At 33.1% G+C, this 72,089-nt stretch overlaps 7 protein-coding genes and 1 long non-coding RNA gene across 11 annotated transcripts in view; 6 read left to right on the top strand and 2 right to left on the bottom strand.

The window, feature by feature from the left end:
* The window catches only part of LOC123889933 (WEB family protein At2g38370-like), a 3,652-nt gene extending 713 nt beyond the window's left edge, over positions 1-2,939 (top strand). Inside the window, exon 2 of the mRNA XM_045939455.1 lies at positions 1,089-2,939. Coding sequence (XP_045795411.1) covers positions 1,089-2,594 — 1,506 coding nt within the window. The 3' untranslated portion in view covers positions 2,595-2,939. The remainder of the gene's footprint in view (positions 1-1,088) is intronic.
* A 3,477-nt stretch (positions 2,940-6,416) lies between these two features.
* On the top strand, positions 6,417-10,957 carry LOC123889690 (prosaposin-like). 3 transcript variants are annotated; one of them, XM_045939140.1, is made up of 6 exons: positions 6,417-6,558; positions 7,018-7,146; positions 8,939-9,084; positions 9,380-9,577; positions 10,339-10,398; positions 10,525-10,957. In XM_045939140.1, the coding sequence occupies exons 2-6, from the start codon at positions 7,023-7,025 to the stop codon at positions 10,729-10,731; spliced, it is 735 nt and encodes a 244-aa protein (XP_045795096.1). In that variant the 5' UTR covers positions 6,417-6,558; positions 7,018-7,022; the 3' UTR covers positions 10,732-10,957. The 3 variants fall into 3 exon arrangements, with proteins under 3 accessions (XP_045795096.1, XP_045795095.1, XP_045795097.1); XM_045939139.1 differs by having other exon boundaries at positions 6,450-6,557; positions 7,014-7,146; XM_045939141.1 differs by having other exon boundaries at positions 6,457-6,607.
* A 9,412-nt stretch (positions 10,958-20,369) lies between these two features.
* On the top strand, positions 20,370-23,789 carry LOC123889342 (CBL-interacting protein kinase 2-like). The gene is made up of 2 exons (XM_045938632.1): positions 20,370-20,527; positions 21,780-23,789. Exon 2 carries the CDS (start codon positions 22,187-22,189, stop codon positions 23,567-23,569), a length of 1,383 nt encoding a protein of 460 aa, XP_045794588.1. The 5' UTR covers positions 20,370-20,527; positions 21,780-22,186; the 3' UTR covers positions 23,570-23,789.
* A 6,625-nt stretch (positions 23,790-30,414) lies between these two features.
* LOC123890685 (TATA-box-binding protein) lies at positions 30,415-35,698 on the top strand. The gene is made up of 10 exons (XM_045940343.1): positions 30,415-30,705; positions 31,118-31,241; positions 32,440-32,527; positions 32,863-32,934; positions 33,593-33,643; positions 33,921-33,965; positions 34,073-34,165; positions 34,578-34,679; positions 34,770-34,843; positions 35,349-35,698. Coding segments are annotated over exons 2-10 (603 nt in total). The 5' UTR covers positions 30,415-30,705; positions 31,118-31,164; the 3' UTR covers positions 35,350-35,698.
* A 1,962-nt stretch (positions 35,699-37,660) lies between these two features.
* LOC123889847 lies at positions 37,661-44,223 on the bottom strand. Of its 2 annotated transcripts, XR_006802653.1 has the most exons (5): positions 43,998-44,186; positions 42,165-43,757; positions 40,952-41,949; positions 39,585-39,750; positions 38,249-38,373 (listed from the first exon to the last, which is right to left on the bottom strand). XR_006802653.1 is itself a non-coding variant. In XM_045939351.1 (4 exons), exons 2-4 carry the CDS (start codon positions 43,611-43,613, stop codon positions 38,256-38,258), a joined length of 2,565 nt encoding a protein of 854 aa, XP_045795307.1. In that variant the 5' UTR covers positions 43,614-43,757; positions 43,998-44,223; the 3' UTR covers positions 37,661-38,255. The 2 variants fall into 2 exon arrangements, 1 of the variants encoding a protein (XP_045795307.1); XM_045939351.1 differs by lacking the exon at positions 39,585-39,750 and having other exon boundaries at positions 37,661-38,373; positions 43,998-44,223.
* A 4,293-nt stretch (positions 44,224-48,516) lies between these two features.
* Positions 48,517-48,960, top strand: LOC123891876. Its single transcript, XM_045941750.1, has one exon. The coding sequence runs from the start codon at positions 48,517-48,519 to the stop codon at positions 48,958-48,960; it is 444 nt and encodes a 147-aa protein (XP_045797706.1).
* A 16,395-nt stretch (positions 48,961-65,355) lies between these two features.
* Positions 65,356-68,982, bottom strand: LOC123893083. The gene is made up of 3 exons (XR_006803341.1): positions 68,638-68,982; positions 68,139-68,342; positions 65,356-65,519 (listed from the first exon to the last, which is right to left on the bottom strand). It is a non-coding gene; the product is annotated as an uncharacterized LOC123893083 (long non-coding RNA).
* On the top strand, positions 65,517-66,411 carry LOC123893082. The gene is made up of 2 exons (XM_045942999.1): positions 65,517-65,803; positions 65,904-66,411. Exons 1-2 carry the CDS (start codon positions 65,654-65,656, stop codon positions 66,105-66,107), a joined length of 354 nt encoding a protein of 117 aa, XP_045798955.1. The 5' UTR covers positions 65,517-65,653; the 3' UTR covers positions 66,108-66,411.
* Positions 68,983-72,089: the final 3,107 nt, after the last annotated feature.

Here is a 72,089-nt window from a genome sequence, read left to right as displayed (position 1 = left end):
TTTTTGGGTCAATAGCCTGGGGCTAGAATTTCACCTTTTAAAAGTGAATAAGTGGAAGTACCAGGGTTCGAACCCTGATCCTTGCATATTACATACAATGTCCCTGCCAATTGAGTTGTGCTCACGTCACCCCCACTTATTCACTTTAAAAGGTGAAATTCTAGTCACTAGGCTACTTGACCCGAAAAAAATATAAGGACTTAATTGATAGTAAGTGTTTCAATATAAGGTCCAACTTGACTGAGACTTTTTTTGTTTGTTGAAATATTCATAATAATCTCGACCTATTTGAGAGTGTTCTACAAAATTAGAGACTAATTTGATGGTTTACTGCTTGTTTCTCCATGTCTAGCTCATGCATTATGATATATAAATTTTGTTTATGTTCTTTTGAGTGTTAGGGTTCTTTGGATCTGATGAAATGCAATTAGGTCATAATTATATAGATATTATTTAATGGAGAATGTTAGAAAACATCGGAAGTAGATAAATAATATTTTCCTTATTTATATTTTGAATTTAGTTACTTGATAGAGCTACATTGTCTATGAAACCCAAATACTAGATACGATATACGTTAAGTTAACATAACTTTACAACCTAAATCATATAGAGTTGTCGTTTTCTTATCCGGATCAAAATTATATTATTTGCATTGTAAATATGTCACAAATGTATTTGTTTTTCCCAAAACAAATGACTCAATGTCAAAATGTATTCCAATTCTGCTCACAAAAAGCTTGAAGACAAGTTTTTGAGGTTCTATACCAAACTTATCAGTCAATATTTTTTTCGTCAAAGTTTTGGGGGATTCTTCTTTGATGTGTATATGAAAATATTGTATGCGTATCAGTATTGGATGTGGATACGAGTACGACATCAATACTTTATCAATTTTGACGTATTTAAGCCTCATAGTACATTCTTCTTATAGAGGATTCACATGAAGGAATAAAATTAGTCTATAATTTTCCATTACCGAGCTACATTGTCATTCTACACCCCCATATTCTGTGTGCGGGTCAACGTTTACGTAAATATTCTCATCGAACTATATAGTAAGTTCTCATCCTCTCTTTTGTTGGCAGCACCATGTAGAAGAGCTTGATAAAGAGAAACTGGAGGAGCAGGCAAGATTGCTCGAGAAAGAACTGATGCTGAAAGAAAGAGAAACTCTTGATGTGTTGAAAGAATTGGAAAAGACCAAAAGGCTTGTTGAACATTTGAAATCAAAGCTGCAAAAGGAAGAATCTGAAACAAATCTGAATTTTGGGATGAATGTGTGTGATCAAAGATCAATGGTAAATGAGAAAGAAATGAAGGAAAAACAATCGAGTCCGTCTGAGTTTCTTCAATCTGCGATGGAATCTTCTATACCTTCCCATGTATCTTCGCCAAACTTAATATTAATGGAATTGAAGCAGGCCAAGTTGAACCTTACCAAAACTACTCATGATATTGCCGATGTACGAGCTACTGTTGAATCTCTTAATAAGAAATTAGAGAATGAATGGATCTCACTTGAGAAAACCCGTGAAAGGTTAACTCAAAATTGTTCAAAAGTGTCTTCTCTTGAGGATGAGCTAAACAAAACCAGATTAAGACTGCAAGTTGTAAAAGTTGCTGCTTCTGGTGATCCTTCAGATGTTACAATAGTGCTCCATCGATTGAATTCGGAGGCCGAACATTTCAGAAAAATGAGAGAATCCGCAAAATCAGAAGTTTTGGAAACAATGTCTGAGATTGAGATGACAAAAGCTATGATAAAAACTGCAGAAATCAGGTTGGTTGCGGCAACGAAAATGAAGGAAGCTTCTAGAGCTGCAGAAGCTGCTACCCTTGCAGATATTAACGCGTTGTCTAACCATGATGGTTCACCAGGAGAATGTACGCAAAAATGCGAGGAAATTACTCTTTCGTTTGAAGAATATACTACTCTAATCCGTAAAGCTCAAGAAGCACAAGAACAATCAAAGAATAGAGTAGCAGAAGCTATGCTTGAAGTCGATGAAGCAAATTCATCGCAAATGGATATTTTAAAAAGGGTAGAGGAAGCAGCAGAAGAAGTTAAAACCCGCAAGAAGGTACTTGAAGAAGCTTTACAAAGGGTAGAAGATGCAGATAGAGGGAAGCTAGAAGTTGAAGAGGCTTTGAGGAAGTGGCGATCTGACGGTCACAAAAGGCGTTCTTTGACGAATAGCTGTATGAAGTTTAAAAACTCTGGTCCATCTGATCATAAGAGAGATCCTAGGTTACTTGATGTAAATGGATTGAATTTGGTAAACGATGAAGCCAAGCCTGTTTTAAAGTCAACTTTATCAATAGGACAAATACTGAGCCAAAAGCTGCTTATGCCGGAAGAGATTGAAGAGGAGATAGTTCAAGGTGAAAGAATCTTGATGAAACGGAGTGAGTCATTAGGCCAGATGCTTGGCAAAGACAATGATGGTCCGTTGTCTGATGAGCAAGTTGAGAAAGAAAATGGTCAGAAGCAGTCTTCTACTAAGAGAAAGAAATTTGGGTTTGCAAGATTCTCTCTTCTTTTGTCAAAACAGCATAAAAAAAAGAAGAACCCAACGCTGAATTTGAGTTGAATAGATAGATTGTTTGATCAATTTTATGTTCTATCCAGCATCTCCGATGAGTCCTTATCACATTCCTTAGGTAAGTCTTTTATTTAACTATAGCGGAACCAAAATGTGTCGCTCTTTAGTTTTAATGTTCTAAATATTGAATATAATTTATATGTTCAGTTATGTCATTCTCCGCATTTTGCAGTACATTTTTATGGTATTTAGGTTGTTGTCCCTGCTTGTATATTAACTAAGTAATTATGCTTGTGCAATTTCTTGATCTTATTTTAAGTAGCAGTAGTAGTAGTAGTAGTAGTGTTATAATGTTCATTTTCTTAATGTTTTTAAAATGTGGTTTGAAGAGCTTATTTACTATTGGTTCTTTTGCACAATGTGATTCTCATAATAACATTAAGTAAGTCATTGAAAAGGAAAGGAAATGAAAGGAGAAAAGTAATGGCTGTTCTAGTTTAGAAAACAGAGCTTCTATGTGGATTTTATATTCCTCAAATCTTATGACTTTGTTCGTAAGACCTAACTCAACTGATAATGTCGATATTGATAGGTTAACATCTTTATCCGGGTTCAAACCTGGAACCTCACAGTTGTGGGTGTGTGAACTTCAGGTGGTGTTTGTCACTTCATCTACAGAGAAAAAATAATCTCATGACTTTAAGATTTGATCCAAACTTTAAGAATGGATTCTTCATTAAAAAATTGAAGTTTCTTTGTTAGGTTTTATTATTGTATCACTATCAAATATGTGCAGGTTGTCCCAAGAGCAAGACCGGCAGTTAGACAAGGGCTTTTAGCTTCAAAAGGCCTAAAAAAAGGCTCTTCAAAGTTTTGAACTAACAAAGGTTCACCAATCTCATCTTTTGCGTCTTTCTCTTTTATAAATGTAGTATTCTATTATTTATTTTTCGATCATTTCTCTCCCGACCCCCCTCATTTCTTTTCTACCCCCTGAATTTCCGTTTTTGCCCTTGGGAGGTACTGTGGTTTATACGAACCGAAGGAATTTGACATGTTGATAAACTTCGGTAACCACTTACCGAAATCTGGAACATTTCGGTTCGCAGGTACCGAAACAATTATTTTGGTAAACTTCTGCCGAAAATGGCCTAATTCCAGCGACCCAATGAAATTTTCGATAACAACGTACCGAAATCTAGGACATTTCGGTTCGCAGGTACCGAACAAGCTGACGTTCGGTTTCTGTGTACTGAAAATGCTAATGTTCGGTTCGCAGTTACCGAAATGGTCTAATATTTGGCTTCGGTGAATATAAACTGAAGTTTTTTGGCAAAATTTTTTCAAACCGCAAGGGGCAAAATGAGATTTTTGGGGGTATAAAAGAAATGTGGGGGGTTGGGAGAGAAATGATCTTATTTTTCCTATTGAAAAATAGAGGTATCAAATCCTGGTTTAGCAGACACTTCGACCATGACACCTAGTACCAAAAATAAAATAAACAAATATGTGTATGCTGCTGCTATCTCATATTCTCATGTCATCAAGGTTTTTAATAAGGAAAATGGTTCATTAAACTTTGATAGACGGTAAAAAATAATTTTTTTCCAACTATTGCTGGTGTTCTGGACTAGGCTGAGACCCATGTTCGTCCGCCCTAGAAGCAGAAAAACCCAACAGACTCACTCCGAAAGGCCTCCACAATCAGAGCCAAAACGGCTAAATCCTTTCAAATTCATAACGCCTCCGTGAGCAATAAAAGCCGCCATAAATGTCCACAAATCCTAACTTTGATGGTGGTTAAGATATGCAATTCCTATCCTGAAAACCTTCACTTCACGTTCTTGTATTGTTGCGTTTGATCTTGATCCGTTAAAAAATAGAGGACTGGACATGACAACTTTTATTGTACCTTGTTTGATTTGAAATTGGTCATGAGACTGGACAAATTAGATAGCAAGGGACAAGACAAAAACAAGATTTTTTGTCGCTCAAACCACGAGACAACTTTTTGTCACGGTACAACTATAAAAAATACTGTCACGGTACAACTATAAAAAATACGAAAATACCCATTTTATTTTCGATTATAAAAATATTATCGTCCTATATCTCTTCGGTACAGTTTTATCCTGTCCTGTATTATCTTGTTTTGTACTGTTCTGTTCAGTTCTTGCTGTTTTACGAATCAAACGCGTGTTTGCAGATATCCTCACCATCTTCAATCTTGGTGGTACTTTACTCAATTTTTTTTTTGTCAATTAGCCTTGTGATTAAAATTTCACCTTAAAGAGAAATAGAGTGTCCGAGGTTCGATTACTTTTTTTTTTGTTCAAGAGTCTAGTGGTTAGAAATTTCACCCTTAAAATGGATAAGTGAGGTGCCCAAAATTCGAACTTCGACCCCTTTTATATAAAATGTGATATTCCTATCAACAGAGCTAAACTCACGACGAGGACGGTTCGGTTACTATTATTTTTTAATTGGACGGACTATATTATACAAATAAAAATAAAGAAATAAATTGGAAGGACTACTGGGAGACAATCAGTGTCCAAAGTCCACACTCCAAACAAGCTGGTGATCTACATTTTGTCTGAACGGACGAACGAAGTTTCTTCCTACCGTACAAACGGTACAATAATATCGCTGTGAAAAAAGAAAAAGTGCAACTCATTCAAATTTTACTATATTTTAGTGTTAGTTTTCTAAGAATATCATTCAATTAAATTCCATATAAATTAAATGAAAAAAAGTGGAGTAACATCTGCTAAAAAATAGTACACATTTAGAATTAGCGAAAATATATAAAAGAAGAAATTCTAGTAATGATGCTTGAGCAAATTTTTCTTTTTCCCGGTAGTGCTACATACAAAAAGAAACTTTTCCTCAAGTTAAACTTGTGATTATGAAAAATGTGCCTTCCTTAACCCCTTGACCCACCTTTTGGGTTGCTTAAAAGTTAAGACTAATGACTTGTTTCTTCACTTTCCTCTTTTAAATTTTCTCATATAGGTAGATGCTTTTCTCATATCAATATCTATGATAGATTCTTATTAAATCACATGGTCTTCATTCTAGTCATCAAAATTAGCATCCCTTAAATCAAGACATTGAGTTCGTAATGAATTGTTTCGAAAAACCCGAATTCAATTTCTGATAAGAATAATTTTTTGTTAGATTTTACTTGTTTTGCGATCGAACTCTGAATTTCATGAGCCCCTTCTCTTGATAACAAGAGTTAAAAACAAATATAGCCTCCCTCCTAGATTAAGACACACCGGCAAATAAAAATGAGACAAAAAAAAAGTGTTTGTGATCATAAATTTCACATGAATCATTTAGGAAAATTTAAATTTAAATTTTGGATGAAATAATTTTTGTTCGAACTTTGTTTATATTCTATTCAAACTCAAGATTATCATGACTTCTTTTTCTAAGGTTCTGTTTGGTAAGGTCAGATATTGAACTTATAACTTATATTTATAAGCTCATATGACTAAAAAAGATCTGTTTGATAAATGTTGTTCAAAAAAAACTTATAGTTTTTCAAACAACTATTTCAAGTAGCTTATGACTTATAGCTTATCATTTCTTCCAATTTTACCCCTATCATTTACTTGAAAAAAATTAAATATTAATTAAACATATCTTTTTTATAAGCCAGTTCAACCGTTAATTTTACCAAACACTACAAATTTAATCAGCTAGCTTATCATTTATCCACTATTTTTTACCGAACCGTGCTTAAGAATCGAATGGTTAACAAAAAAAAAAGAGTGAGACACACAATATCTTTGATGGTCCACCCAACACTGAATAATATCCCAATCTCCATGAAAATTGAAAAAAAAACATTGAATGTTAATTAAGTGAAGTTAAAGTACCAACCATTCTTTGTATCTCCAACCTACACGCCACTCTAAGTCCTATACAAAGGAAGGAATAACACTACCCTTTTCTCTTCCTTCACTTCCATTTCCTTCCTCATTCTTTTTAATCACAAAAAAAGGTAATCTTTTTCTTCTTCTTCTTGCCATGCAACTTTGAAATTGCTTAAGGTATGATTGTAGTATGAAAAACAAGAATTAAAAAATAGTCTTAATATCTCTAGTAGCTGCATTTCTATGATTATTTGTGATCTACCCTTGTTTATGGTTGAACTTGAACCTTTTATATTGTGATAAATTCATACTTTACTTTTCTTAGTTTCTCCTTTAAATTGTTACATTAGTATATAGATTAGACAGTGTTTTTCCACAGAAATATTGTACATATTTTTTTATAATTTTATAAATAAATAAAGAGTATTTGATTGATAATGTTGTTGTATCAAAGGGGCACGTCATAATTTTGAAATGGTATTTTTTTTTTCCAATTTTTTTTTGTTTGGAAAATCAGGCCTCTGTCTGAATATTTTTTTTAATAGCCCTGAATTTTTTATTAATGTCTATTTTTTTTAATGTTATAGGAACCATGGAAGGAAGAATTGGACTGTTGTTTGTTGTTGTATTAGGTGTTGCCTTGGCTTGTGATGCAAGAGGGCTGGCAAACCCTTATCAATATTGGAGCATTATCGCTGCGAACTCTGCCTCTTCTGGTAACATTGTTGATTTATATATCATTTTTTCTTTTCTTCTAATTATCCTACTTAGGCAGGAAGATATAATGGAGACATGTCTTGTACATTGAATTCTCAATCTCCCATTGTTTGGAAGTTTAAGTATTGTTAGATTAACCAATGAGAATAAGTCAGATAAGTAGATTTGTATGTCGTACCCACAACTAACTTTTAATCAACTTTTACTTCACATGCATATGACTTATTGACTTGGTCGCATTGGTTGTTGGGTAAATACCTTGAAATTATCAAGTGGCGGTGTAGAAAAAACCAAGTTTAAACCTTGGTCTCATAAGATTCCTATTATGGTTGGGTCTATGGAACATTCAGGTCCAACTTGAATCTATTATTGGTAGTCTTTCCCTGCATTTGCAAAAGGCGTATTTCATGACTCAGACCTATGACCTTCGAGTCACACGGAAGCTACTCCAACTATTGTGTCAAGACCCTTCCCAGACAATAATGAAGAAAATAATTAGGTGTAAATGTATAATTGCTTAATTTACCTATTAATAATATGTCTAAGAGTGATTTCATTGGTGTTTGTTAAAAAAATAACAGAGAAAACAAACATACGTTGAGTTTTCGGCACTACTAGTACTACTTGTTTTTTTTTCTTTTTTGCTGAACCAGCACTGGTTGAGTCAGCATCTCATTCGTGAGGATGAGTAATACTATAAGCTTCTATGTACGAGGAGCAACATCAATTGTTATTATTAGTGTTTCCAACCATATGACACACTTCCCGACCCTAGACATCATCCCCTTAAATTAAAGATCAGAGACAGTTTATGGTTTGTTGTTTAGAGTCATAAATATTTGACATTTTTTGTAGGATATATTAGAGTGGTATAATCTCTGATTTCATACACACGATGATATAGGAAATTCATCTGATAATTTTAACTGATCTACACCAATGAGAAAAACATGGAAGGTATATTGTGTCACATGAAGATTTAGATTATGCTCATGCTTTGGAAAAGAAGCAGATTGCTAAGTTTATTCAGAGATCTATTATGGCAAATGAAAATGTTTATGCATATTAAGACTTGTCGCATAAACTTTTTAAATGACATGACGTCCTTTAAATGAGTTGTTTAAAGTTAATTTGACGGAGTTTATTTGTACTTTTTTTATTCTCTTCGGTCTATAAAAAACAAGGAATAGTAGTAGAGACCAATTTTAGTAACAAAAAATATGCGGGGGACCATATTTAGGAGAAATTTTAGTAGGGACTAAAACATAAATGATAAGTATTTCGTAGGAACCAAAAACATATTTTAACCCTATAACCTATATAAGCACCCATTTTCGTCAAACACTTTTTTATTGAATTGCTTGGACAAATTTGTGCAGTCTCTTTTCATGCGGATGCTACACTTTGTGTGACATTTTTCTGATATTTTTCCTCTAAGATTGACTAATGAATTACAATTTTATCAATGGCCTTTTTACTATAGTTTTTTTGGTTGAAATTCTATACTATAGGTGAAGCATACATAACAAGTACTATATTCTTAACTTTAGGTGTGTTTTGGTAATTACCGTAATTAAGTACTCATCCATAACCGATTTCTGAGACCTTGTTATAACAAGTTGAAAACAACCTATTGACATAACACCAGATCATTGAAGCAAATGTGTATTTAATGACTGTCATGTGCAAATCTTTAATTTGTGCAAGAATTTTTCGTTGTTGTTAAATACAGTTTGATATGCAAATGTGGCATGAGTAAGTCGTTTTTTTTAACCTATCTTCATACTGCAGAATTAGGAAGAATACCAGATGTGTGTGCACTTTGCGAGGAATACACTTCCAAGGCACTTGATTATATAAATGAAAACAAGACTCAGAGTGAAGTCATTGATATTCTTCATAATACTTGTCACCAGTTTCACACTTTTGAGAAAAAGGTTGGTCACATTTTGAATCTTGTGTTTTGGTTTTGGCAGTATTTGTTATATAGCGGCACAATAGCGCTTTAGTGTAGCGGAATTTGAACAATCACAATTCTTCCGCGCTACACTATTTAGTGCACAGTTTTTGCATAGTGGAATTTGAAAAAACTACAATTTTCTGTGATCTGCGACAGACAACATTGTTCTTTAAAGTGTTCATATTTTAGGATTTTAAAGAGTGCATAAGTGAATCAATCACAACTTATTAGAACCTATATGAATTCATGTGTGTTTCTTCTCAATTTCACAGTGCATCAATTTGGTGGACTACTATTTGCCACTTTTCTTCTTAGAAATGACCTCGGTTAAGCCTGGAGATTTCTGCAATAAGGTTAACCTCTGCCAGAACATTGCTAATTTTTCCTTACAAGTTCAAGAAAATAGCTGCGAGTTTTGCAAAGATACTATTTCATCACTATTGGATAAGATACAAGATCCTGACACAGAGGTAAGTTATTTCATCTTTATGTAGAAAAGTCTATGATTTGTATCCAAATGAAAAAAATTTGATGGTAGTAACTGATATAACATATCAAAGTTGTTGGTTTTCAAGTGTGAGCGGTTAAGTCCCACATCACCTACAAATGGGTAAAATGTTGGATGTATAAGAGAGATGACCCATATACCTGTTGTCTTAAGGTTTTTGGTGGTGGAAATGTGGTGTTTCCCTCACTTGTGGTCCTTTAGTGTTGGCCCGTTGCTTCACCTGGCGCTCCCCCGACTTACCCAACCATTGGTATCTTAGCCCTGGTTTGGCTTGGTAGGGGAGTGAGAGTGAATCCTGGTATTGGATCAAGTATAAGAGGTGGTGTCAGAGCCCTAGTTTGGCTTGGTGGGGGAGCGAGAGTGGATCCTGGTGCTGGATCTTGTTGGATATATAAGAGACTGACCCATATACCTAATGCCTTAAAATTTTGGGTGGAAATGTGGTGTTCGTAAGATGTTTCCCCTCTCATGTGGTCCTGGAGCATTGACCCGTTGTTTCTCGCGACGCTCCCCCGAACTCCCGAACAAACATATATAAGCACAATGTTTTGGTCGGTATGAACATATGTATCAAGTGGAAAAAGGAAAAATATTGATACATGGATTTTGGCCATCTTTGTTTAGACCCTTCCACTATCTTAATCCTACTTCTAATTCTAACCCTGCTTGATTGAAATTATATTTTGTAGTATAAAATGCTAACCTTTTGTTTTCAAATGTCAGTTGGAGATAATTGAGACACTACTTAAGGTGTGCAATTCAGTGGACAAGTTTGCGAGCAAGGTAAGAAAAATCTAAAAACATTCCTCATTTTTCCCGATAATTTTATGCTAATTGCACCTCCAAGAGAAACAAACTCTGCTGCTGTTTTTCATCTACTGATTTAGTTTTTGTGGAAAATGTTTGCAGTGCAAGAGGATTGTTCTAGAGTACGGTCCCTTAGTTTTTGAAAATGCAGAGAAATTCTTGGAGAAGAACGATATATGCACTGCATTGCATGCTTGCAAGGAATCAACAGTACTTAGCAAATCCTTTCTTTCTGGCCTCTTAAGTATTTTTTATGGAAACAATGTTTTTATCAGAATAGTGCATTTCCTGAAGATTGCTCTATTTTGAGAGAAAGAGAGAGTAATTATAATTTGACACATTACTAATGTAAAGTATTGGCAGTGGCACATCATATAAAATGTTAGTTCCTAAGAAGAAGTGCTTGTGAGATAATATACCTTGTGTAATACATCATTAAAGTTAACCTAAGTTAAAATTTTCAATGATTTTATCTATATGGTGCTTATGCTGTATAATATCTTCTCTCATTAATGATCAATGTTGATGTTTGTTATTTTTGACAGCATGCTATCTTCTCTCATGAAAGCATGCTATTTTAAAAACATTTAACCAAGCCATTTAGCTCAAGTGGTTAATGAATTCCCCCTCTGATGAATCGTTTAGGACAAAATGAGTTTGATTTCTTGTGGGAACAATTATTAGTCTGACTTTATTTACTTTGCAGCCGAACTCTAGATTACTGAAACCCTTCCCTAGGAACTAATGGTGTGTTTGGTTTGAGAGAAGGAAAGGAGGGAAGAGAGAAAAACACGGAAACCACGTTAGTCCAAGTCCATTCATTAGTTTCCGTGTTTTTCTCTCTTCCCTCAAAGTTTCCGTGTTTTTCTCTCTTCCCTCAAACCAAACACACCATAAAGGATTAATACCAAAAAAATAAATAATTTTCTCTTTATTTTCTCAGTCTTTTGTAAGTATTTTGTAATTCCAATGCTTTACTCATGTTGTGTCCTGCAGTTTGTTTAATTCATGTGATGTTCTGTAATTCTTTTTGTCATCATAAGTTTAAAGAAGTAAATTCTTCTAAAAAGTTATTCAAACCAAATTACTGTTGCACCAATAGCCAATAACTAGTTTTTTTTGAAAAAAATTATGAGAATGTGGGAAAATGTTCTGAATTTTAAGTGAAAAGGTAAATCAAAATTGCTCATTGAAATCTATCTTGCATATTCACACTAAGTTTCTGAAAATGTCAAATCAGTCACTAATTCAGTTGTTAACATAAATGACTAATGGTTTACGTTGACATGTAGCCACTAATTTAGAGACTGATTACAAAATTTGGTTGTTAAATCGGTAGCTAAATTTAGTAGTGATAAATAGCTATTACAAATACTTTTTCTCTAAGAAATGTTCAGCAAAAAGAATTTAATCTTACCATTTTAAATATTTACTCAAACTTTAAAGTAACTTATACTACAACCTAAGCTCTAAGATTATAGCTTATTAATCACGTCACCCACCAGTTTTATTCATGCAATGCAAAAGTTCAACGTGTTTGACATTAGGGATGTGTTGAGAAAAATTGAACTCCTAAGGAGTTTATAAAGAGAATTGCTTGTTTACCTTACATTTCAATTTTATAATATTAAATTATAAATAATTTAAACTTTTAATACTACGAGAGTCTATCTGATATCTATTGAACTATCTCTTATCAAGATTTTACTATAAGGTCACTCGAATCACACTCGATATTACAATATATTTATAATTAGGGAGAATTCTCAACTTATGACTCACATAATCACATTTAAGGTTGATCAGTTAGAGGCAACCCAAATATATTCCTATTTTTAAGGCATTCCCCGGTCATGCTTTCATATGTCTTGGCTATTCTATCAACATTATTAACAGATACATAACTTTTGTTAAGACACATTCATGATTATTATTTGGAAGTGTTTCTTATTTCCTTAAATAAAATAAAATGTGTGGTACCACAAACTTCAAAATCAACCATTATGATACATTTCCAAGTGTCAAAAAATTAACTGGAAACAAAGGATCTAGATAGTGATAGCATACTACATTGTTTTCCTTCCTACTATACCACTAGTTTTTTCTTGACATATATGGATTGGAAAAACAACAATACATAATTACATATACGTCCCCTTCCTTAATTTCTAGGGACCACCTACATAAAGGTGCTGCAATATTTGAAAATTTCATGCATGATATTAAGTTGTGCAATTGTGTCCCACATTAATTTTAAGTTAAGAACAATGAAAAATATATGGCCAAGTATAACTTATGTGTGGGGTATTAGTGCCATGTGTAGCCTTGTGGGAGAGGGACAAGTCTTGTTAGTAATTTTAACCTTGTGGGTTATACATTGGTGTCACTTTATCTACTCTTTCAAGCTACATTCTAAAACTATTTATTGCAAGATAGTTATTCTGTTCTAAAATAACTAATTTAGTTGTTCAACTTAGATAGATTAAGAAAAGGCAAAATGTATTAGAAGTTTTTTTACCTATTGCATATGTAATGGTTAGATTCTTTTAAGTTTTTAAGGTAACAATTAAATTTTTAAAAGTTTTTTAGGTCAGAAATAGATTATTTATGTTTATAACTTATTACATCTGTTAATATTGATTTGCTAAATTGAATTATTTTTTCAAAATTAATTAGAACTTAAACATTTTCAACAAACCCTTAAAAAAATACATTTTCAACAAATATTTTAGAAAAATTCGCCAAATCAAAATAGAGACCCCATTTTTTGAAGCACAAGAAGCACAAGACAACGGGTCGTGTTGCCCTTGATCAGAGCTAACCTAATTATAAAAAAGTCCTAATAATTAATTCATTATTAATTTTTAATTGTTTAAAGAAAAGTAAAATTTCATCGAGCAAAAATTATTCCCTCCGGTCATAAATATAGGAGAATATCTACTTTTTAGATTCATTGAGAATCTAATATATTTGGTCTATATTATATGCTAGATACATTAAATTTTTAATGTATCTAAAACGTAGTTTTTCTATTATATTTAGGATTGTTTCAATTGACCGTATCCCATTATATGGGATTGTGGATAAAGACTAGCTAGCCAAAGCCAACTATTGGTCTTTCTTTTTTCTTTTTGAAGCAACTATTGGTCTTTCTAAAGAGTTATTTATTCAAGTTAATCTCTTCTATTATTTTCTTAATAGATAACATAATAACTATTAAAAATTCATACATATAAGTTTATGAGTTAGAGTTTAAATTCCAATCACAATGTCTGATTTGATAATTTCTACATTTTTATTAATTAAATTATAATTTATGTACTTTAATTTATTATTTTTTTCTATATCAAATAGTCCGAAATGACTACAAATTTATCTTTTAAATAAATAGAAATTTTGATATTCAAATTTAGGTTCATGAGTATATAATGTGATTTTTCAATAAACTATATGATTTAACCCCTTTCTTGATTTATCTATGTATTCATTATTTTAGATAGCATGTGATTAAATTTTATAGATTAATCGTCCCAATGATATCATGATGTGAAAGATACGATTATTTTTTTGCAGAACATTCCAAATTGGTAATGTTGAGATAAGAACGATGATTTTCTCTTTTAAGAAACAAATATTCTTGATTTGAAGCGATAAGCTCTGCCCGTGCTAATTTACTTTGCATTGTTGTCATTATTATTAAGAAATCCATTCAATTAGTGAGAAGATTAAGATCTTATCTTTGAGCTTGCCTGCATGATATTTTGAATTAAAAGGGTTGAATACATTTGTATTGTTTATAATTTAAGTTTGCTTATTAAAATAAAAAAATCTTTCCGTTGAACTAAATCAATATGTAGTTGGTGATACTCCTCTGTAGTACATGGTGATGGTGAAGAGAGATTTTATACGCGAACATTCCGACATTCAAGTCAGTATTTATGTGAAGTGAAGGTTTTAGAGAGCGGGTAAAAAGTACTCGAGCCTTCTGCATGAAAAGGGTTTATATAGTCTCTAGCGCGGAGTCAAGACAATAAGGATGGATACGATGTCCTCGTCATTAATGACTATCAAAATAACGTCTAAAATATTATGATTGACAGTAATTCTCAATCATTCAGATGTCGGCCGTTACGTTACAAAAGACCGACTTCCTTAACTATTGGGCAAGAGGGCGAGACTTTGGATTTACGCACCATTGGGCCGAGCTTGACGCAAGATCGAACGAACTCATCATATGTTAGACTTAGATCCAGTCCAGAACAGGCGAGTAAAGTAATTTTATATAAGTGCATGAGTATTGTAAAATTAAATGGTTAATCACAAAAAAAAAAAAAATATTTTATATATTTTCAATCTTTTCTATTATTTATAGGTTATATTTGTGGCGCTTGAAATTTCTACCAATGTTTAGTTGAAACTAATTTTCATAGGACAACCTATGGTGGGCAACAGTTAATATGCATAAGCCTTTTCTTATGTATGGTGCATAAGTCATTCACAACCATTAGATGATTTTACACATGTAATAATCATAACTAAAGAACTTTATATTTTTGCTTGCTCAATTTCGGCCACATTTTACATGCGATTCGATCAACGATTTCGAAAATTAATACCGGAAACATTCATAAAATCGAACGACGATCAAAACGGTATAAAGAACGTCGAGTTTCGTTGATTATTGAGGGAGAACGAACCGGGTTGACGAACCGGGTCGTCGTGACCCGTTTCTGCCGAAAATGGGTGAGGAAGATGATGAACAGTGACGCGCGTCCACGCCCACTCTCACTGGAGGCGCGTGGGGGCGCGTGCGGTGCCTAGGAGACTCCAATTTTTTTTATTATTTTTACATAAAAATAGTAAATAATTTTCTGAGAATTTTGGGATCAGTTTGGTATTTTTCTGAGACCTGGAACTATTTTTAGTTAATTAAATGAGGTAAATATGCTTTTATAAATATAAGATATTAATAAAATTTTCCCAAAATTTTATTTAGTGTATTTTGAATTATTTGGAACGGTTGGGGATACCTCACTCTCTTCGGTTTTATATCTTCTTAAAAATTTAAATTTATTTCACAATTTTTATTAAGGGTTAAATATGTTTTTGGAGAACAACTCTTTGAAACCATTCCACAGCAAAAATGGTTTCATACCGTTATACACTGAAACCATTAGTCTAGTTAAATGATTTCATGGCGTTATACACCGAAACCATTATTATAGTTAAATGGTTTTATATGAGCATTAGTGTCAAGATGTTATACACTGAAACCATTAATCTTGTTAATTGGTTTCAAGATGTTAAATGGTTTGATACTGTTATACACTGAAACTATTATTATAGTTAAATGGTTTTATATGAGCATTAGTGCCAAGATGTTATACATTGAAACCATTAGTCCTTTTAATTGGTTTCAAGATGTCATACACTGAAACCATTTGTCTAGTTAAATGGTTTCATACTGTTTTACACTGAAACCATTATTCTAGTTAAATGGTTTCATAGCGTTATACACTGAAACCATTAGTCTTGTTATTTGGTTTTAAGATGTTATACACTGAAACCATTAGTCTAGTTAAATGGTTTCATAGCGTTATACACTAAAACCATTATTTTAGTTAAATGGTTTCATATGGGCATTAGTGCCAAGATGTTATACATTGAAACCATTGTTATTAAGTAAAACATCACATAAGTATTTTACAAAACCATGCTACATAAAGCAAAAAATCATATAAAGCAATTAGGGTTAGTTTAGTTGAAAATAATTTGGATAGTATGCATGAGATATTGAATTCGATCATTTCTTTATTGTAAAGAAAAATCGATATATATATATATATATATATATATATATATATATATATATATATATATATATATATATATATATATATATATATATATATATATATATATATATATATATATATATGTAATTAATTAATGTATGAAATTTTATTTATATTGTGATTATGATTGATAAAACTTAAAATTAAATTGTATGTTTGACAAGTATGTTTTATATATACATGAACCATTCGTTATTATGTTGGGCTTCGAGGGGGTGTATGACGAAAATTAATTAAAAATAGATTTTTATAATATATACTTCAAAGGAACAAAAGTTATTATTTAATTGGAAACGGGGGGCGCGCTAGAAATTTGGGAGGGTGCGCTAGAAGTTTGGAGGAGGAAAAAAAATTGGGGGCGCGGTAGAAATCTAGGGGAGGAAAAAAATTGGGGGGCTCACAAGAAATCTAGGAGAAAAAGAAAAAAATTGGGGGGTGCGCTAAGCAAAAGGGGGGCGCAAGTAATGGGGTAGTATATGGGGGGCGCGCGAGTAATGGATTGTCTAATTTTGGGCTTGGGCTGACCTTTGTTTGATTTTTGGTGTAGGAAGCAAATATGGTGGGTGTAGGAAACAAGTTTATGCATGGTGCATAAGTTTGGGCTTATGCACCATAACCACCCCTATGGTGAATTCTTTCATTTTAATAAAAAAAATTCATATACATAAAGCTAGAAATCGAGTTCAAATTCATAAATTTTATTGTAATAAAAAAAGAATAGCTACACAATGGTTCAATGAACGTTACCCGGCTCCATATAAGTTGGCAAATTAGATACAACTTTGCTTCTAAGAATATACTATTGCTATCTATAAAGAAAAGAAAGAATACTATAAAATTTTTATTTGATGGAATCATTCGAAGGTTGTTGATATGCTTCCACTTTCAGCAATTTTATATAGTTTTGATGCTAAATATCCTTGAGCACTTGAATATTTTAAAGTCAACCAGTTTATTTCTACTATATCTTAATTTTAAAAAGAACTCATCCTCATCTTTTCAACCTCATCTTATTTTAACTTTTACAAAATGTGCTATTTGAGTTTTAATTTAGTTGCAATTTTAAAGTGCTACTTGTGCTAACTTTACTATGAAAGTTATCTCTAAGGCTCCAACTTGATTTCACGTTCGGTTTATATATATAAATAATGTTGTGTGTCCAGCTATTGTATGAAAGCTGTTGTGAGTTGTGACATTTAATTTATATTTTCATAGTAATACTAAATATCCGACTTAATGACCGATTAATTCGAAAAACAATCGGTAGAAGTTTAATTAAAGTCAAATTTTTGTTCTGTATAGACCGACCGGAAATAATATTAACTTAAACATAAATTTATAAGAATAATTTATTTTTAGAGTGAGAAGCTCCATCTTCTCTCTAGGTTTTTTGGCCTAAAATCACTTATATGTATATTTTTTCTTCTGTTTTAATTTAAATAAGTGATTTCTTTTTATTATATTTTTAACTTATTTTATTTATTTTTAATGATTTTCAATATTATCATAACTTTTATAAAACATTTAATCAAACAAATTTTAAATTGGAGTTTATTTTTTAAGTTTTTTAAAAATGAAATAGACAAACAACTTTAACTTTATTTCTAAAGCACTTATTTTGAACTTTATTTTAAAGTAGCTTTTAGACCGTAAAAAAGTCGGGCCAAACAGTACCTAAGTTTTTTTTGTTGATTTTGTTGTGTCGTCGTCTAAGTGTAGCGTTGTGTTATTGTCGTTTTGGTGCGGCGCTTGTTTGATTTTTCTTCTTGTTGCGGTGTTCGTTTAGATCATATTGAAAGATAATATTCAATCAACTGCAGATTCAATCAATGATTTGGGCATAAACTTTGCAGATCCGGAGGCATAAACCTTCCGGTGACTAATTTTATCAAATTATTTGTAGTATTTTGCTGTTGTATGCTATTAACTTGGATGCTGTAAGTTTGTTCGCAAATTCATCCTTTTCGTTTTTACCAATGTTGAATTTGTATTTGCATCTGATGTACTCTATCAATTATTGGAATTAATATCATCTATTTTTTAGTAAAAAAAAAATTGTTAAAAAAAATCTCTTAGAAACGGATTTTTAGATGACCAATCGTTAGTTGGTTCAGTAGTAATTGACGCTGAACTTGGTAGGGAGCATGGGCGTCTCCGGGTTTTAGGAGGCTCTGTGCAAAATATAAAAGTGACTCCTTAATATAAAAAATTTAATTTTTTTTTAAAAAAAACTGTCGATTTAAATTGCGTATAATTTAAAAAAATCATTTTTATTCTTGGAAACATATATATTATCAATATTAAACCAATTACATTAAATCAAATGGGATAAGAAATACAAAATAATTATCTTTGTATATAACGTCAAAAATGAACCTCCTAATCTAAGTTTAAATTTTATGCAAAGATTAAAATGGACTAAAACTATATTTACGAGTATAAATAACTAATCTATTGATACTCATATGATATTATATGAACATTAACAATATATAACTATTAATTTAGAGCCTACAAATTAATCTATTAATACACATCTAATATTTTATAGGTATAAATATTATATAAATAATATTATAGGACCTCAAAATTTTGAGCTGAGGCCCTCAAAATTTTGAGGTTCGATGCCGTCGCACACCTCGCACATGTGTGCAAGCCGCCACTGGTAGGGAGTACCACGATTCGATCCCCCATAACTATAATCAAGAGGGGGCTGGAACCACTTGATACTAAAATTGATCCCCAAATCAGATTAAACCGGTGGTGAAAGAAAAAAAATGAAAGAAAATGATTTTTAGACTAAGAAGCCTTCTTTTCATTTGGTACGACATTATTCTTTTTTTTTTTTTTTAAATAGTCTAACGGTAAGAGTAAGACACATAAGTATACATACATCAAATGTCAATGCAATTTTGAGATGTTGTGCATAATGTGACAATATCAGTACTTGTATCCTACTTTTTTTTTTATTGAATCGGTTGAATCCGACTTCATTTGACAATAGCTATTTACAATAAATTTATTTTTATTTTTAGTTTATAAAACATGAAAATCCAATCTCTATTATTTCAAAAATGAACTCTTTTCTAGAAATTTGTTCTATTTTTTTTTTTATAATAAAATTTGTTCTAATAAAACTGCAAGATTGTATTAAAAAAAATAAAATTACCTTCAGCATCCTGTCAATTTTTTTTTTTACCTTCAACAACTTTCCCTACCATTGTCAAGTTTATTACAGTAATTTCGGGTAGGATATCAAAATCTTTGGCACTAAATTAAGTATGTTATTCATGAGAAATTCCTAATTAAAGAAAACATAACAATTTCTATATTCATTGATTAAAAAATCTCAAATATTAATACGCAATCAATTTCGTAGATCTGTTAACGTGTTGTTAGTCGTATCCATTCGCCAAACTTCTTGATCTCGATTAATATATTCATACTCAATTAAACTCGTCTCTAAGCCACTAAGTTTTGTCTAGTGATGAGGGGGAGTTTGAGTAATACGCTATAGATCCTGAGTTCGATTCTCAATTATTATAAAAAAAAAAATTAAACTCGTCTCTAAATTTGTCCACCCAATCGCACACATACCAAACATCATTTACAATTTAGTTTCGCGCGCGTACGCGGATTCAATAGATTGTGCTTGTGGTTAGTTATAACCAATGGTTGGTTCTAGACCACTTATGTTCAGTTTGACGGTTTACATTTTTACCTAAAATTTTACTTTGTGTGGTTTGATTATATCAGGTATATAGTCTCCGGTATTTTGTAACCTCTTATTTGCCTAAAAAAATAATCTCAATAAACTAATTTATAAATTTTACGTTGACCAAAAAGTACAAATAAGTAATTTTTTAAATTAAAAAAAAAACGGTAGGACCGCGGTTCGATCCCCACAATTACGATTGGAGGGGTTGGAACCACTTGATCCCAGAACTGAACCTCAACCATGGTGAAAACAAAAAAAATAAAAAAAAAATGAGACATAAATGGCCCTGACAGAATTAAACGTCAGCATCATTAGCAAGATGCGACAGCCCAAGGTTATAAGAAGCAACCCAAACGCGTCCCCTGTTTTCTCATAACAACTTTAAAACGACAAAACACATTCTCTCATTTCTTGCGTTTTGTTTTCTCTTCTTCTTCTTCTTTTTCTTGCAGCCACAATTCAATCAAACCCTTCATCAGTTACATTGAGACAATTCACACCCTAATCACTTCTCAGATCTTTACTCTCTATGGTATGTACAAGCTAATTTTCACTATTTTTTTTTTCTTACTTTTGTTATTGCTGTTTCTTATTTTTTTATTTGTGTAATTTTTAATTTTATGTTATTATTCTAGTGTACATTTATATTTTTTGTTGGTGAAGTTTGTTTATTTGATTGATTGATTGTTTTTTACTGATGTTGATATTGTTATCAGGTCACTCTGGTCACGCTCTGAGTAGTAGGTTTTAATATAAACTTTTCTAAGAAATTACTATTTTACTTATTTTTATATATTAAATTATGCATGTTTGAATCCACGCCGAGTTTCTCAGAATAATATGATGTGACACCGTGATTTTGTTTAAAGCTGTATTTTTTAGCTTCAACAAAATCGCAGTGTCACGTGATTTTGACAAATTCATTGTGATTTTGGTTAAAGTTGCTCTAATTTCGATTTGGCACGATTGTGGTCTTGAATACAGATTTGTTGATAGTTATACCAATTAAAAAAGATTTGTTCATTAGCATCGTTTAAAACATGTTAGGTTTAGGACTTTGAAAGTTAGGTTATGATATGATGGAAAGTGGAAACACGTGAATATAGAAGCTGGCAGTGTGTGTATATATCTTCAACCCTGTTAGGTTTTCCTTTCTTGCTATTTTGTATAAAAAAAATTCTTAAAAAAATACTCGATTTTTTTATACATGTAGTCACCGGTTTGATACACACCGGTATTGATCCGCAGTTCAGTAAAAAAAAATTATTGTTGTTTAGTAAAAGGTAGGAAAAAAAGTTTTCGTATGTCTTTTTGTTGTTTATGTTGATATTTGATACCCCTTTCATAATTTTTTTTGTATATATTTTTTTATTTGATCTTGATTTGTATTGTAGTTAATTATAAAAGGGTCAAGGAAGTAATCAGCTAATCAATCCTTATAATTGTTTTATTTATTTTGCACGTAGTGTAATCAATCAAGCAATTATGATAACGTATCCGTATCTTAGATTTTTTAAATGTCTAGTATCCGTTTCCGTGCAACTTTTTATTCAGGCAGGATGCTCACGTAATCAGCTGACTTTTTATTTGATTTAATCCGATTTCTTCGCCTTAGCATAGTATTGGTAGCACCTAATCTTAAATTTTGACAACTTATACTCTTCAGCCAGCCTTCAGTGTCTTATGTATCTTATATGTATATGTATAGAATATTTTTGATATAATTCATTTGGCTCGATTGGATTGTTGAAGGTTTCCAACTAATTTTTCTATCTTTCTTTCAGGTGTGTATTTCATCACATGCTTTGTTTTTGAGAAATTGAAAGTTAACCAGGGCTGCTTTATTCATTCCTCGACTATTCTCCAAGTTTCGTAAGAAGTTCATCTACTTCAGTATTTTTCTCTAGTGTCATTACCAAAACCAGGGGATGCTGAAAGATGTGGCTCAAAGCAAAGAGTTCCTTGTATGAAATTAATGAGGTTGTACCTCCATCCAAGCATCCCTTTTTAATACTTGATGAGATCGGATATTTAGTTTCCCGTCAATATCTATTTTGTACTCATGTGGCTGAGTTAGCTGGAAATCTCGGTAGTTGTATAACGTCGAAACCTGATGTTTGTGAAGATGGTTGAGCTTTGAGGACTATATAATCGATAGTAGTATTGGTTGTACGCAAAAAGTGTTACCGAAATGGAAAAGAAGGGAAGTGTGTTAATGCAAAGATATGAGCTGGGGAGATTATTAGGCCAAGGAACGTTTGCGAAGGTCTACCATGCTAGGAACCTTGTAACTGGCATGAATGTGGCCATTAAGGTAGTTGATAAAGAAAAGGTTTTGAAAGTCGGGATGGTTGAACAGATTAAGCGTGAAATTTCAGTGATGAGATTAGTAAGACACCCGAATGTGGTCGAGCTTTATGAGGTAATGGCGACTAAGACCAAAATTTTCATTGTCATGGAGTATGCAAAAGGTGGTGAGCTCTTCAACAAGATAGCGAAAGGAAAGCTCAAGGTCGATGTTGCTAGGAGATATTTTCAGCAGCTGATTAGTGCAGTTGACTTCTGCCACAGCAGGGGTGTGTTTCATCGAGATTTGAAACCCGAAAATCTACTATTGGATGAAAATGATAATTTGAAGGTTTCGGATTTTGGTTTGAGTACCTTTTCTGAATCTAAGTGCCAGGATGGATTACTTCACACTACATGTGGTACACCTGCGTATGTTGCTCCTGAAGTGATAAACCGAAAGGGCTATGAGGGATGCAAAGCTGATATTTGGTCGTGCGGCGTAATCTTGTTTGTTCTATTGGCTGGTTATCTTCCATTCCATGATCAAAATCTGATGGAGATGTACAGGCAAATCGGTAAAGGAGAAGTCAAATTTCCTAAATGGTTTGGACTAGAGGTTCGCCGGTTGTTGTCCAAAATATTGGATCCAAATCTGAAGACTCGCATATCAATGGCCAAGATCATGGAAAATTCTTGGTTTAAAAGGGGGTTAGAGAAGCCGATTGTTATCGATATCGAAAAAAATGACCTAGCTTCTCTGCACGCTGATGGACTGTTCGAAGTGTCCGAGAACGGAAGTGATTCTAATACGGAGTCAAAACAACAACAAGCCAAACCATGTAACAACTTAAACGCCTTTAATATCATCTCCTTCTCGTCTGGTTTTGATTTATCCAGCTTGTTCGAAGACACAATTCAAAAGAAAGAGATGCGGTTTACATCTTACAAGCCGGCTTCGATTATAATCTCCAAGTTCGAAGAAATTTGCAAGTGTCTTCACTTGAAAATTACGAAAAAAGATGGAGGTTTATTGAAGTTGGAAAGTTCAAAGGAAAGAAGGAAAGGGACTCTGAATATTGATGCCGAGATTTTCGAGATTACACCTCTCTTCCATCTTGTGGAACTTAAGAAGTCCGATGGCGATACAGTGGAGTATCAGAAGCTTTTGCATCAGGAAATTAGACCAGCACTTAAGGACATTGTGTGGAATTGGCAAGGAGAACAACCTCATGAACTCCAACATGAAGCAGTGCTGGAGGAGCAACCAACAACCATCTTTTACTGATCAAATTTGAGGATGTTTTGTAGTGAATTGCAGAATCAATGTTGTTTCACTAGGTTGTTGTATGTTTTGTGCTACTTTTTTATGATTTTGGTCAAGTTCTAAATTTAACAGTACTATAAGCTTCTTAGTTTAGACTTTGTCATGTGTTGTTTCTGAAGACATACTTACAAAGACTTAGATGGCTAAAGTTAGAATTGAACCAGTTGGGTCTTTTCTTCCATCCCTCATTATTATTCTTTATATTCTGTTGCTTTTTATTATTGCACATAAGTGGAAAAACATTTGATTATGAGTTTGACTCCCATTTTGTGCATATGGAAAAACATTTGTTGGGAGCGGTTAAACCTTAAGTGGATTCAGTTATCTCGAAGAAATTAGTCTTCGCAGTTGCATACGGAAGTTACTTTTGGTTTAAAAAAATTGATATTATGCCCCATTTTATCTGAAAGGGGATTAGAGATGAAACTGGGACAATTTTTTATTTTAAAAATTGATACCTTATATTGCTTTTTTTTTTTTTTTTACTTTGTTGACATGTAGTTCACTTACTTGTACTGAGGTTGAGTTAAAAAAATCAGGTTATTCCTAGTATTTTTGCTAATTCAAATTATGCGATTAACTTAATGCTAAGTTATTTTTAGTTTACTTAACTAAGAATCAGTTTGGTTGATTCAATTTGGTGGATTCATACTTGAGGGAGGTGAGAATGTTCCAATGTGCAAAAAAAGTCAAAACACAATATCGGTTATAAACCCTCTATGTTAAATCAGCATTGATTTTCTTCATTAGGCTGATTCAAATGGTAATAGAGACTATCTATTAAAACAGCTTTTGATGTCAATGAAGTATTGGTTATCACTAGAAATTGTTAGCCTAAACAAGAAATAACTGTGCTAGAATATTAATGAGAATTGAAAATACGCCACGATCAGATTTTAGAAGTTCTTGTCAATGGAGCTTTTAAAATCCTGAGACCCTGCATCATCATACAATCAAATAGTATTGTGAGCTGAGAATCTGATACATCTAATATTAATAAGATGCAAGTGTGTCCAAACTCCAAACTGAAGTTTCCAGTTTCAAGCACTGGCATACGACATATCTCCTTTCGACGGATCCTGATCAAGGTGAACCTTCATTCTTTCTAAATGCGAAACAATAGAAATAGATGACAGTGGAGTCACAAGCAAGTCGCCGGTCACCATGAATGTTATTGGTCCTCTAGTAAATCCTCCTGAAATAGGAGATTTAGGATCAACATATTTATAAAGTCTATCATTACCAAGGTCGTCATGTAACAGTAATATCTGGTTCTTGAGTTCAGCCCATACCGCCGAGCAAAGACGAGGACTAGTTAGTTTATCTTTGAGCTCCTGTGAATTTAAACATCGGTCTGGACTCAACTAGGGTTGGGAACAGGCCAGGACAGGCCTGAGCCTGGTCTACGATTTTTTTTCAGGCCTGAGTCTAGCCTGTGGTCTATCAAATGTTATTTTTTTTGGCCTGGCCTGAGTCTTTTAAAAGTCTGGTCTGGCCTTGTAGCCTGTTTAAAAGTCTGTGTTACATTAAAACTTCTCTATATAGTTTTTTTAAATAGGCTAAACAGACCTTAAAAAGTTCACATTTAAATTTTTATAATTTCTACAACATTAAGAAAAAGCTAATAATATGATTAACACAATAATTAAAAACTAATAAAATAACAAATACGATTACGAAAAGTCGCAATAATTAAAAGCTAATAATATTTATATAAATAATATTTTTTTTATAAGATATAAATAATAATATTATATAAATAATAATTATTATAAACAGGCCGGCCTATCAGGCTTCGTAGGCCTTTTTAGAAGCCTAAGCCTGTCATATTTATGTAAACAGGCCGTTTTTAAAGTCTAAGCCTGACATTTTTAATAACCAGGTCAGGCCAGACTTATACAGACCAGGGCGAAGGCCCCTGTAGGCCGCCTGACCTATTCCCAACCCTAGACTCAACTCAGTCATGCTTGTATATAAATTATCAATGCAGCTTAAAAAATAGAGAACCCTTGAAGAACATGCAACACACCCGGCCCCTAAGGGAAATGTGTGAAAACTAAATACAAAGTCAGCAAAATCTTCCTCTGCCTCAACAAACAGAATTTTTGTTCATTTGATTTTCTTCTTACCACTTTTGCAACCATTTCATTACATGATTTTTCTACATCTGTAAAATCTCCAATCCAAAACTCCAATCGGTTTCTAGGGTCTAAATTACGAATAAATTGTTACCTTTTAAGTTTTAAAGATAAAACCGGTTAAAGAGGTCTTTGATATTGGTTAAAGAGGTCCCTGAAATTACCAAAATACCCCTTTCACTATTTAACTTGCGAACACAGTTCGCTATTTAACTAGCTAACGCCGTCTATACATGAAATTTTACAATGTTCGTTGCTTAGGTATAGAACTGCTTTCACTACTTAACTAGCTAAGACCTTTTATACATGAAATTTTTAGGATTTTAAAATGTTCGCTACTTAAGTAGAGAATTGTGTTCATATATTGATATTCCTCAAGATTCTTGAGTTGATGTGTAGTAAGACATTGAAACAATGTCTTGTATCACATCAACACGAGAATCTTGAGGAACATCTATATCTGAAAAAATGTAAATAACTTAAGAATACAAAATTGTCTCGGTGAATATAGATTTTAATTCAAAACGGGTTTTATCTCCTTGAAGGTGGATGTGTAAAATCCTAAAATTTCATGTATAAGATGTGTTAGCTAGTTAAGTAGCAAGCTCAATTCTCTATATAAGTAGCGAACGCGTAAAATTTCATGTATAGGGTGTGTTAGCTAGTCAAGTAGCAAATGGTGTTTATCCTCATTTTCTCATTCTTACAACATCCGCTACTTAAGTAGCGGAAGGAGTAAAATTTGAAACATAGGGGGTGCAAAAAGAAATTATAGAAGTAGTTTAATGAACAAAGAAGTTGCAGAATTGTTCATCTCTCTCAAAGAAAGTTGTTTGAGTGTAGGAAGAAATTATAAAATATAAGTGTGTTCCTCCTTGGAACCAAGGTATCGATACTTATCTAGAGATTATTCTAGGTCTAAGTCATAGAGTAAGTGAGTATGTAAAAATGTGATGATTTCCTTAAGATTATATAACGGTCCCGGGCAAGATATTCTCGCCTACGTCATGGAGCAAATGACTCCACTATTCCTGGAGTGGTTATCCCATGTGAGCTATCTTTTTGGTCTTATCCCCTTAAGATTATGGATATCTCGTCTGCGCCATGGGAGGACATCCGAACTTAGTCCTTTTGGGCTCTCATGGTCTTAGGTGAATGACCCGTTAGGCGTTATTGGGCTTGGGCGGATAGACCCTCGGTATTTTGTTCGGTCCAAAGTGTTTTATATATTTCTAATTGTTAAAAATTATTTGCGGCTGCCAATTCAATATCACCCAAAAGGTAGCCAATGAATTGGAAAAAAATAAAGAAAAAAGAGTTAATCAAATTCTTCAAAGAGTACTTCAAAAAGTTCTCTCCCAATTGTAGGCGATTGAAGGTTGTTTGAGGCTCTAGACGATTGAAGGAGGTTGGTGATTTTGATACAGATGACTAGATGAGAATGTAGATATTATGGAGAATTCAAACATTTATTAAGTGGTGATGAGTAAGATCTTATATGAATTTGCTAATATGCGATGGTGATGAGTTGATGAACATTAAGGTTGGACAACAACCTTGTACGTGGACAATGACATTTTTATTTTTTTATACATGTGGATCTCTTGGAAGGTGGAAGGGATAGTTCCTATTGGTAGAAAGACAAATAGAGTGTGATGATAGGGAGTTAGTTAATGGTTATTCGGTAAAAGCTGCATATAAATTGATTATGCTGAATAACCCAAGTTTGCCTAATGGACGAGAGCATGACACAAATCGATTCCATCAAAAGTTTCTTGCTAAGTTTGGAGATTGTTTCAAAATAGATTAGCTACAAAAGATAATCTAGTAAGAAGAGGGGTCATTGGTGCTGGATCATCCTAGTGTGTCAGAGGTTGCGGTATGGAGGAATCGGCTTCTCATAGTTTTTTCGAGCGTCTGATTTTTGCAGGGTTGTGGTATCAAGCAAAAAAAAAATGTCAACTCATTTAGTCTATGTGGAATCGAAACGTAAACTCAGTTAGTAAACTCGTAGAATTTACTTCATATTAAAATTATACATAACCTATTTGATTTTTAACTTAATCTATAATTAATAATTTTATTTTTAATCTAGAAATTTAAGTTTTATGAATTTTAATAAAAGAAAATATATAAAAGTTAATATATTATTAATTTTAGATTCAAAAATCAATTTTAAATATTAGTTAATTAATTCACACTCAATTGATTTTCTCTCATTCTCGTGAATTAAATATGACTATAGTCATGCATTTCAATAACAAATATTGTTGGTGTTGGTTGAAAATATACATGTTGAAAAGTCTTGATTTTTCCAACAAATGGCACCAACAATTATATACCCACAATATATTTTGTAAAAAATAATATCAGTCTCATTTTTTTCTTCTTCATGTAACTCTTTAAATCATGCATGTCATGTAAGAATGAATATTATATATGATTAAAATATAAAGTTATTGTATTGTAAATTTTAACCCATGTTAACTTATTTTTACGAAACCCCTATTACATTTATGTATATATTATTTATTAAATAACTTATTATATTTGAATAATTGCATAAATTTTTGTTATATTGTATTATTTTAACAAAATCTAATCACTTATATGTTTCGTCACTCACATGTTTTCATCTATTCTTTTGTGTATTATTTTTATAAAAAAAATTCGCACACATGCATAAAATAAGAATCGATAGAATTTACTCAAAACTATTTTAACTTTGATTTAACACGAAAGAATCGATAGAATTTACGATTTAAAATAAGATTTTAACTACTTGGGTATCAAGTGTGTAGGTGGTTAGGAACTGCAACATCGTTTCAGAATGAAGCGATATCCCATTTAGAGCAATTTGAAGGCTTGATTGGCTGCGGTAGAACCTTCTCTCCAAGAGTTAGTGTGATTTGGTTTGCCGGAGTGTGGAATATTTAGAAATCAAGGAATCAAATACTTTAAAAACAAGGAAATATACATGAATAATTTGATTGAAGAGGTAAAAAGATGTTCGAGGAATTGGTTGAAGTTCAAAACTAAAAGCACGAATTATGTCATTGGTCAATGGTTCTTGAATCGTATAGCTTGCTTGGGTGCAGGTGCATAGGTTTTGTAGTCCGGGGAATTAGAAGGTTTGTGTTTGACTTTGTGTGTGTTGATGTGGCACATGTTGTCCATCTAAATCTCCAATTATTGTATTCCTTCCGTTTTTCATCGTAGCATTTGGTCCTGATAGTTTTCTAGTTATTTTTTATTGGTTTTCATTGAGTTGGTTGCATTAAGGGATTTGCATTTTAATGGTTTAGCATCAGAAAGTTTAGTGTTCTATGCAATTCTAGTTCCATGATATGGGTATTTATTCCAAAAAAAAAAAAAAAGATCGTGCTCTAACTTGTAACTTTTATGTGTTACCAGTTTTGTTTTTTACCTCTGGTACCTTATTATTGCATTCTTTTCTGTCTTTTTTAAAAAAAAAGTGTTCCATAACTTTTATGGTCTTCTAAACTTTGGGTCGGGACCTATTTCCCCACTTAAAATTGTTTTTTATGCCCCCTATAGTGCTCCCAGGCCTCCCAAAAACCCAAAAATACGCTCTATTTTTGGACCTAGGTTGATTTGTATTATACGATCCAAAATCAAAATAGCGCAAAACAGCTTCGGAATATAAGATCTGAAACACAAATAAGCATAAAACGATGCTCTATCTTCTTCTCTGCAGCAACGTCATTGGAAACGTAGTCACACCGCCGCACCATCTTCTTCCTTTTGTGTAGGGTGTTTTGTTTGGTCTAGTTTGGACTAACATATGCATCTACTCTTGTTCCTGTATCTCTTTCTTGAATTTTTCTTTTGCATCTTGAAATTAATATTCCATGTGTTTTGTTTCTAGAATTGATATTTAAAACTATATTTCAGGTTCAATAAGAAGATGAAAACATCATTTTCTTAATGGGCTTGCTTTTGATTTTTAATTGTGAGTTTATTTGGTTAGCGCAAAGCAACTTCAACTTCGGAAAATGAGATCCGAAAATGACTATGTTCGGAAGATATAATCCGAACTCGCTTAAATTCAGAAGCTACGATCCAAAGTTACCAATAGATAGTGCTCTGTTAATGTTAGATTGTCAAACCGTTGGTTGCTTCAATTTTGCTTCTTGAAGCTTCAACTTTGCTTCTTGAAACTTCATTATAAATACTTTGGATTTGTAAGTATGCGCATGTGTCACTTAAAGTACGTTGCTGTGCAGAAAAGCGTTCATAGATACATGAATTGTAGAAAAGTGTTGAATATTGATATTTACGGACAATGAACATTTCTATAAAGTTTATACATGACCGATAATCATGCTCTTACCACCCCAATTCTATACATTTTAACTTTTAATTTTTTTTAATTTTTTTTCAATAAAAAAAATCAATATCCAATTTATTTTGAAACATTTTATTTTGCAAATAAAATATTGATTTGACCAAACAACCAGTACCATTGCCGTTTTTTATTCATTTAATTTAATTTTTAACATCCATCCATACACATATCCCATTTCCCATTATACCCCTACAAATTTGCCCACTTTTTCAAACACAAAGGGGCAAAACAGTCACATAGAAATAAGCAGCTGGCAAGGCAAATAAACCCCAACCAACCACTTTAATCTTTCTCTCTCTTCAAAATCTTATCTCTGCATAAGCTACCAGATCCCATCATTTGTTTCCCAATCGCATTCATAAACTCTTTCTTACATAAACTCTCTCCCTTTTTAAACCCTCAATTACAAATTCTAACATCAATTTCTTCCCGCTCTCTCATCACTCTCACTCTTTTCTTCAATTCCATTCAATTCAACTCCAATTTCTCTTAGATCTATCAAAAAAATCACACAAAAAACATTCAAAATTAACAAAACCTAGTTCTTATTTCTAATCTTCATCGATTTCTCTCAAATCAAACAAAATAAGGTCTGATTTGTGTAATAAAACTATAGATCTAATTTGTTATTACCTAGATTTTGACTAATTACCATTTTCCCCCAAAAATGGGTCTGATTTTGCCAAAAATTTGTCTTTTTTTTCATTCTCTTAAAGATGATGAATTTTTACAACCTAATTGGTTTTTTATTTTTTATGTTTCATGTTTATTACAAAATTAGAGATCTGGGTTTGTTTTATTTTATATTTTTTTAAATTTTTTAAATTGAGTGAAGATTTTGGTATTGATTAATGTGGAAAACGGTGGTTATTGTTGATTTTCGGTTAATGGGTTGTGGGTTTTTTTTTTAATTTTATTTTTTATGGTTTTGTCATTTGTGTGATTTTGTAAGGAAAACTGAAGGTTTTGATACTGATTATGATGGTTATTGTTGATGGACAGATTTTAAGACTTAATAGGATACACATTAAGACTTATTAATAGGAGCCATGGCTGACCAAGGATTAGAAGGAAGCCAACCTGTGGATCTATCAAAGCACCCTTCTGGAATTGTGCCTACTCTTCAGTGAGTATCTTTGAATTGAATGTTTTCTGACTGGTTACCTTTCAATCGTAATTACAAGCATGAGAAGATGGGTAAATGTGCTGTCGCTGTGTGTTTTGTTTGATTCGAATGAGTGATATATGAGAGTTTGAGCTGTGGTGTGTTATTTGGGTGTGCTCATTTGCGAATTATAGTTAGACCCCATGTGATATTGAGAATACTCCTGCAAATAATAGTAATAATAATAATAAAAGTAACTCTTCCCTAACGTGATTACAGCTACCAAAATTTAGCTTGCGTCTTAAGCTTGGTTCCTATGAGTATTAGTTTTTATCGATATTCGGGCTAAACAAACTATCTTGCGTGAGAGTTATCTATACATGGTCATTCCTGTTTTTGGTATTTATCATTTGTTAGAGCATATAGTTTGATAAGTTTTACTGATACCAAGGTTTTAAATAGCCGTTGTGGTCGCATCTAGGATTTCGCGATTTTGGTTGTTATGGCTGCTGCGTTACGAAATACGGTCGTCGCGATGTGAATTAATCACAATATCGCACAAATCTTATTAAAATTATTTGTACTATAATATATGTATAACAACTTAAATATGAGATAAATGTCAAGTTTTGAACTAGGAAAGAGTTAAAAAGTTATAACACTTAATTCATTTTTATTCATATTTCTACTAAAAATGTGATTTTTATTCATTTCTATTGGAAAAAATAGAAGCCTCTATCTATTAGCGTTTTGTCGCGGCCGTATTGCGTTTCTCGTTGCGGCTGTATCGGTGTTTCGTTGCGGCCGTATCGGCGTGATTTTTTTTCACCATATAAAAATGGTAACGGTAGGCGCCTTTACCTTTTTTACACTACTATTATAAAGGCTATCTATGTCATATCTCTAGCCAATGTGGGACTTCTAACAGTAATGGACCTTTATTTAAAACCTTGACTGATACTGTTCTTTTTTAGGGCTGTGCTTAGCCCAATAAAAGTTTATGCCATTGAAGCTTAGTGCATGAGATTTGGTAAAATAAAAATGTTCATAATGGGGAGTAATTATATTCCAATTGAAATTACTTGTTTCTTCTATGACAAACTCAAAATATATGCACAATATGCTTGATGCAGAAATATTGAGATAGTTTAACAATTGCATATATATATGCACATTATAAATTTATTGTATCTAAAAATGTGCTATTTGTATATGCTAGAAATATTGTTTCAACTGTCAATTTGGACTGTAAGTTGGAGCTGAAATCAATTGCGCTTCAAGCTCGTAATGCAGAGTACAATCCCAAGGCAAGTTTTGTTTCTTAATTTAGTTTCACCAACATAAATATGTGCGCATCACATATTTTGTTGTTGCACAAAAATTTCAAAGAAGGTTTACTTGGTTTTTGTTTAGTTGTGGAGTTTGGTCTTCTTGGCAGTCTTCCTATCTGGTCCAGAGAGGCTTGGTTGATCTATAAGATATTCTACCAATATTATTATTGAAGCCAACCACTTATGCACTACATTTTGTGATCTGAAATCAATAATCATTAATAAAATAATTAATTTACATGCTTGATATGTTGTCATGCTAGTTAGTCCTTTTTCTGCAGTGCTGATGTTTGTCATTTAAACCTCTGCAGCGTTTTGCTGCTGTGATTATGAGGATCCGAGAACCAAAAACAACTGCACTTATTTTTGCATCTGGCAAGATGGTATGTTCCTATTGTTGCATGTGGTACTCCTGTCTAGCTTAGTTGCAGTAGCTTGATACTTGATTGATGTTTAGTTTTGGTGCCCGAATCAAGACCTGTATCGTCAGAGCTGGCCTAGACTTTAGGATCCATTTAGCCACTGTGGGGTAACTAACCGAGGCGGTGATGTGATGGCTAGTGTTGTCGGAATTTAATTTTGCCAGAGATGGGTTCAGATGAGCTGACTGCAAATGGAGATATGTAGTAGACCTGTGATTGGGCACATGCAACTGTGTTGCTGTAGTGAGGCGACCCTCATAGTGCTAGACAGGCAATGAGGGTGGTCATTGGCTAGGAGGTGAATGCCAGCCCCCCACCCCCGCGGATCTGTAGATATGTGATGGAACCGCGAAGAGGAGAGAAACAAAATGGACGGAAGAAAAAGGGTTTCTCTTGCTAGGCATAGATACCGGGTTAAGAGGGTATAATGGAAACTCCAATATTTATCGTGCATAAAAATTAAAATGAGGAAGCTATTCTATTTATATTGGACCACATTCTTTACTGCCTTTTCTGAGGGCCTCTATCACTACTTGTGCAATAACATTATTTTAGCATGTTACTTGTTGATGGTTTCTTTTTTTTTTAATACATTTTTAAATTTAATTGCTATGGTTAGGTCTGTACTGGAGCTAAGAGTGAGGTACAATCGAAATTGGCAGCAAGGAAGGTAAATTGACGTTCTTTTTTCTCTAAGCTCATTCGGCCTTTGTATTATTGAAGTTTCTCAAGTTGAGGATCATTAGACTGGAGAACCTTGCCATTAATCTTAGATTGCTTTTGAGCATATTCCTTTTTGAGTTTTCAGAAAGAAGCTCCTTAATCCAATCGAGGAGGATGGCTGGTTTTATTAATCTATTGTTCGCATATCTGGCTTAACATGATGCACACATATTTGTGAAAATTTATACTTCATAGTATTATCTAATTTTTGTTTTCTCCTTCAGTATGCTAGAATTATCCAGAAACTGGGCTTCCCAGCTAAGTTTAAGGTACTACTACTCATTATCGCTTCATACAAAATTATTTTCATTTTTCCACCCATCACTACATGGGTTGTGCTTAATAATTGATTTATTCCTTTTCTATTGTAATTTAGGATTTTAAGATTCAGAACATTGTTGGCTCTTGTGATGTCAAGTTCCCCATACGGCTCGAGGGTCTTGCATATTCCCATGGTGCTTTTTCAAGCGTAAGTATGGCATGAAGCTATTATTTTCTGTTTCTCCTAGTGGATTTGATGGAAAAATGTCTCTCACTAGTATCATCTTAGATGATTAATATGCTGTTTCCTTGAATTATATTCCTGAATTCTAGTATTCTTCTGAAGGCCGCACCTACATTAGAGGCACCAGTATCAGAAGTGTTAACCATGGAAAACAAATATTTGAATAATACAGATGCAAAAAATCCTGATTTCCATGACAGCAAAACAATCACAGATCCAATTATATTTTATATTTTATCATGTAGAAGCTCCTTTGTTCTTAAAAGGTCCACTGCAAAATGGTTTTTGTAGATATTTTATATTTTATAATTTCTTTCTACTCTTGAAGTTTAGTGAATGATAAATGTATGTTGAACTTGCTTGTTCCTGGTGATAGTATGAACCAGAGTTGTTTCCAGGACTAATCTATCGAATGAAGCAACCCAAGATAGTATTGCTTATATTCGTATCTGGGAAAATTGTTCTGACAGGAGCCAAGGTATTGGTCTTGAGATATTCTTATTTAATTTTTTTATTTTTACCATTTTCCTACCACATTGGACTAATGTTTTAATCTCCATTTGTTTAGGTGAGAGATGAGACTTACACAGCCTTTGAGAACATATATCCAGTGCTTACTGAGTTCAGGAAAAACCAACAATGGTATGCACATGACACTATATCCACTACTTTTTCAATTGGCATTGGATATACATGTCATAATCATTGGATTAGGGTTATAATCAAATATATAATTTTGTGTTTTGTTTTTCTTTCTTCCATCAGCTTTCAGATTTTAATTGCATGTCAGATGCAGACCTCAATTTTTAAATTGAAAGATGAAATGCATCATGTAGATTTTGTTTTGGCTTTGCATATTTGCGCGTAATCTTAGTGCTGATGAATCTACAAAAGTAAACCAAAATCAATATTAGTGAGCATTTTCTTGGTATTATATTGTGGAAGCTTCCTTGCAGCTCAGTCCAATCTAGTGATGGCAGTTGGATTAATCCAACAGTTGTGAGAATAACTCTCTCATTCCTAGATTATTCCAGCTGCTGACATTTGGCTAGACGAGCTGTTGGGCTTCAAAAGATTCATTCTGGTTTGACTGAGTGTTTCCTGAAGATATTTGCTAATGTCATGGGATACTTGCTATTAATGGCAGATTATTGTCATGATCAAGAGCAAGGTTTTCCGGCAGAGAAGACTGTGGATTGTGGGCTTGATTGAGCTGTAAATATTGAGACAGAAGATATTTGGAATGAGATAAACGAAAGCCGTTTTTGTTCTGCTTGTGATGGATCTTGTTGTAGTATAGTTAACAAACTATTGTATTGAGTTTCACATTTCAAAAGAAAAAGGATTTAAGAGCCTGAAAAGGAAGAGAAAACAAAGTAGAAGAGCTTAATGGTAATTAGCTGAGTCCTTTTACTGTTGTTGGCTACCTTGATTATATAAGTAGGGTAACTTACTTTCATCTATAGTATAAATAAATTTGCTGATATGACTGCTGAATGTTTTGTACAATGATCAACACCATAACTCAAGTGGTTATGAATTACACCTTGAGCCATCAAAATTTCTAAAGCTTAGAATCATGTTAACCTATACAAGCTTATTAGAATGAAAGATAGTAAATGAAAATGTGATAAACCAACTTATTAGAATGAAAACGTTGCGCTTAAGCTATACTTGGGCTAATCGAGAAGAATTGCACCATACTGCATTAATGTTCATGTTGGTCTTCCGCACCAAGCACAAGGTGCCTGTTTTAGGTCGTATGGAGGTGTAACAGTTCGGACTGAATCAATTTTCAGTAAAAAATGTTTGAACGGATGAAATTTACACTGGTTTGGTTTGCTTTTTAATGCTTTTCAAGAGTGGAACTGAACAAACTAAAATGATAATTAAACTAAACTCAAATTACAAATACATCAAAACTAAAATTCAATTCATTTTCCAACTTGAGTGAGTGTTTCTATTGGGTCTGACCCTAGACTAAAATGGTATTGATAAGAGGTTCGGTTTATCGTTTTTAAAATTGAAAATTGAAAATCAAATCAGTTTGGTTTTCTTCGGTTTCATTTGATTTTTTTATTAAAACCAAACAAGATTGGTTATTTTTTGGTGTGGTTTAGTTTGTAAGTTTGATCAGTTTTGTCTGAACGGCTTACACCCCTAAATGTAGGTGATGAGTACACAAGATTAACAAAAGATGGTAAACGAAGCTGATAGAGAGGAGACACAGATTCACAGGAAACATAATAGAAATATGAATAATAGAGGAAGATGTAAAATTGTGATCCCACGATGTTGCATGCGCAAGGTGGTGAAACTGTCTAACTCCTTTTTCTATTATTTTATCTTTACTATCATTCTAATGAACATTTCTGAAACCAAGATCTTTGAAATTGGAATTCATCATCCGAATTAAAATGTATAGCGAAAGAAAACTGAAATTCAGACTTTTGTAGAAGCACTTTTAAACTGTAAGTGCTTTAGCAAGTAATGATTAACAAATTATTGAAGTGGTAGATGTAGGAGAATGCAATTTGTGAGCTTTACCAATACAGCAAGCAAAAGGGTTAAACAGTTATCAACTACCTATTTACAATGCATAAAATGAATATATCATTAACATATGGATTTGCAACTAGTATAGTTAGTTTAGAATTACAACTACATTATGCAGTAACTAGGAAGCAAGAGTAGACCCCAAAGCTTCATTGTTATGTAAATCCCTGTAAATCAACACTAGTGTCAGTAAATGGGAACCATGGTGAGGATTAACCGTAAATTTTTTAGAAATTGAAACATGTCAAAACATGATTTCGACCTCTTGGAAGGTGCAATAATAGTTCATTGACCATCAGAAGGTATTATCCTTTAAAATTTAATTTTTGTTTATAAAATTTCTTACTCGTTCATTTCAAATGTAACAGGTTCTACTCCAAACTTTTGATGCAATGTTGAGCATAGGTTTTGCTTAAGGCATTTGTATTGTATGCCAACTTCAAGAAAAAGTTTGGAGGAAGTACATTAATCAGAGACTTGATGCAAGATTGACACCAGGAATTAAAAATGCAAACGGAAAAAACTAGAGCGACTAAAAATATAATAAAAAAATGTAGAGACTTTGTCGAAACTATGTCATCCTACATGGCGTCTACCGTTAGCCTAATCACTCAAAGTTGACAGCAGGACTAAAAATACAAACGGAAAAAACTAGAGGGACTAAATATATAATAAAAAAAATGTATGGACTATTTATCGAAAGTCCCTAAAATATAGAGACTAAAAACATATTTAACCCTTTGTCAAAAAAAAAAAAAAATTTAACCCTAAATATAAATTCGAAGTACACAATCTTCAAATACACTTTATAAGTCAAATTTACATGAAGTTAAATTTTTTGTAGTAGGGCACATTTTCAAAATAGTAAGATCTATTTTAATTTCAAACAGTAAGAGAGAGAGATGAGAAAAATGTGTTAATACTGCTTTGAAAAAAGTGTTCAAGGGTACATTAGTATGTTTTTTCCATCGACAAATATCTACATTGTATGATATGATTGGGTGACATGTAAAAATCTTTTATACTATTAGTGCACAGCCATTAAACTCAAACAAAAATGAAGGGAAAAAAACACTGGCTTGTGTTTTAAAACCCAGGTAGGATCACAGCCAACTTTGCGCACCATGTGATCAAAGATGCAGCTCGATTTTTAAAATTACGAGACATAGAGAAACACGACTATTTTCATGTCATGTAGGTTAATTTTCCATACAAGGCTTCAATTGAGGCTGCATATTTGAAGATCATGACAACAGGGAATGCAAAGGCACCATTCTCCAAAGACAAATTTACTTCAAAATGGGGGCACCTCTCTTTGTTGCCATGCATCCAACATTGTATTCCTATCAATGCTAATGTCATGTAAACATCAATCTCCCCTCATAAAAGAAGGAAGATATAAATTGTAAACTCTTCCCCCACAAGAAGCTACACTATAGCCTCAACAACATTTGTGTCTACATAGATCCTCTTACCCTGTCACTACTATCACCTATTTTTAATCAAATGACCAAAATGACTGTACATCAGAGGTTGGCTGTAGACCTCCATTAAGGGAACGAGAAACAGATGATTTCCCTGTGCTTTCCGCTGAACCATGTATAGGCCATTCCTTTCTGCAAGGTAAACAAAAATAACCTGTTAAAATTTATCAGTTCAAATAAGCTTAGCTTTTTTTTTAAAAGAACAAACACATCATAAGAAAAGGAACGAGACCAAAACATCAACTTAAATCATCTAGCAAAATAAATTTATATCAGGGGAGGACATGTTACAGAATCAAGAAGAACACATCCAAGACTATATCAGTACAAACATCAAAAGGGTCACAAAAAGCCTCACATGTTACAGAATCAGGGAAAAATAACATTTCCAAGACAAAGTCAGCACAAGCAGTCTAATGAGTCACCCTATGCTCAAAATGCATACAAGACATGCATACTGCGTCAATATTTCGGATGCATTAAGAGGATTCCCTTCACTTTCACTTTTTATTATGATCAATTGTTTCTTTATTTCTCAGTTCAACAAGGCAGCAGTTTACTCTTTATACAACTTAAGCTGCAAGTTTATCAACAAAGTTCTATCTAGAAAGGTATATCAAATTTATTACAAGTTTACGACAAAGACTTATCAAATTGACATGGTTGTACAGTAAACAGCATACAAGATGCAAAAAAAAAGAACGCACTACACAGTACAACACCACCCATAGTAGTCAATCCCAGATGGCAAAGCTGAGTGGCCGAACTCAAAACTGGGATAGCGGAATAGCATATAGCGGTATGACTGCTATTTGAATATTTATTTTTATCTAAATAATTTATTTCTATTATATATATCCCAAATAATTATTTTTAATTATTTTTACGATTTATACTATATAAATCCAAATATGTTTATACTAAAATATGTTAAAGTAATTATTTTACTATTAGGATTGTTATTATTAATATCTGGTCTTTTATTACTAAATAATATAATTCTTATTTGATTATGTTACTTTGATATTATGACAAACTAATGATGTGATTTATATATACATAGAATGACCCAACATGTTTATTTTCGCAAGTTAGGCCTGGCCTCAAGCCCAAATGTCTTCTTTCTTCTTCTGCTTTAGTTTTGACCTAGATAATACAGATCTCAAACACTGCGCTGCCACTGCTGCTGTGTATTCTTCTCCATGCGTGTTTTCTGCTTCTTCTACTTTTACTTCTATTCTTCACTACCTCCTCCTTCTCCTTCAAATGATTTAATTTTCAAGGGCCATGTCGGTTTTTTACAAAATCGCATTCTCAAAAATTGAGGTAATTTTGAATTTAACCTTGAACATACAAAAGCGGGCTTGACCCGCAATGAACGGCCATGACCCGCTCCGCTCTGATCCACCGCTATCCCGGCTGAAGCGCCGCTATCACTAACTGCTCCGCTCTCAGCCAACCCATAGCGGCGAACCACCGCTCTGCCGCGATCCCGCAGGATTAACTACCCTGACACCACCAACTAAATCATTTTTTTGTCCCATTCCAATACAAACCAATAATTTCACAAGTAAAAGAGCGTAAGATACAAATAAATTCACTTAATCATTCGACTTTTTTTTTTTGGTAAAGTAATCATTCGACTTTTAACTTGCAACTAAATCCATATTTACTCAATGACAACATAAATCCAACAATGCATTTGCTTATATATGCATCCAAAGGCATACACAAGATTGGTTTTCAATCAAACAGTTATCTATCATATGCATCAATATGTGGCCAATGGACAACAGAAAAACGCCAAAATTAGGGAAAATAGAATGCAAGCAATATACTCCTTTTGACACACTCTACAACACATAGTAGTTGGTTAATTTTCAAAAATTTCAACGTATTAATTAAAAAATAATCCATTTACAACGTATTGACATACCTTTTAATAATGAGCTGATCATAAGAAATGAGTTGAAAAGAGTGTACAAATCACATTAATTATTAGGGAATTTTTTTTTTGGACTCAATTGTTAGGGAAATATTTAAAAATCTGAGATTCTATAACACCACATTGAGGCCATCTATTTCAATTTACATTATCTAGTATCCCTATCAATTGACAATTCCTTATTCTTCTTTGAAGAAATACAGGCTGGACATGACAATTGACAACATAACAGTTTAGAAGCATATACCTCTAAGTCTAACTGTCAAGATATTACCAACAAGCATCAAGAGCAGTTCATTGTCATTTAAAACATGAAGCTAATTCTAATTTAGAAGCCTGTTTTCTATAAGGAAGAATTATAATTTGATGCATTCAATCTGTTCAAAAATACTCTAAGCAATATGCACTTTAGTTCCAGAAACAGCTCAAGACCACACTTAAAATAAACACAGCACATAATACTTAGACATATTCATTCATGTTGAACTATTTTTGGTTGTGTCATATATAGAGAAATATTGCAAGTCAACAAAGCATGATAAATCTCACTAGAAATAGAAAGATACAAAATATCCCCACCAATCAATCTTTACAGCTATACAATTCATTTGGGAAAATAAAATAAGGGAATTGGTTTACTCATTTATTAGCCAAATTGCCAAAACAAGTTTCATAAACTTAAAATGTTCATATATATAGCAGGGACTCCGCATTAGGTAAATGATAAAAAGAAAAAGTATAATAAGTCAAATAGTTATTACTCACTTGGACCAACTGTTAGCCGGAGAACCCTCAAGTACATGGTTACTAGCAGATCCATTGGGACTTCCATATATAATTTCATTTTGTGTAGCTCCCTCATGGCCATTAAAGCCACTTGAAAATGGTGGGAATAAAGTACTTTGTGACCATGGATCATAACTACTTGAATTTGTAACAGGGCTTATGTTCCCGCCACTCTGACCATTAGGAAGAAAAACATTTTGAGGGGAATGAGTATTGGAAATCATGTTATTGTCGTTGTTGAAAAGGGAAGCCATAGTCTTCTGAGCTGATGGAAGCATAAAATCATCCTTGTTTGGCACATTCCTTTGTGAAGATAAAAGCCAACTTCCTGGGCCACCTACCAAGCCTAAACCTTCTTGACCAAGTGGTGAAGTACTCCACATCTGCCATGTTCCCTTATCACTTGCAGTTGCATCATCTGCAGGAGAAGCATGCTTTTCCCGGGACAATGGAGACTCAATCGGAGATAGCTTATTGAAATCGGAACCAGCAGATATGTTTTTTAAAGAGTGAGGCTTTGCTAATTCCATGTCTGTCCCAAAGCCAGTTCCCAAGTCCAACTGAAAATTTTCAAGGGACTCTGAAACAGGCCCAAGCAAGGAAGCTGGATCTGGATCATAACATGGGTCTTCAAAAAGCTCTTGCTCATCATGTCTAAAATCATGTGATGTATTTCTAACAGGAGAGAATAATTGCTCAATTGCAGGAGAAAAACCTAAACTACTACTAGTTGATCCACCATTTGGATGGGTGGAAATATTAAATGGTGATGGAAGACCAAAGTGAATTGGATTATTAAAAGATTGAGTAACTGGTGACTGGCCAGATGACTGAGGGCTTTTGGATTCTGCTTGAGTTTTGGAATTTGGTCTACATATGACATTTGTATTTGAGGATGGTGGAACAGGAGAAGATCGAGTAAATAATTGATGCCATGACATTTTAGGCGCCGTCCATGGCTTCGGTTCTGGGAGTACCTGCGGAGAAAAATCAAGTAATTTATATTAAATAAAGCATCATATAATTTTGTTAACAAATCTCAGAGACCAAAAGTTTCGAATGTCAACAAACACATTGAATGTCAGCATAACATTTTAGAAAATAATTTCTTAATGTTCCAACACCAATTGATCTTCAACAATAACAGTATTATGAAACGACAGAAAATAAAACAGATAGCAAGGCAACTTACAGAGTGATTGATATTCCTATCATCTCCGTTCGAATTGGTTTTTGCAGTTGGACGTTCAGGAGGACAAACATCTCTCTTGCTGGCAGCAGTATGAACATGATCGACAGAACTGTTGAACTTGGTTTCTTTCACCATTGTGGCAGGACTATTAGCTCCCCTTCCAAAACCAAATGCTTTTGAAGAGGACAAAAATGTACCCCGCATGCGATCAAGGTACCTGGTTCCAGTATTTCCTCGATTATAATTGTTTGTAGTCACATTTTTACTATGTGCATTGTCTGTACTCTGTCCTTTGCCACTATCTGACCCAGATTTCTGATGCTCTCTACGATCATTTTCACTTTTTTTCTCAACATCACGCTTCCGTTCACTTTCCTTTCCGGCTTTTCTTTCCAATTCTTCCACATCAGAGTTACTCTTACTAGACCCTTTATCTTTATCTTTTCTTTTTTCCTGACGCTTCTTTTCAGTTTCCTTCCTGTTATTTTTCTCCTTACTGGGATTTAATGATCTCGTGCGATCCTTTTCAGCTTCCGCTTTTTCATCTCTCAATCTCCTACGCTCCTCCACTAACCTTGCAACCTCCTCCCTCTGTTTTCTTTCTTCCTCTTCCAAAAGTTCTTTCTCCAGCCTTGCCTGCCTTTTCTCCTCAGCTTTCCTGCGTGCTTTTTCCCCTCTACTCTCATTGAGACTTTCTCCATTCTCACCCCGTTTTGCTAAGAGTGCTCTATGTTCAGCATCCGATGAACATTCTTCCCTTGAACTAATTCTAAAAATCTTTCTCCAGAGCCATCTAATGCTCAAGAAAAAAGATGTTAAAAGCTTACAAATAAAAAACAAAATACCGGAATACGACCTCTCTGTTAAACAATGCTCATCTCCTCCAAAAAGACCAGCATTCTCATTTGTCTTCCAGTTGCTAGGATTGCCTGGAATAGAACCCCCAATCCAGTTTCCATTATCCAGCCAGTCCTGACTACACATCCATCCACTTTTACCAACCAACTCCTTAACTATGCCAGAATTAGAAATCGCAAACCCCGGCGGCAAGTCTAAAGCCGGTCTCTTTGAAACATGCCCACAATACGAACACATGAACCTACCCCCACCAGGGTTTTGATCCCTATAGGGATTATAACAGTTGCGGCATCTCCTTGTAGCTGTTTTCCGCAGCTTCTGCATCTCTAAAGCCTCAAACCTCTTTCTCTCCCTAAGCCTAGCATTCCTCCTTACCCGCCAAGCCGACAACTGAGGCATCAAAATCTCATACCAAAATAAAGTAACCAACAACACAAACACACAAGCCAGACGAGGTGAAGTAATCTCAAACCGAAAGGCCGGCGGAAGAAGCTGAGAAAGTGCCCATAAACCGATTAATGGAATAACCAACCATGGTAGCACTGTAGCAACCCGGCGAGACAACTTCTGAATCACACACAGTATACACATTATCCTCTAACCCTAATCCTCTTACCTATAACCTCTCTTTTTCCCAAACAAAAATCAATGTTTTTCAAGAAAACCCTAATCCTCTTAACCTTTCCTTCTCCAAATAAATATCCAAGAGAGTTTCAGAACCCTAAAATCTCAAACCTAAAAATCATAAAAATAAATAAAATAGAAATGAATAAAATTAGAATCTGTTACCACAAATGGAAAAATAGAAATGGAATTAACCTATTGTAGAAGCTAATGCCTCAAAAGTTTAACAAGAAAATCGAATATTTAAGAACTGTGAAATAAAAAGTACAAAAAAATGAACGAATTTGAGGTTCAGCAATGGAGATTGTGGCATGAATCGAAAGGAAAGGAGAATGGGAATCGAAAGCTTACGGATTCGGTGGCGACGGTGAAAATGAGAAGAAGAAAATGGGAGCGAAATGCGATTGAGGGAGAAGCACCTGAACGTGTTCGGAGCTGGACTCAACTCGGACGATTCGGGTCGGAGCCTCCGTCGTGGTGTTTGGGTTCCGCAAAAGAAGAGAGAGAGAGAGAGAGAAAGAAACTATGCGCGGAGAGAAGAGAGAGAAAGAAGATAAGAAGAGAGAGAAATAGGGGTAAAAAAAAGAAATTAATTTTTTAATGGATAAATATATTTTTCTTGCTGAAAAATTTAAGTATTTAGATTTTACTTGCTGAAAAATGTAAGTATTTAGATTTTATTAAATTTTTTCTTCTTTTGTTTTTTTCTTCTAATTTTTATTTTCATTTTAAAATTTTCATAACTTTCTTTTTTTTTTACTTAAAATAAACGATATTCGTTTATCGAAATTGATAGAGTACATCGATGATGCAATACAAATTTAAAGTCGATAAAAATAAAAAGGATAAATTCACGAACAAACTCACAATATTCATGTTAACAGCATAAAACGATAAATTGCATAAGCCTACCGATTTAAGTATGACTATATCGAAGTGTTCGAAATATTCATGTCTCTGAATCTGAAGCGTTGATAACACCAAAGTCGACATGAATTGAATTTGCACTAGACCGAACTAATGCTTCAACCTAAAACAAATAAACATCGCATAAAGACGGTACAACAAAATATACTGCACAAAAACAGAACAACAAAATACAACTTTCTTTTATAAAGTGGGATTTTTGTCTTTCTGAAAAATGCAAGTATTTAGATATTAGATTCTATTAAATATTTTCTTCTTTTGTTTTTATTTTCTAATTTTTATTGTTTTTAAAAAATTTCATATTTTTATTTTATTTTATAAAGTGGGATTTTGGTTTTTATGTAAAGTGTTTTTCTTTAGTTTGATTTCATCTCTCTATAATTGTTTTGGAGCTTAGTATTCATTTAAGGATTGACAAAGAAAATGTATTTTAAGAGTGAGAATTTTTTTCAAGTAGGTACAATTTAACATATCATAACAAAACATAACAAAAACATATTTTTTAATAAGTTAAAAACATTTAGGTATCAAGGATTGTATAAACATTTCAAATAAGTTGGCGCATTTAAAAACTCTCATCATATACTTACATCACATATTAATATAAATAAATAAGAAGAAAAAAAAATGTACATGGGGGCTAGACCTTATCCTAAAAAGTAAACAATATAAAGTAGTACGGAATAATCATCCCTACAAAGGAAATTCACAAAGAACTCGAGCTTCCGATTTGCCAAAACCCCCACCCAGTTCATAGGGACGTGTAAGATGTTTCACCCATAGAACAAGTGTTATATGGTTGTCCAACACTCCGAGCCAATTGTTCTATCTTCTTCTTTTGGCTTTTAGAAATAACAGGGTGGAAGGCTTCTCTCTTTTCTCCATCGCTGTCCAAACTTGTTTAATCACTTGAAGGTTTGCTTGGACCACCTCATCAAACTCATCATCCGGCAATATCACAATGTTTTGCTTTGTATCAGGTATAGCACGAGTGGAGGCATCAAACTCGTTAGCCATCGAGACTGCAATATTTACCAGAGTGAAAGGTTTTCCAACAGCTTGCTTCACAAATGCTACCTACGTATCTGGAACACTAGAGGAGTTATCATTCATTACCTCATATTCTTGGTCCAAATCTTCATTAATAACAGTAACATCAGCCACATCATTAGTGGCCACTTGTTGCAGCACCGGATCATCGATTAGAATATCTCCACGAACAATGTCATCCTGAACATTATTCAGTGTCATACTAAAGGAGGTTTAATGTTGGACAACAACTCCATCATCAGTATCCGGAATTGCGCCATTATCATTAACTGAATTTTTTAGACTCTCATGTGCTTGTTGGCGTTCCGCTTCATGCTCCTCATTTTGCTTATTTTCCTCATGTGTTCATATCAAATTGGATTGCTGATTTTTTTTTTTTCACTTCAGCAAAAGTGTAGGTAAGGCATTGTCCTTCTTTTTTTGGTATGTACTGCATGTTCGCAACTTCCTTCTTCATTGTGATAATCTTGTTGCCACGATTATTAACCTTCGCTTCAGACGGTTTCAGCCAGTTTACAAGCTTGAATACTATGTACGGATTAAAAGCATTAGTCCACTTAGAAAGCCTAAGCACCCCGGGTTTGAGGTTTATGGTTCCCAAAGACCATGCTAAGCGCATGTCCTCAAAGGAGACAAACTGAAACTCATAAAATCCTCTACCTAGAGAAATCATCTTCCATTGATCCGCAATCTTCCATATAGTGGAGAGTTTACCTGACATTTCACGGGCAGTCAAGGGCAATCCCCTTTGTTCATAACAAGCCTACCATGGAGGTTTTTCTTGCAGTTAGCGAGACCTTTTTCGTATTCATATTGGGTAATTTTGATACAGAGGTCGTCGCCTCTAATGGTTTGCGCAAGAAGCTGACTGGTCTTGACATCACAAGCATCGTTTAAAACCTGAGCAAAGGAACGGTTGAATGCCGACGGAGAGGGCTTCGCAAGAACTGGAGAGACCAAACATGGCCACAAACAAATGTCCATCATGGCCGCGTTAGTCTGAAACAGACCTGCACATATTGATTTACTCAATTGAAATAAACAATGTACTACTTGTTGGCTACATTTTCTTTTCTACACCTAAATATCATACCCACCAATTAATAGCAAAAACAATACAGTGCATGCAAGGAAGACTTCATGTGCATCATAATGATTGCAATGAGGATTAAATTTTTAGGAAGAGATGAAAACTATCGATGGCCAATTTTTTCTTCCCATTTTTAACAACCACCTATGGATATTTAGAGGTTGACCTAGCGCGCAAAAATTAAAAAACTCTACAAGTGGCGCGCAGAGATTATAAACCTCTTTATGAGTGGCGTGAAAAAATTATAAAGCTCTTTATAAGTAGCACATAAAAATTATGAATCTCTCTATCAATGCTTGGAGGTCGAAGTATCATGCAAAAATTCTAAACCTTCTTATAAGTGGCGCGTAAAATTTATAAACTTCTCTATCAATATTTTGATATTGACCTAGCGCGAAAAAATTAATTTAAAAAAAAAAAAACTATCTATAAGTAGCACACATAAATTATATCATCTCTATGAGTATCGCGTAAAAATTATGAATCTCTCTATCAATATTTGGAGGTTGAAGTATACACAAAAATTATAACTCTCTCTATACGTACTTAGAGGTTGATAATTTTTACTTAGAGATTTTAACTCTATAAGTGGCGCGCACAAATTATAAACCTCGCTATCGATATTTAGAGGTTGACTTGGCGCGCAAAAATTAAAAAACTCTACAAGTGGCACGCACAAATTATAAACCTCTCTATCGATATTTAGAGGTTGACTTGGCGCGCAAAAATTAAAAAACTCTACAAGTGGCGCGCAGAGATTATAAACCTCTTTATGAGTGGCGCGAAAAAAAAATTATAAAGTTCTTTATAAGTAGCACGTAAAAATTACGAATCTCTCTATCAATGCTCGGAGGTCTAAGTATCACGCAAAAATTATAAACCTTCTTATAAGTGGCGCGTAAACATTATAAACTTCTCTATCAATATTTTGATGTTGACCTAGCGCGGAAAAAAAAAATTCTATAAGTAGCACAGATAAATTATATCCTCTCTATGAGTAGCGTGTAAAAATTATAAATCTCTCTATCAATATTTGGAGGTTGAAGTATATACACAAAAATTATAACCCTCTCTATACGTACTTAGAGGTTGATAATTTTTATGTAAAAAATTGTAAACCTCTTTATAAGTAGCGCGTAAATTATGAATCCATCTATCAATACTCGAAGGTCGAAGTATCGTGAAAAAATTATAAACCTTTCTATAAGTAGAGGTTGAAGTATAAACATTTCTATTAAATTTTATACATGTCACAGGTCTTTGAAGGTTCAACTACAAAATTTGACGTGACTGAGCCATTCAACAATATGATGGTTCACTTTTGTATTGTACTTATTATGATTTGGTTTTTAAGTTTGTTTTCTCTTTTGGATGTAACCTTTCTATAAGTAGAGGTTGAAGTATAAACATTTCTATTAAATTGTATACATGTCACGGGCCTATGAAGGCTCAACTAGAAAATTTGATGTGACTGAGGATGTAACGATTATGCAATGTACTTCTTGATCCTATTATCAATGATTATATGAATGATTTTAAATTTCATCATCTTAACGTACTACTCATGAAAAAAATTGACCAACTTAGTTTATATTATTTGAGATGCACATCTAAACATTAGAAAATTAAATCAAGTGTGCTCTTAGGCAAAAATTTAATTTTATACATATCATGGGTCTTGAAAGCTCCACTATAAAATTCGATGTGATTCTTCACTTGAAATTGTAAGCGTCGAACAATATTATATCACATACACCAATATTATATCATATCGTTTCAGAATTAATGAAATTGTAAGCGAGGATGATTAATGAGTTGAGCCTCCATAGGAATGACTACTTGAAATTGTATGGGGGTGATGATCGTTTGGCTTATATCACAAATGCACTCTTGCTATCAAAGAGAAAGACTAGGAGGCACGGTGTTGCATTAATCGAAAAATGGTTAACGTTTCCGGATATGGGGCATATTGTAGCCACTGTTTTAGGTAAAGTTGTCGTGAAATTGACGAAACAAGGAGCATCTGAGACATTTTTCTCATTGCGTGGCATCCCATCATCTAACCCTTCTTCACTAATTATTTGTCTTGGAGCTATCCCCGGTCATTATATCTATGTCAAGTTGAAAGATGATTGTCCGATACCTCCGACGTGCATTCAGTGGAAGAGCCATTGTTCTGCGGAAGCTATTGTTTGGGAGTCATTTTTTGTTGCTCGGCAGGCTAAATTTGATAAACTTATGAAATGAAAGATAGTCGACAACAAAAAGAATGTCCGGGTTGGTTCTAACTCGAATGATCCAATTGAGCTTTGATTTGTTTGGTAATGATATTATAATTAAATTACCTAATTCCCATGTGTTTATGACTAATTTCCTTTGCTCATAGTATCCATGATTGATATATATATAATGATGCTCCCTCGAAATGATTTCCGTATGCTTATGACTAATTTCATTGGCACGTTGCATCCATGATTGATATACACATGATGCTCCGCCGAACCCGTGCAACGCACGGGCAGCCATCTAGTTACTACTAAAGGTAAGCATTCTAATTGCACCTGACCTATTGCTACTAACAACAAGACCCACTTTCTCATATCTCTTTTTTCTACTGTTTTGCTAGCCCATACCCCCTTTTACGCGCTACATAGTCTTCGCAGCCCACACTTTATTTTCTCTAATTTTCTTTTTCTCTATTTTTCTCTTCTTATTTGATTTACTAAAAAATTTCTAAATTCTATCTAATTAATTTCCCCATAAAATTTCTATCCTAATCTCACGTAATTAATTGAGTGATACTTAAACACACAAAAACTACTAGATTATAACTAAATAATTAAATAATAAAATACTAGCATATTATATTCTAATAAAAAAAAAGACAATTTCTAAAAATTAGGGTGTTACATAAGACACCCCAACAACTCCTCTACAACTGCTGCAACTCATTCTTCATTGATATCTAGGTGTGAAGTGCATAAATCATCCTTAATAAAAAGGTAGACTTGGCATTGCACGTCGTCAAGTGTAATTGTTATTTCACTCATGGCATGTGAAATGGAGATGTCTCTGGGTGTCACCTCCTCACAAGATGGGATCAACCATCTACAACCTGGTCCTCTGAAGTAGACTCATCAATCTAGAATCATCCAGCCACCCACTAATAATAGCAGGAAGCTGATTAGTAATCCATGCAGCCAACATTTTTTCCAAAAGATGTTATCTTTAATTATTCCTTCTTCGCTCCATGCTCATGCATAAATAAATAAAAACAAAAAATTAATAAAATAACTATAGCTATACAAATTAAAACTTATAGAAATTTTCCTTAATTAATTTAAACAAATAAAATAACAATCGTCAACAATTCCTACAGTATCAATATGCAAACCGGAACATGCATACAAAGTGTTTTGGTATGCGTTTCGAACCACTTTCTCTTTTTTTCTAAATCAAACTACAACAGATTTTGGTGAAATGTGTGAAAACTGATTATTTTTTTTACTAGTTTTAATTTATATACGAGGGAAAAATATCCAGTTCAAATTGATATATAGGAGTGAAGGGTTAAATGTAGGGGTGAGAGCAAAGTTTTTCTTAAATCTGCCACATGAAATTTTAGCCATTCTTGTGTTGTATTAATGGATATATTTCCATTTCGAAAAACACTAGCTCTAAGTGCGACGTTCCACATTGCTATTATCTCTTCAAATATTAGATAATTGTTTATTTTGGAAAAAATATGTTTTTCGTCCTATAAAATAAAGACTTTTTAAGTTTAGTCATTATTTAATTTTTATAGTATTTTCAGTCTCCTTTTTAACTTTACTCATTTTTAGTCCATGTTATTGAGTCAAGATGTATTTTTGAATTTAATTATTTAATTTTTTTTATGATGTTATAACATGTGAGTTGGGAACGGGGAGTCGAGTATCACTATCACTCTCTATTCCGTCATTTCTCTCTTAAATATTCAAAATTCGTATCATTTATCATATATCATGTACCGGGCCATGGACCAGAGTGTGATTTGTTAAGGCCCAATACGAAAAAGCCCAATGGAAGAAGCTTGGAGAAGAAGGAAAAGAAACCATGAAAAACACATGATAAGCATGATCCACCATGACTTGGAGAAGAAGGAAGAAACTTGGAGAAGAAGGAAGAAGCTTGGAGAAGAAGGAAAAGAAACCGCCCACTACCCATGAATTCCTCTCCAAGCAAGGCGGTTATCAAGCAACAAGAGGGAGATTTTTTGCCTATAAATAAGGTCTGTTTCAAGAGAAGAAAGGAGAAACTTTTCACTGATTCTACATAGACGGTCACTCATTCTGAGAAATCACCATTCTTTCAATCTTGTAAAGAGAATCAATTTTTTCTCTGATCATACTTGTATCCATTATCAATCTTGAATAATACAAACCCCCTATGTTAGGATCGAGTTCTGACTTATAAAACTCCCAGGGTTGTTGGGATTGAACTGAGGTAATCACACCATTTGATCAATAATACAAACCCCCTTGTTTTTTACCAGAACATTTTGGCGCCCACCGTGGGGCTGCGGTAAAATCATTTGATCCCAGCCTATCACATCGAACTAGACAAAAATCAAACATCTCCACAAGCACACGGTGATACTGCTTTGCCGTCATACCAATTTTTCCATTTGAATTCTGATGATGTCACCGTCGTTGTCAATCAATTTGGGAAGTCATGGTTGATTCACGAAATCCTTGTTCTCATGATACTCTCTGGAAGCCATTATAGAAATAAAGAAAAACACCCACTGCGTGTTTTGTTGCTTCAAATTAAGTTATCATCTGGGAGTGTGTTGTTTTCTCCCCCAGCATAGTATGGTCGCCGCTAGCCAAGCTTCATGTGGCAACAACGAAGCCGCCGCCGCAGTCGGTTGTGGAGAAAATGGCATCGCCGCAGTCAGATTTGTGAAGGAACCGTCGAGCCGCCGTCGGATTTGTGAAGGAATCGCCGTGTCATAGTTTGATTCGTATAGGAAACACCACATCGTCGCCAGGTTTATGAGGAAATCACTCCTGCGAGCACATGGGGTTCTCAACCTAGAAGTCAATTTGAAAGGACCAACAAGCGACATGGAGAATTCGAATGAAACGGTTCTGACTTCTCTTTCATGCCTACTTATATGAAATTATGATGCATATTCAGTTTTAAAATACTTAATCGAATTTGGTTTATGAATTAACCTAAGAAAATATTTTATAATGACATGAGGTAATGACAGTGCCGCAAAGTTTGCCGACTTGTATTGTGTTTTTGCTAACAAAGAAGTATGATTCAGTCTAATAATTATTCAAATCGTAATTAGCATAAGATGTGTTCACATAAATTAGTCATGACACAACACATATGTAAAATGAAGAGAAAAATTATGGCTTACCGCACCGAATGAATCTTAATTATTGCTTTAGTGGGCTACTATGAAATATCAATCCTACCAATATAGACTAAGTTAGTTTTTATAATAGAGATATACCTGTTATATGTAAGTATTACCCTTTCAAGGGAAATGAAGAAAAAGTTATAATTTGGATAACATAGTCAATTATTATATGTACTTCCCGTGAAACGACTATTAGCTTAGTTACTTTGTCAATTGCAATTCTCACTATCCCCTGCAATTTGAACATGATACTGCTTTCTGATGAGGAAAAGAGACATGAATGATTTATCTAAACTAGAATTTAAAAGTGTAAATAATAATGATTTATCTAGTTTGGTTCAAACAAAGGTTTGAATTCCAAGTCATATTTCAAATCTGCGGTGCTCTAACTAAGTATGAGGATAGTTTGCTATAATATGTAAATATGTGATCACTATTAGATTATAGAATCTGCATAATACATATATTCCTCTTCTTCCCCCAATTGTGTTATAGGGTTTCGGTCTCTAACTCTCACATTATGTTATTCTTTGTTTATTATTGAATGGCTTGATATATTGTCTTTTCATATTGATTTTTTCCAATTGGTGATGCTCATTTTGGACATTATAATTGTTGATTTGGATACAATTTTGAGTCTGCACAATTTGTGGACAAATACTACTTGATAAAGCTTGGAATAAGAAAAGGTCAAATACAACTTAGAAGATCGGATCCGTCACGTTTGAATTGAAATGATGTCGCCATAGTTGTTGTGAATCCAACTCGCCGAACTGGCGCCACAGCAACTTACCGTCCAACATCGTCATCTCGCCGTAGAATCGTTTTTGTTGCTAGGCGACTCCCGATCCAGGTGACAACGAACAAATGTGGAAAATTAACATGAAAATTCAATAATTATCACTCGGCGAGATAGAAGCCGCCAACTAATATTTCAGGTTGAAGCATATTCCGCGATGACTACCGCAATAGAACTCAGTCTCGCCACGCCAAAACATAATTGTTTTTCTTGCTAGGCGAGGAGCGCCGCGACAAACCGCCCATGGCGGTATCATTTTCGTTTGTTTTATTTTTCATATATTATTATTGTTGAACCTCTAATGTATCAAAGCTTATTTGCAGTAATCATGATTAAGCTGCGGGCTCTGAACAAAAAATTATTCAAGATCAACTCATATGAAAGCTCTGAAGAAAAACAAGGTTGAAAGGCCTTGGCGTTACCTGTAAGTCTTACGAGTTGGGTACGTCAAAAAAAAAAAAATTTTATTAAACAAGGGTTACAGTGCCTTGGCGTCACCTACGAGTTGGGTACGTCAGAAAAAAAAAATTATTAAACAAGGGTTACAATGCCTTGGCGTCACCTACGAGTTGGGTACGTCAGAAAAAAAAAATTAAAAAGGTTGCAAAGCCTTGGCGTTACCTGTAAGTCTTACGAGTTGGGTGCGTCAGAAAAAAATACAGCAAAAAAAGGCGAGATTATCAACACCGCCAGAAGAAGCTTACACACAACCAAAGCAAGGCGATTCATTATAACGCCAAATGACAACAGGTATAAAGTTATTCATAAATGATATATAATTATATTTAAAGAGCTAAAGACATTGCAGGTGCCAAGTTAAAAATTTTCAAAGGCGAGATTATTGACACCAGACACAAAGTATAGTGGAAGTACGACTCCGAGCAGCGCCAATTCTTTTTAAATTGCCAAGAAGTCACAAAATAAGGCGTGCAAGCCTGGCAGTACGAAAATCAACTACAACAAAGAAGGGCGAGTCATAATGACGCCAAAAAGGCAACAGGCGAGATTGTTGTCAACGCCAACGTAAAAATGCAAATACAACGGAACAGGCGAGACGAATCGCGAAAGACGAAGAGGCGAGATTGGTGACAACGCTAGCTTGAAAATGCAAATACAATGAAAAAAGAGGAAGGGCGACTCGCTAACTTGCTCAAAGTCGCCAAGAAACAATGACAACAATATTCAAAGCAACAAATGGCGTACATCAAGATATTCAAAAGTCATAGAAGGGCGTACAAATTAGCTAAGAAATATCAACAACAAAAGGAAGGATAAGGCGACAAGCAAACGAAGAATATAAGTCGGCAACAAATAGGCGACATAGAACAACGCCGAGGCATAATAATCGCCAAGTTACTTCATTCAAAAGCACTTCGCCTTCTTGAAGCCTCGTGCTTGGGGGGCTGTGTACCGGGCCATGGACCAGAGTGTGATTTGTTAAGGCCCAATACGAAAAAGCCCAATGGAAGAAGCTTGGAGAAGAAGGAAAAGAAACCATGAAAAACACATGATAAGCATGATCCACCATGACTTGGAGAAGAAGGAAGAAACTTGGAGAAGAAGGAAGAAGCTTGGAGAAGAAGGAAAAGAAACCGCCCACTACCCATGAATTCCTCTCCAAGCAAGGCGGTTATCAAGCAACAAGAGGGAGATTTTTTGCCTATAAATAAGGTCTGTTTCAAGAGAAGAAAGGAGAAACTTTTCACTGATTCTACATAGACGGTCACTCATTCTGAGAAATCACCATTCTTTCAATCTTGTAAAGAGAATCAATTTTTTCTCTGATCATACTTGTATCCATTATCAATCTTGAATAATACAAACCCCCTATGTTAGGATCGAGTTCTGACTTATAAAACTCCCAGGGTTGTTGGGATTGAACTGAGGTAATCACACCATTTGATCAATAATACAAACCCCCTTGTTTTTTACCAGAACATATCATATTTAAATAAATTATTACATTAAATATAAAATTAATTTTACAAATAATTAAAAAATATTAAAATATTAAAATTTTAATAATTCATATTTTTAATGCGTCAAAAAAATGAACTTATATTTTTCATTGAACATTAACTCGTGCAAATGCACGGGTAAGTTATACTAGTTTATTTTATAGTCACGTTTATAAAGGTGAAAGAATTAATGTGTGGGGAAAGTCATGACTTAGAGAAACATATCACACTTTAATCAATAATCACTACTTTGATGCTGCAAGCGAAGGAAAATATGAAGGTTTTAGAGCTAATTAGTGTATGTTTGGTTGCGTGTTTGTGCACCTCAAACTCACGTTTACGTTTTGGACCTCAAACACGATTCACTTCAGACACTTCTTTTGCTAATATGTTTGGTTATCTCTACAACAACGTGATTCTGGCTTCTAAACTCGATTCTAACAGAAGCTGAAAATTCTAGTTTTTTATTGTGAGAGATCAAGGATTTCTTATTCGGTCTACTGATATTTTTTTGTATGTGAATTTTCTTACAAGGTGTACTATTTGGGCCTACTGATATTTTTTTTGCATGTTAATTTTTTTAGAGAGTTTCTTTTGTTGTCTTATGAGTTTCTTGCACGCCATATTTTTACTCATCCACTATTTTAAGTAGCGGATGGGTAAAACTGAGAAATTTTAGGATAAAACATCGTCCACTACTTAAATAGCGGATGGTGTTTGAGAAAATGGTAGGGCGGCAAAAGACCTCTAATTTTTTTTCCATAAGAGGCTTTACAAATGTCATATTTGAAACTGATTCGAAGAGTGTAGAGGATGCAGTCCAGAGTTTACGTGTTGGTGAATTTAGTTCCTTAATTTGTATGATTAAAAATGTTATATCTTTACATTCGAATTTTGCGGTGAAGTTTATCAAGCAATTAACAAGCAAAAATGGTTGTTCATATGCTTGCTATAACAGTCATTTTTTTGTCTAGTCGCTCTAGTCGCTATATTTTTGAGTTGTTACCTCCTTATTTGAAACATTGTTGTTTAATGAAATGATTTGAGATTGTTATTGTAGAAAAAAAAATTCCAGGTGGCTCATTTACGAATGATTTATTTTTTCTCATGTTGATTTTTTTGACTAAAAATTACCTAAGTGACATTTTAAAATTAAAAATATTTAAAATAAAATAGGTTGATTTTTTCCTTGTTAATATGTTTAACTAATCCTCTAGAGACATTGTTTAACATTTTTCATATTTATATTTTTTGGAAATATGAGTTGAATCTAACTAACTACCAAATCAACCTTCTTAGGTTTTAAACCCACTTGAGTTAGTGCATTGGTATTGGCTTGGAACTTGGGAGTGTGCTCCTCTTGAGGTCTGAGGTTCGATTCTTTCTGGCGCCAATTTGGGTGGGCTAATTTAGCTTATTAAAAAAGAAAAACCTTCTTAGGTTTTAGTTGGGTTTAATTCTGCATTCAAATATGGAGGAGTTTGAATAATGAATATTCATAAAGTAGTCTATATTAGATGATAATTTCTATGCCAAATTTACAAGAATCAATTATTTTCAAGGAAAAAAAATAATCCTAGCATACAATATTTTCTCTACAATTGATGATGTATTATTACCCTTTTCCCCTTCCATTTTTATATTTATAGTTTTTTAATGAACATTTAACTATTAATCATTTAAATTGTTGCCACTATTCATATCAGTGAAGGAGCTTGGCAATGAAATAACATATTTGGATTCACTGTAATCAAATATTCCACATATAACGGACTAAGTAAATTAGTTATCGTTAAATTAAGATTAAACAATTCATATTCTACGTTTATATTTTATATTTTTTTTATAAAAAAAACTCAAAATTTACAAATTTAAATGTTTCATCTCAATCTAACAATTATCAATATATATTAATTGATTACATTACATGGGATCCCTAAGCATATGGAATAATATTCATGAAATAACAATATGTGGATTAGTGATTATGAATGTAGCATTCCTCTATCCATGTCCCACACATACTTCCCAACTTGTTGGTGGAGATACAAAGAGCATTTATAGTACCAAATTAAAAGTTTGATTTGAAATGCAAGTCACATTATTTTAAATCCCACCAAGAATGAAATGGAGATGTTTTAAGAAAATAGTTATTATCACTAAGCAAACTGTGGACCCAATAACACATGGTTTTTTTTGTCAGACTAGAAAATAACACATGCTTTGAGAATGGCCCAATTGCATGAGAACCTCATTGGGGTTTATTTGTAGGCCCTAATTTTGCGATCCAGTTTCACAAAGGTAACAAGACAATAAGATATTTCCGTTGGGAGTTATTTTTGTCACCCTACTGGTTACTCGCGCGCTTTATTTTTAAGTAGCGGATGTTATAAAATCAAAAATTTTTGAGAAAAAATTCCACCCGCTACTTAAATAGCGGACAGTGTTTGAATAACCAGTAGGACGACAAAAGTAACTCTCATTTCTGTTTGCCAAAATGAGATACACATAACTATATAAATAGGGGGCAAATAATACGAGATTTTATCTTCTCACCCTACCAATTTTCTAGCTTTACAGTGTAAAATTACTAAAATAGTCACCGTAAGCTATTTAAGTAGCAAATTCTATCAGTTACTTAAGTAGCAGACATCATACAAATGAGAAATTTAAGGATATAAACATACTTCTTTACATGTCCTCTACTTAAATAGCGGTAGGATAAAATAAGAAACTAGTAGAGCGCGCGAGAAAGTGGCATGGTGGCAAAAAAATCTCTCAAATAATACGTAGCGTCGACCTCGATCATTTGGACGCCCTGCTCAAATATTAAAATTGGGTGCTTGATAAAAACATTGCAAAAAATTTAAATGAATTGTCTTCTATTTAAATTGTAAATAACGTAAAAAAACATATAAAACTATTGAGGTTGTGAATTGATTATTTTGAAGCAAAGATTGAAATGACCTAGTGATTGAGGTTGTGAATAGGTTCTACATGTAATTGTTTCAATTCTTAGGTTTTTCAAAAAAAATTATCGGTTTTAATTTAATTTAAAATGACTAGAATTAAAATTATACAGAAAAAATGACAATATAAATATTTGAGTCAAGGACCTTACTTACACAAACATCATAATTTACCACTAATTTTATTTTTTTGGATAATAAGTCTACTACTAATGTATCCAGGCCATAATAGTTTATGAATATTGAGTAACTATTATTAGGGGTGTACATGGGTTGGGCAAATCCGGTCGACCCGGTCAAACCCACCCAACCCAACCCAAAAAAGTGGGTTGGGTCGGGCAAGCGGGTGGATATGGATTTCAAAAATGAAAAACCCATTAAAAAAATCGGGTTTCGGGTAAAACCGGACCCAACCCAAAAAACCCACTAACCCACTAGTGCTATGTTTCTTGAATTTTTTTTATCAAAATACTAAAGATTTTTTCATTTGATTATTAAATATTTTTACATTGAAAATGAGTTATACTATTTTTTACGAAAATAAAAAAGATTGAATAATTTTTATAAACAAATATGATAACTTTTCGCATTATTTTTTAAAATTTTTAAAAAATTGAATAATTTCCATAAACAAATATAGTGATTCATGGTTTAGTCATTTGATATTAAAAAAAGCAAAAAAATCATTTAGATAACACGCTATCCAGCCCGTAAATTAGTAGATTTACACAAAAAAATGGGTGATTATTTTTTATAGTGAAAAAAAGTTACCCTATTTTTCAAGAAGATACATTGATTGAGTTATTTTTTATGAGAAACTATGATGATTCAATATTTAGATATTTAATAAAAAAAATAGAAAAATAATTTGGGTAACCCACAACCCAACCCAATCCAACCCGGAAATTAGTGGATTTACCCAACCCGGCCCAATGTTATAACGGGTGGTTATTTTACTAAACCCAACCCGGAGTACCATATGTGGTTTGAGTTTTGGTTTTGGCCAAACCCAACCCAATCCGGCCCACGTACACCCCTAACTATTATCATAGAGCCTAAAAAAGTTGAGGCCAAATGTAGTCGCATAACCAACACATGAGTGGAGTTGGACTTGATAGTACATGTTAGTTTAATTATTCTAAAAATCACCTTGAATTAAAAAATGTAATATTTCCAACTCGCAGTTTCTTCTTTTGGACTTCGAGCCTCTTGTATTCTAAAAAAACAAGTGTATTTGAGTTTTTAACCAGACAATGTTTTGCAATTAGGTCTTAAATTTTAAAAAAATAATATGATCCCGAACATTTAAATAATTGCACATTATTTTAAAGTTCAAAGTTTTTCAGAAATGCGGTTCAAATGATTTAAAAATGTGTTCTTCTCCTCCTCCACCAAGAGAGGAAAAATTATTTCCATTGTTTCCAGGACAGGAATTAGCCGCACTCTTTCTTTGGAAAAATATTTGGGGTTCCCAATGATACATGGCCGTCTTCATCGCAAAGATTATGAGTTCTTTGAGGAGAAAATTAGCCGGCGGCTTGCTAGTTGGCAACATAATTTGTTGAATAAGGCAGGTCGCATGACTCTCGGCAAGTCTATGTTAAATTCTATCCCCAACTACTATATGCAGGTGGCCTGGTTGCCTCAGTCAACATGCGATATGATTGATAGAATGACTCGTGTAACAGCCCAGGCCCCACCACCTTAGGTGGTCTCGGCACTGCCACCTCACGATCTTCTCCACCCCCCTCTCTAGTGGAGTTTTTGCCTTCCCTGGAAATCGAACCACGTACCATGGGATTCAAATACGTGTTCAATCCATTCCCACTACCAATTAACCTTAACCAACTTGACGTCTGAGAGACTGTGAACTGATACGGAGACCATATCATGAAATAATATTATAGATTGACCATTCAGGTCATCATGAGCTCTACTCCTACAGGCCTAACTCTACCACGTCATGAGCTCCACTCCTACAGGCCTAGCTCTACCACGCCATGAGCTCCACCTTCACACGTTCCACCTCCACGTGATCTGCACGGACGAGTGACGTGAACTAGGTGTGTTCCACCTTCACGTGATCTGCACGGACGAATGACGTGAGCCACATGAGTTTTAATTCCACGTGTCCTATACGGACGAGCTGCTTATGGATCTCAATGTCATACTTATTGGGCTTGGATACCTCAACACAAGAGAAGGTCCATTAGGTCAAGAGATGTTGGACTATAAAATGTGACACTTAGGAGGAAAATGACAAATTCATTCTAGGTCAAAAATAATATATTGTTAGTCATTTGTCTTGAGTGCTCTTGAACTCTCAAGGGAGCTCACCTCTTGTATTCATATACATGAACAACTAGAAATTTCACCCTTAAGATGAATAAGTGAAGTGTTCGGAGTTTGAACTCCGATCAATGCATATAAAATGCGATATTCTTACCAATTAAGCTTAACTCACATAATTAAATCTGTAATTTTTACTTCTCAATATTTCTAATGCGTGTGAGTTTTGCCGCTAGGTTGGTTTTTCACATAAAAAAAGTTTATTAAATAGGAATAAAAACTCTCAAAAAGGCAAAATATTTGAAAACTTTTGATCCAAGCAGCATGTTCTACTTAATCGATTACAAGTGTGGTTGTAAATAGAAATGGTGGGTCATCCTTCGTTTTCTCTTCAATTATATTATGAGTTTTAGTTAGGCCTCATTTTCTCAATTCAAATATACGAACGACAAGTGTTGAAATAATGTGCTCTTTCCATTTTTGCATGCATTATTGAGTAATGTGATAATGAGTTTTCAACTAACAATAACCACAATATTTAATTCAAATAATTTTTATTATAATTTTACGGATAAATTAGTAGATAATTCATAATTACGGATAAATTAAAACATCAATAAGACGTAATACAACATGCATTATTGTGAATGTGAGAGTGATGCTGAATGATGACAATGCTTAAAACACACAACATTTCGCTTTCTTTCTTCTGTTCTATAATTTCTTCGAGACTAGTTCAATCTTTTTATATTGAAAAATTAATGGCATACGTACTATATGGCATTCTTTATTTTTTTGATAAATGAGAAATGTGTCCATTTTTTTTTACTAATTCTTTTCTTATTTTTTTTTTTTGTTAAAATGGAGCCAGAGAGAATCGAATCTGACCTCCCGCATATTACCCAAACTTCTTACCACTAGACTAAACCTAGTAGCCTTGTAGTGTAAAATTATTTTTGGGTACAAGGAATTTGTCCATTTCTAATATTGTAAATCCGGTTGTGGGTGTCGGGCCTTGTAGTGTAAAATTATTTTTTATTTGTATTAAATATTATTTTTTATAATTAAAAATCTGGTTTTTAAGAAAAAACTCTATAATTTAGAATTTAATGTCTGCTAAAAATTATTTCTATAAAAAATTTATTTCAAGTTCTTTTAGCGGCACAACTTGTTGCCGCCTACCTTTCATCAATGTGTAATTATCTTGAATATATATATATATATATATATATATATATATATATATATATGCCAAATCTTATATAAAAAAAAAGTTTCTTTTAAGCAATTTATTTTAGAGGAATCTCATTACCACTTGAGTCCAATAATTTAGTTAAATATTAAAAAAAAAAATTGAACAAGTCAAAATGAGATATATTAACAAAAAAGTCTCCTCAGCACAAGATATGTCAAGATAGACTACCAGAGTTTACAAAAAGTCATAGAAAGAAATACAAACAATCATACAAGGCCCAAACATAGTAAAAGACTTGACCACCAACTATGGTAGTTTGAGACTACAGTAACACTTGTGGTCTTCAACCACCTATAGAAAAAAGCTTGATCTTGTCCAACAACTGATGAAGAGTACTGTCTGAGCCTCTGAACAACCTGTGATTTCTTTCCGTCCACACAACTCATACGCTAGCAAGCCAAATGAGTTGCAAAAAAGACCGGCGTGCTCTAGATCCACCAACTGAGAGAGTAAACTGAACAAAGTGATCCCAAATAGAAGTGAAACTCGTCGGTGAAATACCAATCCAAGTGCGAACTAAAGCCCAAAGAGAACACATCTCGTATTTAACTTTCGCCGCAATGGAAGATAGAAAATATGTTAGCACTTGGTGGAAGAGTGGGGGAAGGGACATGTACAGGTGTCATAGTCTCTCATTTTTTAGGTAAATTTTTTTCGTACGTATCTTATTTTGATATGCACCATGAAAGACATGATGCACTTGTGCATGTTAGAATTGGCCTGCATCTTATAGTTGATAATTCTTTGTTTTTTCTTTTCAAGTATTTAGTGACTAAAAAATCCACCTTAAAGGTGAATATGTGGATTGTCTGGGGTGCGAACCCCAACTCCTGCACATATGGTGCGATATAAATAATATTTATTAACTTTAATAGATTTATAAATAATGTTTATTAAAAATTTAAACCCTAATAAAATTAACTACCTCAACAGTGTATCGATATATATTCAAATTGAAGTGTTCACCAAATTTTATCAAGGTCAAATCATCGTTTCATTCTATAATTAATATGTAAAGCATATTATATAAATTTTGAGTTTTGTTCATAGTACCTCTGAAATTTGAATTTTTTTTATGCCACTGTTGGGACTATATATTATTTGATGTGGTTGATTGGTTGTCAGTTATTGCACACATACTATGTTAAGATTGGTTAATTTTGACATATTAGCTTACATTATATTTATTCTATTTTGTTAGACTTTGTATTATGTGTTAAACATCATCTATTTTTTACATTTTTTTTCTTCATCTAAGCTTATTAGTTTACATTTACTTTTGTCATATTTAAATATATTATAATAAAATATAATTTTGAAGTCTTGACTAACAGATTAAAGTAAGTTATTGGAAATGTTATATCTAATACTCAGTTTGTTTTTATCAAGAGTAGACAAATTTTTGATGGGATTATAATTACTATATTGAGATAGTGGATGATGCTTAGAAGCATAAAAAAGATCTTCTTTTATTTAAAATGAGTTTTTAGAAAGTCTGTGATTCCGTGGAATGGAGCTACATTCGGATGCAGTGATGAGTAAAATGAGGTTTCTAGAAAAATGAAGAAGGTAGATGTTAGAATATATTAGCACAACTCCGACTTCAGTTTTAGTTAATAGGTGTGTGATATATGAGTTTCAGTTAAGGTGAGGCTTGCACAAGGTAATCCTTTGTCGCCATTTCTTTTTTTAATTAATTGTCTTAAAGGGTTGCAATGTTGCATGTGATGTTGAAGACAGTAGCAGATGCTAATTTTTTTTCGAGGTAACAAGTTTGATGCAATCTCAGTGTCTCAATGAAGAATTTCTCATCTTCAATTTCCTAATGATACTTTGATTTTAGATGAGAAGAGTTGGGCGAATGATAGAGCTTTGAAAGCAATATTGATTCTTTTTGAATTGATGTCTGGACTTAGAATTAATTTTCATAATGAGCTCCTTGATAAAGGTGAATGTGGAGGAGTCTTGGTTAGTGGATGTTACTTTTGTGTTGAACCATAAAATTGGTTGTGTCCCTTATTTTGTATTTAGATTTGCCGATTTGTGGAAATCCTCGCCATTTATCATTCTGGTATCCTCTAGTTAAGAAAATTCACAAGAAACTTTCTGGCTGGAAGAGTAGGGAGGAACCTTTCCATGGGTGGTCAATTGGTTCTCCTTAAATTTGTCTTGTCATCAGTTTCAGTGTATTTTCTTTCATTCTTCAAAGTTGTCACAAGCATTATTTTTTCTATTGAATCCTCATTTAAATATTTTATGTGGGAGTGAGGAGGTGAGGAAGATTCATTGGGTTAATTGGGATAAAGTGTGTTTAGACATGTAATGTGGTGGTTTGGGAGGTTAGGGTAAGGGTGTTAGCCAAATTTTTAACTTGGTTTGAGTGGTTTGTTGTTGGTTAGTCTAGAAAGAAAGAAATAATCAATTTTTCCAAGCAAACACACTGACCAAGGAGCTTTTGTTAAATAAAATTAAGGTTTTCTCTTGTTGGTAGTTGAAAGGCCGTAAAAAAGACTTATGTTTCTTTTAAATCAGTGGTGAATTAACCCTTCTACTTGCTTCAGCATAACTAGTTTTTGAGTTTTTGCTTTTTATTTTGTGAGAGCTTTCTTGTTGTTATTTCTTTGTAATGTGACTTTTTTGACACACACCTTATATTTTTAATACATTCTTTGGCTTATTCATAAAAATAAAAATAAAAATAAAAATAAAATAAATAAAATAAAATAAAATATGGTTGTTAGACTAGTGTAAATTATCATATCATATATCATATGGCCCCTACTATTTCACCTTAATTAGCCAACTGATCATATTCATATCCTACATCAACTTGACCATTCAGATTAAATCTACCTCATCTCGACCATTCCGGTCATGTTTCCACCATTCAGCTTATGCCCACTTCCCTCATTTAGGTCATGCCTAACATAGTTCCACCATTCAGCATTTCAGCTTATGCTCACTTCCCTCATTTTGTATAATAACTTAATAAGCAAATGTGTATATTTTTATGTCTAAGTGTACATTCAAACAGGATTCATTTGATTATATTAAATTAAACCCCCCACGTGCATTAATTGGTTATAATAGATAAATAAATGATAATGATAAGCACCTAGCTGTCTTAGTATCTTATATGATACATGCACCCACTTTTCATGTGTTTGAACATATAGTAAGAGTTGTCATTATTGCTGTCAAAAAAAAAAGAGTTGTCATTATTGATATATCTTATAACAGCCAGCCAAAAAATAATATAAAATTCTCAAAGTCATTTTGGGTAAACTTACAAAAGAAGTTGGAGCATACTTTTTTTTTGTCAAGTTGGAGAGTATACTTTTATTAGAAGGTTAGGAAGTAGGAAGTAGGAAGTAGGAATTAGGAAAATTGAACGAAACTGTATATATTCAGAAGAAATTGCCGCAATCTATTATTTATATATTTAGGAGTTTCTCTCTCATGGTCTTATTCCTATATGGCATCATTTCCTTGATCCATGTCTTATGTGGCATTCTAATATTTCTCCAATTCCTATGTGGCTAACTATGAAGGCCTTTGCAATTTCTGTAATACATGATGATATCATTTTACTTAGAATATTTGGTTAATTTGGAAATTCAATCATTTTTCAATTATTGTTTATAAATCGAATTTAATGCACCTATTAAAAATAATTTTAAAAGGAAATATTTTACTTGGTTGAAACTTTGGTGGTTTCTTTATATTTGAAGTTGCATTACCACGTCCGTTGTGTTTTTCTTTATATTGCTTATTTTCGTTACTTAATATTATTCTTAACGTGGATTTAGAAGATTTCAACAAACAACACAAATTCTAACACACCATTTCATGTGGTGGGTTTCTTTTCAAACTTAGCAGATATATGCATGATTCGTTGCTTTCAATTTTAAACTACTGCTTTAAATTTTAAAATTAAATAAATAATAAAACCCAAATTAGATCAAAACAAGTCTAATATTTATGGAAAGGCATAATGAAAAACAAATCATGTCCATTCTCTTTCAAATAAGCTCTAAATTGATGGTCATTCTATTTCCATTCACTTCAATCTTTATGGTTGACCTCATTAATATTTCCCATGATTTTCGATTGTGAATACCTGCATCAGATTAAATCAAATATTCAATCAATGACACCATAAATACACATCAACTCAGCCTCAATATTCACGCATCTCTTTTCAAAACATCTAAGCTTTTAGCAATACAGTGTTGTCTTTCAATTTCAAATACAATGGCAAACCACATTGATATGATTTCAACTATCAATGATGTTCCCCGTAATTGGAGGTTAATAGTAAGGGTTGTTCGGTTGTGGGGAGTTCCCGAGTTCAACACACCAAACCAATTTAGATCACTAGAACTGGTTTTGATGGATTCTGAGGTATATTTACAACACTTCTTTTACATAATTTCTATTTCTATTCTAGCATGTTGAGATGTTGAGATTTACGTCATATTAACTAACTGTTTTGCCATTACAGGGAACTACGATTCATTGCAGTGTGAAGAAAACACTAATTTACCTGTTTCAGAAACAGCTATCTGAAGGTGTCGTGTACACCCTTACCACGTTTGATGTGGTCAGAAGCACTGCGAATACCGTCCTACAAGTCATGTTTATAAGTTGGATGCAACTTATAATACTAAATTCACAAGATCTGATAGCATTGTTTTTCCAGAGATAGTCTACACTTTCACACCACCTGCTGATGTTTTCAAAAATGATTTTAATAGAGATTTCTTGATTGGTTTGTTATTTTCAAAACAAAATCTTGTGTATAGTGTATTTATATAATTTATATATATGCCATCTATTTACAATACGCCGCTGTCTGTCAAATATGTTGACAAATGTTGTGGGAGTGCTGGCTTCTGTGGGTAAGGAAAGGGAGTATGTCAAAAATGGTAAACGGACCAAGGTCATCACCATAGCGTTGAACAATAATGGGTCGGTTCATGCTTATTTTATTTACTACATGTATTTACCAAATTTAGTAAATATCTATCGAAAAACTTATTTTTACTAAATATATTATTTGTTTACCTTAGGTACTCTTATCACTTAACATTGTTTGGTCACTATGTTGATGTGGTCAGAAGCACTGGCGAATACCGTCCTACAAGTCATGTTTATAATTTGGATGCAACTTATAATACTAAATTCACAAGATCTGATAGCATTGTTTTTCCAGAGATAGTCTACACTTTCACACCACCTGCTGATGTTTTCAAAAATGATTTTAATAGAGATTTCTTGATTGGTTTGTTATTTTCAAAACAAAATCTTGTGTATAGTGTATTTATATAATTTATATATATGCCATCTATTTACAATACGCCGCTGTATGTCAAATATGTTGACAAATGTTGTGGGAGTGCTGGCTTCTGTGGGTAAGGAAAGGGAGTATGTCAAAAATGGTAAACGGACCAAGGTCATCACCATAGCGTTGAACAATAATGGGTCGGTTCATGCTTATTTTATTTACTACATGTATTTACCAAATTTAGTAAATATCTATCAAAAAACTTATTTTTACTAAATATATTATTTGTTTACCTTAGGTACTCTTATCACTTAACATTGTTTGGTCACTATGTTGATGAACTTAACTCTTTCCTTGCATCCGGTGATACAATGAATGCTGTTGTTGCACTTTTGTTTGCAAAATCTAAGATCTTCCAAGGTGATAATACAATTGTTATGTTTAAAAATTGTACAGACTCTAATGTTGTTAGTAATCAGTTAACCAACATTGATCTGATTTTTTCCAGGCAAACCAGTCCTACAGAATTCTATAAATGCTTCGAGGCTTATGTTTAACCCTGAAATTGCTGAAAATGATTCTCTGAAAAAGAATATTGTAGTGCTGATTCGGTGTGTAAATCAGACAAAGACAACGACGTTACAGGAGAATGGTTCACTACGGAGTTTTTAAATGAAATTAAGTGTTCCGGACTTCCAAACCATAAGTTGAGACTAAAGGAAAATGTGCCTGTCATGCTTATGCGCAACATTGATCAAGCACGTGGGTTGTGTAACGGAACAAGACTTTTGGTAAATTATTTGGGAAAGAGTATAATTGGTGCAACAGTGCTCACAGGAACAAACATCGGTGACAAAATTGTGCTTTCTCGCAAGAATTTAATTCCAACTGATCCAGGACTACCTTTTAAATTTCAAAGGAGACAATTTCCTCTGACTCTTTGTTTTGCTATGACAATTAATAAAAGTCAAGGACAGTCGCTCTCCCATGTCGGAATTTACCTTCCTCGACTGGTATTCACTCACGGTCAGTTGTATGTTGCGATGTCTAGAGTCAGGTCGAGAAATGGACTCAAGTTGTTGATTTTGGATGATGAACAAAAAGTTTGCACTTCAACCAAAAATGTTGTGTATCGTGAAATCTTCACCAATGTCTAGAATTTTTTTAAGGTATTAATGTCTAGCTTTCCAATCATATCTACTAATAATGATGTTCATTTCGATCACCATTGAAACATTATGCTACTGGGATATATTTGTTTAGTATTGGTTATTTTCTTCTTATATTTATCCCAATTTTATCCCTTTAAAGGTTGTTTATTTTGATTTCTCATTGAGTTAAACAACATATGCAGTAATCAACCTATAACCAAATAACAACATCAACAAATGAAGAAAACATTTCATAAGGCACATAATCCAACTATTCTATAAGCAAATTATAATTACATACCTTTACTCAATTGGATGACCCTTCTTCAGATGCTCGCCACTTTAGAAAATTTCTAACTCTCCATCAGTTCAACATCGTTTCCAGCCTCTCTCCACTGCTTCATAACTTTGATCTCCTCTCTAGCATTATAAGCATCAGCACGTCTCCGGTTGAATCAGGAAGATCGTTAATCGAACGAACTCCTCATACCCACGCTTCACCTTCCTACGAAATTGAAACAACCCTTAAGAACAGAAAATGCACAATTTTTGTCTATTATAAAGCAATTGATCATTGATTTCTGACAAAGATCTACTAACTTCAACATCAAAATAAAAATCCTCAAGAACAAAGCTTCACCAGATTTAGAAATGTTGCAACAAGATCCTACTAACTTCAACGCCAAAATAAAAACCCTAAAATTAGAAGACATACCCAAAAACAAAAGCAAAACAATAGAGAGGAAGAGTCAAAAATCGAAGGGGAGAAGGAATGAGGAACATGAGAGAGATGAACTTACAGAAAAGAGAGGAGAGTTCGTTCGATCGGAGCAGTTGCGCCGACGGCGAGTGGCGACGCGAGAGAATCAGTGAAAGAATCGTTCGAATTCGTAGGTTGAGGATTGAGGATAGTGGATGAATTTTTCATTTAAGTGAAGGTCAATATGGTACTTTCGAATACAATTTTTTCTTAAAATAATAAAGAACGAAGGCCTTTTTCTCTCGATTTGAAGACAAAGGAATCAAATGGTGATTTTGAAGAATGGAGTCATGGTGATGAAGGGGCTTTTTCAGAAATGAAGGAAGGAACAAGATGGTGATGAGGAGAAAGGAAGCATCTTAGATAACATAAATATCTATCTATCTATTGCTATTATTTAGCAGTAATTTTTTTTTTAGATACCTATTATTTAGTAATTAGTAAAGTAACAAATAAACCTTTTTTTTTCTTGCTCAACAAACAAAAAAAAACAAAAAAAATCTTTTTTCAACGTTAAAATGTAGAAGATTTGGTTAACAAAAATAACTGTAGAAGATATACTCAACCATTTTTTTTATTTTTTTTATTTTTAAACTTCCATTTATTTTTTGGTCAATTAAACATGCCAATATCAGTAACATTCTTTAACAAACAATATTCAATTTTTTATTTAATTTACTTTTTTTTTGGTCTTACATTTATTTAATTTACTCTTTAACTTATCTTATAAGTTTTTTTTTTTATAATTATCTTATAAGTTCAATAAATAAATTAGCTTTGATAAATATAAATTTGTCAATTACAAAACTAATTTTTATTTTAGTAAAGTTTAATGGATATATTATGTCATACATTTTTTTGGTCATGTTCTCCTTTTAAAATATCATACATTTTTTTGGTCATGTTCTCCTTTTAAAATTTGACGCATCAACAATTTTTTAGGAGTAAAATATCATACATTTTTTTGGTCATGTTCTCCTTTTAAAATTTGACGCATCAACAATTTTTTCCATTTTCTCCTCTTAAGATGTTGATGTATTAAATTTTAAGTGGAGAACATGACCAAAAAGATGTTTGTAATTGACCTAAGTTTTCTCCTTAATTTTACACAACACTGTTCAATATGAATTAAGTGTTTTTCCATATCATACGATTAATGTGTGATGTATGTCCTGCTATTATTAACACTAATATCCAATATTCAATATATATTTAGTTTTAGCCCCTAAAAATTATTTTAATTTTAATTAAATTTATGAAATATATTAATTTAAATATATTTTTCATTGAGCATTAACCCGTGCGAATGCACGGGTCAGTTATACTAGTATTATTATAATAGGACTTATGCAACTTGATGCAATTACAGCTGAATTTAATTTATATACATTCTCGGTATAAAATTATTTTGCACATGCATCCAATAATATATCGACACATATATGATAATTAAAAACATATAATGTGTCACATTCATTGAATGATGTGGCAACGTGTCATTAGATGTATATGTAAAAAAAAATTATACCGACAGTGCATAACAATTAACCTCATTACAGCTTAACCAAAACTTTTTGGAAGCCCAAAGTAGTACTATAACAAGAAGTTGATGAGAATTTTACAATGCTGCTAATTTATCTTCATTATTATCTTTGAAATTGTTGGACATGTTTTTCTTTATTTTTGCCGACAAAATGATAAATATCCATTAACATTAATTAGTACATACAATTGTGATTTCGAGTTTAAACTTGAGTGAAGATTTTTAACTTAATATTAATATTGGTATTTATTAATTGAGCTAGATATTAGGGACCAAATGTAAATGATGTTAATTCAAAAAAATTTATATGTCAATTTTGAATTATATAAATTAAGACATTAGTGTTCCGGGGAGCATATAACAAATTCTCAATTGACAGCGACATTGCAAATTATTGCATGAACCGATATTCGAATCATATTACTTCGTGGCCGAATTCTATATTACTGAGACTCGATTTCACTGTATATGAACCAAGGGGCATATAAATAAATATTAAACTATATGTAGAACATGATTAGAAATGTTAAGTTGGTCGTTATTTAGAGCATTTAAATTTCAGCACGTTACCAAGTTTAGTTGGTTTTTATTTTGTGATCAAAAGATTGTCTAAATGAACGTTAAGTTTGGAATTTATCAAAAGATTGTCTAAATGATTGACGTTCTTTTATTTATTTTAAATGCTAACTTCTTATTTAATAAATTTGAAGTAAATTGTTTTTTGCTATATTTATTTTGATCGCTGTTAAATTTTGAATTACTAAAGATATTTCTCCTAAAAAATAAAAAGATAATTATACATAAAAAAATAACTTAAAAAATTGTCTAAACCCAACATATTTATCAAGAAACAAATTGGTGATCCCCTTTTCGATTTTTCATTCGAGTTCTTACATTGTAGTACAAATTAAGAGGTAATTTTTCATTTTTATTTTTGACAATAAAATGCAATTTCTCTTAGGAAATGTTAAATAAAAATTCCATGTAGGTAATATATTAAAAAAAAAAAAGCTTTAATGCACTTTTGATCCCCTATTTTAAAAAATCTGAACTTTTGATCCCCTATTTTAAAAGTCAATTTTTTGATCCCTATTTTGAAAAACCAGAAGTTTTGATCCCCAATTTTAGATTTTTCTGAATTTTAGTCACCGAATTGAGTTGGGGAACTAAAATTCAGGAAAATCTAAAATAGGAGATTAAAACTTCAGGTTTTTCAAAATAGGGGATCAAAAAGTTGGCTTTTAAAATAGAGGGATCAAAAGTTCAGATTTTTTAAAATAGGGGATCAAAAAGTTGACTTTTAAAATAGAGGATCAAAAGTTTAGGTTTTTCAAAATAGGGGATCAAACGTGCATTAAAACCTAAAAGAAATTAATAAAATTTTAGTAATTCTAACAAATAGTATTATTGTTATCATCTTATTTATTTATTTATTTTTTGGTCAAATAGACCAATGGTTAAAAAATTCACCTTAAAGGTGAAAAAGTAAAGTGTCCGAAATTTAATTTTCGACTCATGCACAATTATTCGATGTCCCTGACAACTAAACGAAAAACACAACATCTTATTGTTTTATCTTTCATTGCACACAGCTAATCCCTATGATTTGCAAAAAGAAAATAAAATCAACGCAATAATACATAAACTATGGTGCATTATTATGAGCCACAAACGTTGTTTGCCACACTTCAATAATGATTGATGTCTAATATCTCAATCATCCACATTTGTCTTTACCCTCTTATCATGTGTGACTAGAAAAGCTCTACCGTAATCAGGGACGGATCCAGACATAAAAAACTGGTGTGGCTAAAATTAAACATTTATAATATAATTTTGATGTTGATGTCGTACCACCATTTTTGGCTCATCTACAAAATCACTTGGATAAATTAAGCTCAACTATTCTCAATAATTTTTCACATCTAAAGATTCAAATAACAATGAGG

The sequence above is a fragment of the Trifolium pratense genome, linkage group LG6 (assembly GCF_020283565.1).
Source record: "Trifolium pratense cultivar HEN17-A07 linkage group LG6, ARS_RC_1.1, whole genome shotgun sequence".
Classification (NCBI taxonomy): Eukaryota; Viridiplantae; Streptophyta; class Magnoliopsida; order Fabales; family Fabaceae; genus Trifolium; species Trifolium pratense.
The sequence above is the reverse complement of the archived record's forward strand: the minus strand, read 5'-3'. Positions and strand labels throughout refer to the sequence as shown.

Bases quoted from the DNA above. Each gene is read 5' to 3' on its own strand.
- LOC123889690 (XM_045939140.1), top strand. From the start codon at position 7,023: ATGGAAGGAAGAATTGGACTGTTGTTTGTTGTTGTATTAGGTGTTGCC. The intron at 9,085-9,379 runs GTTGGTCACATT...TCAATTTCACAG, and splicing joins TTCACACTTTTGAGAAAAAG to TGCATCAATTTGGTGGACTA. The intron at 10,399-10,524 runs GTAAGAAAAATC...AAATGTTTGCAG, and splicing joins TGGACAAGTTTGCGAGCAAG to TGCAAGAGGATTGTTCTAGA.
- LOC123889342 (XM_045938632.1), top strand. From the start codon at position 22,187: ATGGAAAAGAAGGGAAGTGTGTTAATGCAAAGATATGAGCTGGGGAGA.
- LOC123890685 (XM_045940343.1), top strand. From the start codon at position 31,165: ATGGCTGACCAAGGATTAGAAGGAAGCCAACCTGTGGATCTATCAAAG. The intron at 32,935-33,592 runs GTATGTTCCTAT...TGCTATGGTTAG, and splicing joins TTTTTGCATCTGGCAAGATG to GTCTGTACTGGAGCTAAGAG. The intron at 33,966-34,072 runs GTACTACTACTC...ATTGTAATTTAG, and splicing joins GCTTCCCAGCTAAGTTTAAG to GATTTTAAGATTCAGAACAT.
- LOC123889847 (XM_045939351.1), bottom strand. From the start codon at position 43,613: ATGTGTATACTGTGTGTGATTCAGAAGTTGTCTCGCCGGGTTGCTACA. The intron at 41,950-42,164 runs GTAAGTTGCCTT...TTTTCTCCGCAG, and splicing joins ATAGGAATATCAATCACTCT to GTACTCCCAGAACCGAAGCC. The intron at 38,374-40,951 runs GTGAGTAATAAC...TTTACCTTGCAG, and splicing joins CCGGCTAACAGTTGGTCCAA to AAAGGAATGGCCTATACATG.
- LOC123891876 (XM_045941750.1), top strand. From the start codon at position 48,517: ATGATTAATGAGTTGAGCCTCCATAGGAATGACTACTTGAAATTGTAT.
- LOC123893082 (XM_045942999.1), top strand. From the start codon at position 65,654: ATGGCAAACCACATTGATATGATTTCAACTATCAATGATGTTCCCCGT. The intron at 65,804-65,903 runs GTATATTTACAA...TTGCCATTACAG, and splicing joins TGGTTTTGATGGATTCTGAG to GGAACTACGATTCATTGCAG.